General features: G+C 35.5%; 1 protein-coding gene across 1 annotated transcript; it reads left to right on the top strand.

Moving 5' to 3' along the window:
• Nucleotides 1–15674: 15674 nt before the first annotated feature.
• On the top strand, nt 15675–64527 carry TRPA1 (transient receptor potential cation channel subfamily A member 1; the record flags this gene model as incomplete). Its single annotated transcript, XM_081266358.1, has 28 exons — nt 15675–15748; nt 15845–16004; nt 21549–21708; nt 23967–24142; nt 27711–27818; nt 30204–30312; nt 30494–30639; nt 31593–31729; nt 32564–32612; nt 34278–34377; nt 35510–35610; nt 37067–37236; nt 37322–37486; nt 38967–39081; nt 39970–40136; nt 41537–41630; nt 44584–44643; nt 45135–45233; nt 48467–48537; nt 49076–49238; nt 50032–50121; nt 51643–51812; nt 53486–53615; nt 54172–54354; nt 58414–58482; nt 61688–61798; nt 63508–63605; nt 64311–64527. The coding sequence occupies exons 2-28, from the start codon at nt 15897–15899 to the stop codon at nt 64525–64527; spliced, it is 3366 nt and encodes a 1121-aa protein (XP_081122484.1). The 5' UTR covers nt 15675–15748; nt 15845–15896.
• Between the last annotated feature and the right edge of the window lie 7562 nt (nt 64528–72089).

The raw sequence follows: 72089 nt of genomic DNA, 5'->3' as shown, positions 1-72089 counted from the left end.
TATAAACAAATATAAACTAGGTATATTATTACTTTTAGTTCTTTGAGATATTATCATTCCAGATAATGCAGTATATCATTTTAATGTTTGAGATATTACTTAATATAAACACAATTTCCTACTCCACCAATTTCAGTTTTGATAATTTTCTATAAGCTGTTCTTTATCCTTTGGGATTTATATAATGCACATGAAGTGTCTACTATTGAAAACTTTCTAATTTTGATCACTAAATAACAACTGAAATACATTATTGTTCAGCATGGAGGTTTAAAAAACTCTTTATTGATTTGCATACTTTAAACTTTTGTTATCATACATTCTACGAATTAATAGTCTTGTTTATAACATGCTCTTCTATCATTTTGATATTGAAATTTTGGAGACATTGCTGCCAATAGCAGCACTCGGCATCAAGTATTAGTAATAGCAATCATGTGCATTATCATCATCAAATTTCTCAGTAAATTAGGGTGGAGGTGAAAGTCTTTCATGTGGAAAAATATCAGAGTTGGAGCTCCAATGGTTCTGAATTGAAGATCTACTTGTTTTTACATTCAGAGCACAATCAGATTATCTCTAAACTTTGATTAGCAACACTGTAATAAACACCAAATCGTGTTTCCGATCTATACCTGAATAACTTTAACCACTAGGGGAAGCCGTTTCATTATTTATGCTAAATGTTTGAGATTTTTGTAATGCATTATTTTCACTGTCATTGCCAAGTTTACTATTAAAAAAATAGCAAAATGGAATTCTGAAACTTCTCTTAGCAAAGTCCCTGGTGACATTCTAGTTTTCACTTTGAAAGAGGACAGTTTGGTCTTCCTTTTCTTTATCTTTCTTCAGATTTTGCAAAGTCAAAATTTTCTAACACTTAAAAACTCTTTCATCCCTTGGATTTCTGGATGACAGACTCTTTTTTTTTCCTCTCCCTTCTAGGAATACACTTACCTCTCTTCTCCCAGGAAGTCAGAAACCTCCAAGTCATTCTAGACTCTGCTTCGCTCATCCCACCCTCAGATTGCCCTTCAACTGTAGTAGTGTCTGTCTCAGAGGTCTACTAAATTCTCCTCCCCCTTCATCTCCACTGCCACAGTGGAAGACGTTAGCCTTTCTAACCTTATGACCATTATGCCATCATTATTGACTTTACTGACCCCACCCTTGATCTGCTTGCTTTATATCCTATGGGGAAAATACAGGAATTTCAAATGAAATCAACAACCCCATTATCAAAGCTTCCATGGTCCTTCATGCTCTTTCCTTCCACCCTTCATGAGCCTGTTGAAATTCCTTCATTACACCCATCTTTTCTCACTTGTGATTTGCATGTGATCTTCCTTCTGCTACAATCATCTTGCTAGCATGGCTCTTCCTTCACCCTCCCAATTTCCTCCTATTTACTACTCATCCAGAGTGGACTTTGCTTCCTTCAGAGAGCCTTCCCACAGCAACTGTGGAAGAGACTACTGACAAACATTGCTCCATTTTCTTTTAGGTACTATATTTCTTTGACTCCTATGCAGTTATAGCTATGTGGCTACAACATATCAGGTCCAAAACAATGACCCTAGAGATCTATTTTTTATATTCAGAGTATAATCAGATTCACTTTAAACTTTGATCAGCATCACTGTGATAAACACCAAAAGTGTGGCCGTCTATACCTGAATAACTTAGTTACCAGGGGAAGCCATTTCATTATTTATGCTAAATGTTTGGGATGATTGAAGTGAGTATGTTGAAACTCACTGTTCCATGCTCTTTCCCCTCTTTGGCTCAATCCAAAAGAACTTGGAAGCACAGGGAGCTATGGATTGAAGGTGTCAGAGCCACTCTTCAATGTTAAACCACCATTTGAAAAGTTGATTAAGCTAAGAATACCTGTTTTGTATGAATGGGACTGGAGGACATTTTGTTAAGTGAAATAAGTTGGGGACAGAAAAAAAAAACACTGCGTGTTTATTAAAAAGTTGATCTGGAAGTGGAGAACAGAATCATGGTTATCAGAGTCTGGGATGGGGAGGCAGAATAAAGAAAGGATGATTAGCAGACACAGTAGGATAGAACTATGGTTGACAACTCAGTGTGTCACAGTGGCTAGTGGAGAGGATTTTTAATGTTTCCAAGATAAAGAAATGATGAATGTCTAAGAGAACAGATGTGCCAATTACCCTGATCTGATCGTTACACAGTATACTTACGTGTTGAAATGCTACAATTGTTCCCCATAAATATGCAAAATTACTGTGCCAATTATTGTTCACACACACACATAGACACAAATACATATAAACATATTTAGAATATTTGTTTAGGGCTTTGTATAATTAGACCCCAGCCTTTACTAGTACAGTAATATACACTGCTTCAAATTTCTACTTCTCTTTCATGTAAAGTTGGAAGCTCCTTATATACCTCCTCATATGAAGTTACTACAAAGTAAATGTTTTTGAATTAAAAGAATGAATAAATAAAAATGTCTTAGGAAAAGAAAATGGAGAACACATCAGATGGAGCATTCTCATTCAAGTTTTCATAGCTGACATCCAAAGTTGGTTTGATTTTTTAAAAAAAAGGTTTTATAAGGTAATTTGTAAGTACTAATTTTAGAAGTTCATTTTTTCCTGAAATTATATTTCTGCTAGATACACATATACTCATGGTGTAAAATATTTGTCATATTTAATTTTTTAATACTTTTTCCTTGTGTAGTTCAGTTTTGTCCACAAGTTACTATTGCATAACAAATTTTAACAAGTAAATGACAATGCTGCTATCCTCTATTTATTCTCTTGATGATCTGTTTCTCTTGATAATCTGTTGTAGTTTGGTTTCTCTTGGTAATCTGTTGTTGTAGTAAAAAGGTTATTAGTTCTATGTAAAAGTTAGATAATTCTCCTATGGCTACTCCTATAAATTATTTGGGATTTGTACTACTGTATGATAGAGAAGCTTGGTAGATAAGACAAATGTACAAGGAATAATTAGGTGATTGGTTTTGATAGGCAAGTATCAAATTTCAAAGCCCAAATTATGAATATACAGTGTTCACTCATAATTTATATAAGGCAATTTAATAAAAGGCATAATATTGACTCTTAGAATGAACCACCCCTTGTATAATTATATTGGACTATAAAAGTGGTGCAGCCTATTGACTGAGAAAAGGAACAGTGCTCTAATATTTGGTCATTTATACCTGTGTAAAAGGAGTCAATTCCCATGAATAAAGGTAAGCACTTTTTAATTCAATTTATTGTGATTTTCCTATGTTTAAAGTATAATGCATGTATTTCAGAAGTGAGATGAGTCAAATTTTCTGACATCTGAAATAAATATAATTGTTATATTCTCATATATATCTGAATGCCAATTTGGGTTTCAACTATATAACCAAAAGGAGGTTCTCATTTTATATTTTTATTATTAATTTCAATCCGACTTAGCTCCTATTATGAATTGGTGAACTGTGGTTTCCAGAATTTACTAAAAGTCTTTTGATTTGGAATCCTAAAAAAGTCTTTTTTTTCCAGACTGGGATAAATTAATATATTTTTGAAATAATCGAACAATAATGTCTCTCTAAACTGCTGACGGACTTTGAACTACAGATATTATTATGTTACTGCTTAAAATCCAATAAAATATTTTCATATAATAAAGTAGCTTTGCTTTCTGAAAACTCCATACATAATGAAAGTATTAAATAGTAGAGATGCTTAAGAGAAAAGAGCATTCTTTTGTAGTCTTACTGCTCCAGGCTAAATTATCTGGGTATTAATTATGTGCATAGTAGGGAAAGTTGCACCATGGAGGACTTTTGTAATCAACAATTTTTAATTGTACTTCCAAATCCTGTAACTACTGAAACTGTGAGTAATCTTCCACATCTCCGATCACTTGCAGATATCACAGAAAAAAAATTCTAAATATTGGTTGTTGCTTCAAGATAAATGGAAATAAATACTCCTAACATACAGATTGAATTCCATCATCTGATCAGATTAAATAATAAAACATGCATAACTTTTTAAGAATTGAAGGCCATCGAAATACATTTGTATGTCTTATTTTATTCTAAAATCGGTTACACTATTTTATTTGACACAATCGACCCTTAAGAAGGCTTTCCTTGTTTGGGGGCCAACTAAATTAACTTTATTAATATCTTACATTTTAAATAATCTTATCAGACTTACATTTTTATTAACTATTCCAACAATCACTCTAGACCATGGTTGCTAAGGACCCAGGGAATGAGGCTGGGTTGGTTAACCTGTGTATATCTCTCTGTCTCTGGGAAGTAGAAAGGGCAAGATTTGCTTCAGGTTTCTTTGTAGCAAAGTACACCAAGTATCTTTACATGGTAGAAAAAATTATTTTATGGGTATCATGGTGGAGTGTGTGTGTGTGCATGAGAGCATGCGAACATGTGAAAGAGAGAGAGAGAGAGAGTGAGAGAGAGAGAGAGAGAGAGAGAGAGAGAGGAGAGAGAAAGTGGGAGAGATGGGCAGGGCTTGATGAGTGGTAGAATCCCAGTAAACATTAGCTTTCCCTTTTCTTTCTAACCCAATGCTCTTCTAATGACACTCAAATATTTGAAGACAGGCTATATAAAAATTTTCTCCATTGTATACATTTTGTTAAGAATAGGACTAAATTTTTAATTATATGGAAATTAAGAGAAAGCAATTGAATGAACATAGTTATCTGAACATACATACATAGTTATCTGAAATCCTATAAAGTGGCCCAAATAAATTCTATGTATGTGTATGTGTGTGTGTGTGTGTGTGTGTGTGTGTAAGAATAAATTCAAAACAAGGTTGGATGCTACCAATAGACTAGAAATGCAAAGGATTCGAGAAAGACAGATGTTAGGATAAGACTTATAGAATTATTAAACACAAAGGAAAACACAAACCCAGGCAACACAACCACATACTGCGATGGGAAGAAAGGTGGGGAGGCCCTGAACACAAAGTGGGTGTCTGCAATTATTTACCTGAGAAGTTACAAACAGAGAAACAACAGTGAGACGGGAGCTCATCCCCACCACATCTTATCTCTGAGTTGTACTAAGCAACAGGAGCAATGGTGTTTGCCCATGAGCTAAGGCAGAGTATGGGCAACTGGAATCTGAGGCACAGTAATTCTCCAGGGAGGACAAGGTGCTGTTGTACCTAGATGGGAGGGTAAAGCACACTAGCATTCCATCAGACCTCCCCCACAATCCCAGAGGCTGATCTTAGTGAATAGAAGAGGCAAGTGATACTAAATGAGCAGATGGATTATTCAGCATTTGAAGGACACTAATGCTATGTATTATACTGAGAAAATGAGGTTAACAGGATGACAAGCAGATCAGGACTAAAAAATGAAATGAAAATGTGAGAATATATTACAATCTGAGACTTTGAAATAAAAATTTCATCATGAAACTTCTAAATATGGATACTTGATAGAGAAATATAAGTGAAAGACAACACAGTGAACCGGAAGGTCAAGTCAAAGAATTTTCCTATAATACAGCATAAAAAGACTAAGAAGTAAAAATCCTGATAGTAAGCTTGAAATATAAGGAAAAGAGATTAAGAAATTTTAGTATGTACACAGAAAAATCAAATATAAAAATAAGAGAAAGTGTGTGTATAAAATACGTATGTATAATTTATTGGTTCAGTCAGGCAGAAATAGTATCAATTTCTTGCCCTCCCCACTTTTTTTCCAATATTGTACTCAAATTTCTCTCAAGGTGATGGAATCATACTTCCCCCATTCTCAACCCATGTAATTCAGGTATATTTGAATCCATGTCTGGCTTCACCAGAGGACACATTTCTTAGGTCTGCATAATCAAATTGTTTTCCTGGTCATAGTGACTAGGTAAGAGACTGAATTCATAATCTAATTAGAGCAAATGGTACATCATGAACTTTTGTAGAACTGGTGAAAAATCCAGTGATCATACCAATGAACATAAACTTGGAAGATTTGAGCCTGGTGCTGTTATAGCTATCTAGGTACACCTTGAAAGAGAAAGAAAAATTCTCTCTTTCTATTGAAAAAAGTGGTAAAAGGAAACAGAAAACCAGCTTTAATGACATTGGGTCCCCAGATAAAGTTGTATCTGAAGTTAGTACTAACATAGGCCTTTTTAGTTTTGTGGCCAATAAATTCTACTTTTGAGTAACAAGAATAAATTTGATTATCAAAAGTAGAATTGGGTTGAAGTTTTTAATCATTTGCCATGAAGAAACGTGCAATGTATAGAAAAATAAATGATGACATTAGTACATCGTATAAATTTCCCAGATCCAAAGAATATCACTAAATTAGAAGGAATCACAAGAACAAAAGAAAATTCTTCATCCCAGAAGTAAATACAACAATCCTAAAAAAATTGAGAAAGAAAAAAAAATAACTTACAAAGAATGAATATGAAGTAAATCAATAGAAGACATTTTATCTATAAAAATATACTATGAAAAGTAGTAGGAAAATCTTCAATGTGCCTTCTCTGGAAGAATTAATTGTGTATGAAATTCAGAAAAAGGTGATATGAATTCAAGACAAAAAATGGTAAATATTACAAGAACCAGAAAAATAAAAATATAACAATGATAACATTTAGAATTATCTATGTATTTTTATAAAGCTTAATTCTTCAAATTTGAAACTAACATGCAGGATATATTTAATGTGGATGGGAGAGGTAGTCAGAGAAAATAGATGCAAATGTTATCAGCTTATTAAGTTGTAAATAGAAAAAGTGTAGGGGATCAACATTTGAAATTGACCAAAATCTTAAGTGTGATTATTAAAATTAAGGGGAAAATCACAATAAAAAAAATAGAATGTGCAATCTTCAAAACAGTAGAGGCTAAAAACGCACAAGGTCAGCCTAATCATCAGAAAGAAATAAAGCAATTAAAAAATAGGTAAAATTTCAAAAGCTTTATAAAAAGAACAAATGTGAATGTATTAGTGATCACAAATATGAAGGAGTTAAACTGCCCCATTTATTGAAAGAAAATTTTAGACTGGGTTAAGAACAAAATAAAACCAACTGTAAGCTTGCATGAGACACATTAAAATGAAAAAAAAATGTGCACAGATAAATCTTGAAAATAAGGAGATGGAGAAAATATTAAGGAAAATAATAACAAAGAAAGATGGTATAGCAGTATTAATACCCAATTAATTGAATAAAATGAAAATCAAGTAAAAAAAGCATTAAAAAGAACAGATATTTCACATTGGTAAAAGTGTAATCCAAAAAGACATAAATATACTATTATTGTTATGAACATCTACGTATCTGAAAATACAGATTAGAAATATTTAAATGGAAAACTGATGATAAATATGATTAAACTGTCAAATCCACAATCCCAGTGGAATTCCTTAACAGAAGTTTTTGAATCAAGTAAACAAAAATATGGATGTATAAGATGTGAGGAACAAGAAATAGGTTTATATAATGGATTTATATAAAACTGTGCATTAAAATACTGTGCTAAATACAACTTATCTATTATTGGACCCCCCAAAAAATCCCAATAATTTTCAAAATAACATAGATAAGATGTATTAATTGAACATCATTAACAAAATTGCAAACTAACAAGAAATACTTTAAAAATCCCAGCCATTTAAAAGTTAAAAATCTTTTCAATAATGTTTTTATTGAAAAGGAACTTTAAACAAAAACAAATATAAGAATTACTAAGAAATACTTTTTTTTGGTGATGCTGGGGATTGAACCCAGGGCCTTGTGTATGCTAGGTAAGCACGCTACCAACTGATCCATATCCCCAGCCCTGACTAAGAAATAAATTTGGAAAGCAATAATTTTTAAACACCCTCGCATACAACTAAAATAAATATCAAGCAACATGTTATTACTTTAAGTGCATAGACAATAACATAAAAAACTAAATATACTAATGCCAGTATTTTTTTAAATCTTCAAAAAGCTACAAATAAATTCATATAAAATAGAAATTAAATGACAAGGACAAAAGCAGAAAAGCATTTAATAAAAACAACAAAAAATAGAGAACAGGGTTACCAATATGATTACTAATGCCTTAAATTGATTATTTAATAAAAATCAGTAAAATAGGCCCCTGTCTGAAAAATAAAAAATATATAAAATTTAATCATCTCAAATATCTCAAATAAACATTAAAAGCAAGAAAGGGGAAGCATACACACACACACATACATGATTAAGCAGAATCAGTTTCTATTTGTGTGTTCATATATAAATATGTAATATATATACATATATTTGTATATATATACATTTTATACACACATATATATGTGTATATATGTATTATTTAGAAGTTTATGTATGATTACTATGAATCCAAATTCATTTTTTAAGAAGTGTATATGAAATGAATTATTTCTAAGGCAATTACTATTTTCTAAATTTGACTTAAGAAAACATAGGAGATCTATCTAAATAGACAATAAACATCCACAAAATGTAGTCAAATATTAAGACACTAATAGATCAAAGACACCAATAGTTCAAAACATTTTAATGTTTTCATAGATTAGTTCTTCTAAAACTTTGAAAAATTATTACTTGTACAATTTTACAGCTGGTAGAACTCCAGATTTAAATACAATTCACAAATTACTATAAGAAAAAATACAGCTGAATTCATGTATAGAAATCTGTCAACTTTCATCTCTGTTACTGTAATTATATATTTAGCAAATAGCAAACAGCAAGTTTGGGACACTTAAAAAGCAATGTTTTAACCTAAATAATACACTTTCAAGTGGGTAGTGATGCAAAAAATCCAGGATAAAAATTAAAATTTAAAAAATCTGATAAGAAATAATATTAATAGCTGCAAACCACATGAGAGACAGATTCTACAGTTTAATCATAGGAATATTTCAAAACAAAACAAATGAAACCAAAACAAAAAGAAAACCCAACCCTCCAGAACAATTAATCAGAATTTAGAGTTTCTAAAATTAATTATCTAAAATACCTAGTTTCAAACACAAACTTTAAGGCAAGTAAAGAAATAATAAATTATAATACTTATTCAGAGAAAACAGTAACAAATATAAACTAATTCTGCTTAGCCACAGACATTACATTTGTCAATTAAATATTTCAAATCAGCTAATATACGTATATTAAAAAGTTAAAGAAAATCCAGTCAAAGAACTAAAGGAAAATATGGTGACAATGATAAAATAGAAATAGCAAGGAAAACAAAAAATCACTATCACATGTGACAGAAGTCCCAAAAGGAGAGGACAGAGAGTAGGGGATGGAAAAATTACTTGAAACAATGGTTGAAATTTTTCCAAATTGGATATAAAGTATTAATTTACAAATTCCAGAAGTTCAATAAACACCAGGAGAAACACAAAGAGATCAACACTTAAACACATTAAAGTCACATTGCTGAAAAACAAAGAATAAATCTTAAAATCAGGAAGAAAAAAAATTACTTATCATAGAAAAAAAGCAATAGAATAGTTTATTAACTTTTCTTCAGAAACAATGCGGGTCTGAAGCCAGCATAATAACATTCTGAGTGCTGGAAAAAAATAGCTGTCAAATACAACTTCTACATGTAGCAAAAAGAATCTCTTACTATTTTTTTTTTCAAGCAAACCTACTTTTCAAGAAATTCTGAAAAAGTCCTTCAAATTGAAAGTAAATCATAAAAGTAAATCAGACAGTAACTCAGATCTTTAAGAAGGAATGAAGAGCACCAGATGATAAATATGTAGGCAAATACAAAAGGCTCTCTGTGTGTGTATTCCCTTTTCTCTTTTAATTTCTTAAAACACATAAAATTGTCTGAAGTAATAGCTATAACAGTATTTTGGAGATATTATATCGCATGCATAGGTATAATAGATATGTATAAATGTGTTACATGTGATAATAATTTCATAAAGACGGAGAGGAAATGAAGGAGTGTTGGAGCAATGCTACCATAGTTTCCTGGAATTAAATAAAGACTTAGCTGGTATTAATTGTGATAAGTTATAGATGAGCATAATAATGATTATACTCTGAAAATAACTAAGAACATCTGTAAATGAATTAAAATAATATGTTAAAAATGTTGGATATAAAATAAGCTGGTAAAGAAGGAACAGAGGAACAGAGTAACAGAGAAAGACATGAGACAGAAAACAAATATGCAAATAGTAGCACCATATGTACAATTACCTTTAAAGTTGATGGCACCTCAATGAGTGAACATTGCAGTAAAAAATGGAGGTTGTCAATCTGGATAACAGAGCAGAATCCAGCTATATAGCATTTATGAGAAACACTTCAAAGGCACTAATAGATCAAAACTAAAAGGATGGAAATGACTTAGCATACAAATTGTAAATATAAGAGATCTGGAGAGGCTGTATCAGACAAAATAGACCCAAATATTAAAAGCAAAAAAGAAAATTTCATAGTGGTGAAAGGGAAATAAAACACTTATAAATATGCATGCACCTAAAAACAGACTTCTCTGTGAATGAAGGAAATCTTGACAGAGCTGAGTGAAAAAGTATATAATTGAACAATTATAATTGAAGAATTTATTATTCCTCTTAGTAACAGATAGCAGAATAAACAGACAATCGCTTAAGAATTTAGGAAACTTGAACAGCATTATTAACCATCTGGACCTAATCTCTTCAGGAACTTTACTAAACTACAGCAGAATATACATTCTTCTAAAATATATATCAAATAATCTCTAGGAGAGATCATCTGCTAGCCATAAAAACAAATTTTGATGTCTACATTTAAATTTATGTAGATTGAAATTATACAACATATGTTTTCTGTCTGTAATCATATTGAAATTAGAAATCAACAACAGAAAGAAATTTGGGGAAATCCCACATACTTGGAAATTAAACAACACACTTCCAAAAGTAATCTGTGAGTCAAAGAAGAAACCACAAATGAAAACACAACAAGTCCAAACTTATGGGACACAGGTAAAGCAATGTTTAGCAAGTGTTCTACAGTTTTCAATGGTTATGTTAGAAGGAAGAAAGATTTGAAACTGATAAACTAATGTTCTATTTCAAGAAAGTAAAGCAGCACAAATCAAATCCAAAATAATCAAAAAGAAAATCATAAAATACATTTAAAACACCAAAACCAAAGTAGAAAAATAACAATGAAAATTAATAAATTCAACATTTCATTGTTGAAAAAGATGATTAAAACTGGTAAACTATTAGCTAGAAAACAGACATGATTCAAACTACAAAAAACAAAACAAAACAGAAAAGAGGAGACATTATTACAGACATTATAAGGACTCAGTAGTTGCAAAGGAATTTTTTTGTGTGTGTATTTTCACTACCTTTTTTCCTCTTCTAATTAGTTATACATGACAGCAGAATGCATTGTATACAGATGGAGCACAACTTTTCATCTCTCTGATTGTACACAACGTAGAGTTGCACCATTTGTGCAATCATATATGTACTTAGGGTAATGACGTCTGTCTCATTCCATCATCTTTCCCACTCCCATGCCCCCTCCCCTTCCTCACTCCCCTCTGCCCAATCCAAAGTTCCTCTGTTCTTCTCTTCCTTTGCCGTTCCCACAACCCCCATTATAGATCAGCAGCCACATATTCGAGAAAACATTTGGCCTTTGGTTTTTTGGAATTGGCTTATTTCGCTTAGCATGATATTCTCCAACTCCATCCATTTACCAAGATTGCCAGGGAATTTTATGAATAATCTTACGCCTAGAAATCAACAACTTCAATGAAATAGATACAATTCTCAAAAGAGGCCATGTTACCAAAATGTACTCAAGCAAGAATATAAAATCAAAACAATTCCATAAAAGATTTTTAAAAAATTAGTTGAGTGCAGTGGCACATGCCTGTAACCACAGTGGCTAGGGAAGCTGAGGCAGGAGGATTGGGAGTTCAAAGCCAGCCTCAGTATCTTAGTGAGGTCTTATGCAACTCAGTAAGACCCTGTCTCTAAATAAAATGTATTTTAAAAAAAGAACATTGGGAATGAGGTTCAGTGGTTAAGGCCTCCTAGGTTCAATCCCATATAAAAAGAAAGAAAGAAAGAAAGAAGGAAGGAAGGAAGGAAGGAAGGAAGGAAGGAAGGAAGGAAGGAAGGAAGGATTGAATTAGTAATTTAATATCTTTTTAAGAAAGAAAACAAAAAACTTAGGTCGAAAGAATTGTATTGGTGAATTTTTACTAAATAAATTTAAAGAGATAAAGTAATCCACCTTATCTGTAAGGGATATATTCTAAGACCATCCAATGGATGCCTGAAACCAGGAAGAGTACTGAACCCTATAAGTCAATGTTTTTCTCATTTTAACTAAGCACTCATCGTGTACTCCAGCCATAACTTTTGCAATGTGATGGATGATAACTAAACTAGCACGAATTTTTTTTCCGTCTTCCAAGTTTCACAGGAGAAGATTCATTCTTACTATAGCTCTTAGCAACCTCAGCATTTTTTTCTTTCATTAAACCCATTTTGTTCGATTCTCCCAGATGTGGGACACCTATAAGAACTTAAATTGAGCATCAAATATACCAGTTATGCATAGTTTTTTTAAAAACAATACCAGTTTTATATTCATATGCAAGAAAATGAACTTAGTCCTCTACCTCAAGCCATACATAAAAATTAACCTAAGTTGGATCTATGTAAGAAGTAAGACTATAAACCTGCAGGAGAAAATATTAAAGAGAATCTTTTTAATTTTAACAAAGGTAAAACTTTTCCTATATGAAATCTATAGCACAATCCATAAACAATTGACATATTAGACTTTTATCAAAATTTAGAAGTTCTGATTTTCAAAACACATTGTTAAGAAAATAGCCATGGACTCAGAAAAATATTCGCAGATTATCTAAAAAAAAGGCATATCTAGAGTAATGAACTTTTACAACAATAGTAAGAAATCAGTCCAATTTCAAAAGAGGTAAAAGAACTTGAAAAACATTTTTTTCAAGAAAACATAAGAATAGCTGATAAGGATGAGAGTTTGGACAATATCATTAGCCATTAAGAAAATAATAACAAAGCTTGCAATGGTATACAATTATGTGCCACTAGAATAACTATAAAGAAAGTTGACAATACTAAATTTTGTGAGGATAACTAGGCTCCTCATGCAGTGCTAGTGGGTGTGAGAGTACAGTCACTTTGGAAAAAAAAAATTGGTAGTTTCAGACAACGCAGATGTGCAATTAAAAAGAAAAATTTTCTGGAAATTTCTAAGAAGATTTTTCTCTAATAATTATCCTTATTTAGAAATTACAATTATTGTAAAATATTGTGTTTTATTACTACTCATCAATAATTAAGCTTCAAAGGGAATAAGATCCTAATTGTAAATGGCCAGATATCAACTTGTTCCTGTCTACATTATGCATCTTAAAAGTCCAGTAATTTGCAGTCAAGGAAGCCCTGCCTACAAAACAGATACTTTTGGTTGGTAGGAAATAATTTAACTATCAATAAGAAAAAGGTATAGGAATTCCTGAGAAGTCTTAGGGAGACATTGTTGAAAAATGCCTGAAATAAGCAAGTCCAGTCAAAGATAAAAGGAACTGTGAATTAACATTTCAATGTCTCTTTCCGCAAGCAGAAATGTGGTGGGAAATATGCAGCTCTGTAACACCAATCATCTATATTTTTCAGCATTAAAGCAAGAGGACCAGTTGGAAAGAATACATGCTTTGGGGTAGGTATATATATATATATATATATATATATATATATATATATATATATATATATATGTAGTTGGGATGTATACATGCAAATGGGGTTCAGAAGCTAGAATCAGAAGTCATCATTCTGTAGAGATTTTGTGTTGGTGGCAGAAGGCACATTATAAAGGAGAGGTATTGGCCTTAAGTGACCCTTCTCTCAGCACCCCCCCACACAGTAGGAATTTCCTGGACCCCTCATCCTACCTGATGCTTGCTACCATGACATGTGCTCTGCCCTAGCTTCTGAAATGATCCTTTTGAGACTCCTTTTTCTTTCCTTTGGCCTTAGTGACCCTTTTCAGCTAAGTATTGGTAGAAAATCAATTGATCATATCAATTCGTGAAAACAAATAAAAAGTCCTAATATTCCTAAGAGACATTTCCATTTTAAAAAGTGCAACAGGTCTGGTTGCACTGGTGCATGCCTGTAATCCCTGTGATTTGGGAGGCTGAGGTAGGAGGATCTCAAGTTCAAAACCAGCTTTGGCAACTTAGCAAGACCCTAAGCAAACTTAGTGAGATTGGTTAAAAACTGGTAACTGGTGTAGATAAAATGCCAGAGAAAATAGAGGCTCAGTGAAAGTTATTTTCTTTACCTATTCCTCTGATTCTTTCCTTTGTTGCTCCTTCTAGATGTATGATCTCTTTAAACTAAATCATAGCAAAGTATGTAGTTGATCCCTGTTCTGTACTCCCTGAACAAGTGGCAAGGTTGAACAGCTTCAACCTTCAACATCTTCAATCTTTCAATAGCCACATTATGGACAGATGATAGGTTCAATGCCATGCTTGCAAGGAATTCCACTCGATGGGTGGAATTGATGGCAACCTGTCATTGACTTGGCAGGCTTTTGGGGGCCTGTCCATTGTTCCTCAATAACATCAGGTCCACTCAGCTATCATTAAATTCAGCCTATTGGAGCCAGGCATTCCACTAACTTCTATTGAGCACTGGTTCTAGCTAGTTTCTGGATTGGTGTGGGTCTAGTGTTAGGTGCTGGAGAAAACCAGGTGGACAAACCAGGGGTCCTTAAAGGAGTACAGTTTGTCAAAGCAAAATTGTCAAAGCTAAATTCTGTCCTTTTACGTTTTAATCTCATGGTCTAAGAATAGCAGCAGTAGTTTCAGAGTCTCCTTTGTCAGTACCCAAGTATAAAATTAGCACTCAATTGATCAGGAACACCTTCCACTGCCTACAATTTACACCTATGCTGTAGATCAATAAATACAGCACAGACCCCTGAAGATAAGTCTCTCAAACAAAGTTGAGTGCAAACAAGATTATGCCAGTCAATAGTGGATTTGTTTAACCTTTTGTTGTTAACTATTCTTAACTCCAAAGCATGAGGGGGATTAATATTGTCATCCACAGGAAATGGGACCTGAGATTCAAAGGGACTTAATCTAGTCCCTCCAACCAGTGTAGGATGTAACCACTCTCCCAAATGTCTGAAAAGTTTTGCTAAAAAAACTAATTTCTAAATCAGAAAGGCCCCCCAAAAGACATAGGATAGGCAAGCGCTGTCTCGGAGTTTTAGTTGGGGAAAAAGAAATTCTAAAGTTAAAAAAAATAATTCCCAATGATGTACCCAGTTATATATTCATTCATTCATTCATTCTATCTACCACTTACCACACCCTCCCCGCCTCTTTCCCTCCCCTCCGTCTCCACCCCACTCCCTCTTCCACTTCCTACTCCCTCCTCTTCCCTCCTTCCCTCAAGTACTTCTTCCTTAGGAGGCCATAGTGTTTCTATCATAACAGATTTGCTGGATCCACCCGGACTTGTCCAGTCATTCTGTCCTGAGCAGATACAGACACTGTATTTCTTCCTCCTTCCTGCGCCCCGGCTGCTTCCTGACTGCTAGTAGCTCTGGCCTGAGAACTCCTTCCAGAAGTTCTCCCAGGCACACCCAGAGGAGAGGAGGAGAGTTTTTTCCGCAGCCAAAATCTGCTCGGTGAGGGCTGAGCTGGGTGGGACTAGGCGCGGACCCCGCGGGGCTGTGCACAGATCGCAGTCCACTGCGCCCTCTGACTGCTCTCTCTGTTCCCAGGAGCTTACGGACTTGGGGAGCAGCTACGCCAGGTGGCGTCCAGGTGGGGCCAATGAAGCGCAGCCTGAGGAAGATGCTACGCCCTGGGGAGAAGGAGCCCCAGGACGTAGTCTATCAGGGCGTGGAGGACGACATGTCCGAAACCAAGGACTCCTATAAGGTACCCGGGGCGATCGGCAGTAGGGACCGGCTCCGAAGTCTGGGAGGGGATTGGCTGGAGTTTTTCTTGTGGGCAGCTTTTGGATACCGGGACTGGAAGCTGCTAGAGTGGAGGGGAGATGCTTGCTTCAGGGTGTGAGCACAATGTAAGTGCCCCTCACAACTGGGGAGCTTGCGGGCAGTGTTCAGAATGCGCCCCCGCAGTAACCATTCCTTTTCTGTGCGCTTACTTGTTCAACTTGTTTTTGTTGGTGGGCAACTGCAATCTGGGAGCGCGAGCCAAAATATACCTTTGTCATTTGCCAGAATTGGGGACAGTTTTAAAGTTTGTGCCTTTCGTATGGACACCAAATTGGAAGTTGGGTAGCTATCTAAGAGATTCTTTGGGATTGGGAAGCATTTTTGTCTAATAGTGTCAAGTAGAGAACACCTGGAAATGCCTGAAGGACATCCATGAAATGGAAGGGCAGGATTGGGGGCGGGAAGCACCAGAAAGTCTATGAGGAGACCTTTTGAAGATGGGTGGGTGGCTAGGATAGCAGCTACTGTTTATTAAGCAGTTCTCTGGGCTTTTTGATCTAATGCAGCACAAGCTATCACTTGATGGTACCCTTCTAGTCAGAGGAGTAGAGGCTGTTGGGTTCCAGAAAATCCATCATTATATTTCCTCAGATTGACAGCAGGAGGGAGGGTCTCTTTTGTAATGAGAGGATATCATTAAAGATGGCTTTTCAAATTACCATTTAAACTCCCTTTCCACAGTGAAACCATCTTAACAGTTCCTTACATATTTTTCAGAAAAAAATACTGATGTTGTACAAATACACACATATTCATATATCTTTTTTATTTGCAAAAGTATGAAGTCACAGAGATTTATATTTTGATTTACTCATGAAATACATTTTAGTATACAAAATACAAAATCAGCAGTTGAGATTTACCTCATTCTTTTTAGCAGCTTCATAACACTCCATTGTATGAATGTATCATGATATATTTAGCCAGTCCTGCACTGATAGACACATAGGTTGTCTTTGTTTTGTTTTGTATTTTGCTATTACACTTGTGATTGGTTATGTCTGTAAATGTAGATGATCTCTTGGATTATGTCTTTGAAGTTAACCTGGGACCAGAAGAAATTTTAAAATTTCAAAAATTATTTATGTAGCTCATTTTCTAGAGATATGTGCTGAAGGATTTCCACAGCCCAGTCTCAATCTTTTCTTCACATTTTTTAAAATTGTCTTTATTTCGTTTTATTGACTAAATAAAGTGGGGTCATTTATGTTATTTAAGATTACATAAGGGCCTGCAGATCAAGGGATTTAGACATTTTATTTTGCTAACTACAATAATTATAGGACATTCCATAAAAATTTCATTGGATGGACTCATTTCAATGCAACATGTATAACACTATGGAGAGTTTTGAACTTAGGGGCTTTCTTGGTGGCTTTCTGATTTGAAAGATAGGGCATATAACTTAATTCTCCAATACATACACACAGTGTCTCATGAATGCTAACTAGAGAATCAACCAGGCACACTGGGGAACACCTGTAATCCTGTCTACTCAGGAGGCTGAGGCAAGGGGATCACAAGTTCAAGGCCAACCTTAGCAACTTAGTGAGACCCTGTCTCAAAACTAAAAAGGGTTGGGGATGTAGTTTAGTGGCAAAGTGCCCCTGGGTTCAATTCCTAGTACTGGGGAAAAAAATGGAAGGATGGAAGAAAATTTCTAAGATGAGAAATGTAGAAAAAGACTGATCAGACTGATGCCTTTGTCTTTTTCAATAACTTTTTTTCAAGAGAGTTAAAATCATTAGTATTTAACCTTTCATTTGTTAAATCTAATCTCTCACCTTAGTTTTCCTCCTTTTTTGCCCCATTACTGCTTATATGTATTTAATTAAAGCAAAGTAAAACAAATGAATTTTAAATCTCTGATTTAAAAGGCCTAGTTATAATTAGCTTCTCTAAAGTTATCTAGTCTATAATGTACTGAATCCAGTCATATAGTTCAGAATCCAAAAGAGCCTGAAGAGACCCTGCAACAATAGGAAGCAACATCAAATGAATATGTGATAATTTATCTAAACGGCATCCTAGACTTACCTTCAGAGCTTTCTTTGAGAAATGTCTTCAAAGCCTGACAACATACCAGATTCTGAATTGAGACTATCCAGTACATCAGTAATACCTTGTGAGCTCACAAGGTACTATTGAATTCACAACCGCAAAACTGTACCTAATGAACTTCTATGAGTACATGAGATGTGCTGGTAGTTCCTGTAAGGATTGTGAAGTTGGGTTTGTGTTGACAGCACATTGCTGAACAGAACCTATAAACTATTCTTTCAGGCACTAGGGTGGGTAGTACAGTATCATCATTCAAAGAGCACATCAAATTCAAGTGTAAAACACTTCCATATGGATTTAGGTGTATACTTTTATTTAACAAGGCATGAAATTAAGGAAGAATATTTGATTTATTACTGAATATATGTAAATTTGAAAACAGGTGCTTATTTTATATCCTGCAGTCACTAAAGATATATATAAATTATGTCGAATTCAGGGTTTTTTTAAGTTAAAGAGTGACCCATCTTATTTAAGACTCTATAACAGAAGAGTAATTTCTTGAATGCTCACTGTGCTAACAGAAGTTAAATCCAAAGTTAAAAAATATGAGATTAAATTTTTATTTCAACCTGACATTTACTGAATTAATACTAATATACAAATTGTGTTTTTACTAATTATATTAAGATACTTTAATTTAAGTATTTTAGGACTGTTTGATAGCTTTTCTTTTCAGTCATGAGATATTTTCTAGTTAACTTTAAAATAAAAATTGGAGTATGGACACATATATTATCATGTGGCAAATATGACCAGTCATAGTCAAAGGTAAAGTAGAGTAAGTATCTGGATCTTTCATCTGGGGCCGTTTCCTGCATTTTCTGAAGATAGTCATTGTATAATGGGTTCCATTGAAAGCTATTGTCTCATAGAACATTTGCTTTGAGTCTATGTAATGAAGTATTCATTAAGAAATAGCTTTGGAAAAATTTTAGACAAATGTTTACTCGGTCACTTATTTGTAATCTGGAAGTCACATTAAGAAATAATTTTAATTATTATGCAGTCATAGAACTGGAATGAGGTTCTATTAATTTTTCTTTATTTTGCTCTGATTTATGTTAGGCCTCTTTAAACTTAAACAACATGGAGGATCCCAAAGAATGTTTGTCTGATTTATAGCTGCCAATATTTATCATATTAGAAATTGAAGTAGAGAAAAGCCTTAAAAAATGAGAAGGAACAGCACACTCCAGTAAAACAAACCAGTGCTGGGAGTTCCCACACACCTAGGAGACTCCACTGTGGACTGGAGAGAGAGCCAGAGAGGTTGGATGGCAGTGGTTGCTAACACCATCAGGAAGACCTCCTTGCAGGCAGGATTTAGGAGGGCTACAAGAAGCTGGGTGGATTGGGAACAGGAGAGGAAGAAGATGCCTATCATTCAGGTGAAGAACTGGCAGAGCTCATGGCATGAACACAGCAGCACAGCATGGAGCTGCAAAGGCCCAGCTCTTAGAGGTCACCACAGGCCATTAAAAGACACATTTGTCTTTGGCTTCAGCCACAGTTTTGAGCTAAAATCTGCAATTCACCTTTGAATTTGACTTTGTCTTTGGTAAGCAAATATCAGAATAACTCAATGGCATTTCTAGCCTCTCTGAACCCTATGTGATCTATGATCTCATCATAATGGAAACAATATGAAATTGTTATCAGTAGGATTAGATATACCAATCAAATTTATTTATTTATTTATTTAGGGTACCCGGGATTGAACTCAGGGGCACGCAACCACTGAGCCACATCCCCAGCCCTATTTTTTTTTTTTTTTTTTTTTGTATTTTATTTAGAGACAGGGTCTCACTGAATTGCTTAGCACCTCAGTTTTGCTGAGGCTGGCTTTGAACTCATGGTCCTCCTGTCTCAGCCTTCCAAGTCTCTGGGATTATAGGTATGTGTCACCTCACCCAGCCAGATTTATTGAAAATACCTAACAACTCACTTTCAAATATAGGTAAGAATTCTAGAAGCAAATTCGAATAAAAATCTTATCAGTCAATTGAAGTATAATTACTTTTGTAATTAATGATTTTGAAAATTCTTCATTTTCTGTGTAAGGCAGACATTAAAATCTTTCAAATGATTGAATAAGGAAATATATTGTCAGTGTATTTATGAGAGGATCCAATAGTTAATTTTAGGAAGAACTTCATACACTTTATTACCCAGCATATTTATAAATATTTAAATAGTAATGTAAGGTAGATGATAGAGTCAAGTTTATAACATGAAAACTTTTATAAAAAATTGGTTTGCAATAGTGACCTTAATAGCATTAAATAAAATGGCCTTTAAAGTTTCATTTAACTATTAGTCATTTAATTCTGTTTAGGCTATGAGCTTTCTAAGAGAAATCCTATTGGGAAATTTTTCATATCTTGTGAGAATGAATCAAAAGCAGAATGTAAACACTATCACCTAAAAATTTCACAAGAGAGAAACACAGTGTCATCCATGATAAATCATCTCCAGTCTACACATGGTTAACATAAAAAAAAAAAAAAGAGAGAAGTAGGGTGTTCAAGAAAGCTCTGGCTCTTCCCCTGACGTGAGTGGAAGTGGCATTTGTTTGGAATGATACATTTACAGACTAGTGACAGCAGGTCTAAAAACCTATTGAGCCTGCCCTTCCAAGTCTGTTCTTAAGCTTTATGATATCTTGTTCCACTGCATGATTCATTCTATGTCGGTGGTTTTTTTAATCTCACACTCAGCTTCTATTATATATTGATTTTAACATTTGTCATGCAGCCAAAAATATATTACACATACCACTTGTCAGGATACTGACAGTTGTCCTGGTGCAGTAAAGAAGAGGCATTACATATTCCCTGGGGAAGTGGGCATCATTCTGAATTACTGTTTAAGTGAATCACAAGATAGTGCTGGAGGATGGTTTTAGCTTTGTTCTATAAGGAAACATTGGATGGAGTTTGCCTGTAGGCAGGAAAGCCCAAGAAGACAGTAATTTAGATTCCTGGACTTAATAATCCTTGTATTTATAAAAACCTTTAAATCTAATCTGAATTCTTCATGTTGTAGTTTAAGTACATTTTCACCTGGCAAAGCAAACTCCTCTGTATTTTCTCAGTATTTATTATTTGTCAGAGCACCTCTCTTAAGTTTACTTCTAAACTTTCTCTAAGGCCTTTATAGCTAGAGCAAATTTAAGTTTACAATAAAGAAAATCAAAACATTTACTTAATGTACTTATCAGTGCTTAGGCATTTGCTTTTCCCTTTTTATGTCTGAGAGCATTTTATATACTTCAATAAAAAATACTTAATTATAAGCATGATAGGTTGGATAATTGTAAACCTGTTAAAGCTATTAGCTCTATAGTCAAAAGTTCTGCATATTCTTGTTTAAGGTAATGGGTTTTCTTATATCCCTGTAGGTGGTTTTTGAAGGAAATGCATATAGATTACAAAACTTTATCAAGAACCGAAGGAAATTAAGCAAATATGATGATACCAATGCTTCACCTTTGCATCATGCAGCCGCAGAAGGTCAAGTGGAACTGATGAAGACGATCATCAGTGGCTCTTCTTGTGCAGGTAACAAAGTGCTACAGTGAGTGCTCCGTAAACCATCCTCCCACTAGATTGCCTGGGAAGAGTGGTATGAAGCAGTTTTACAGGGTAGATCCGTACCAGAATGAAAGATGCTGAAGAACTGTCACCTTCTGGAGTGTTGGTTTCCTTGCAGATGTGTGTTGCTCAAAAATTTCCACTGAAATACTGTAAAGGAGAGTAAAAACATCTGGGATACACATCACAAATTCAAACTTTCTTTGACTTTTTAGGCAGATCATGAAAATTCATGTACATTTTATGAAACTTTCTATGCTTTTCAGAAGATGTTATTTATTCTACACTTAAATTAATCATTGAATGAAACTGACCCTTCAAAAAGAGGGGCCATCTTTTCTCAGCCTGACACCTGGCTTTGTGTGAGAAGTGCATCTGTAGGCAATGACTGAGGTGGATGCTTAAACAGTGAGATGGTATCATAAGACCTTTGCTGTTGTGGAAAATGGATTAGTAGAAGTCTTGTTAAAAATCTATTTTTGCATGAAGGAAAAAGAGAGGTTAGAGTAAGGAAAAAGAGAGAAATTTGGGAGAAGTGTGTAGGTCCACAGTGCTTGACAACAGGTGGAGCTTGAGGACTAAGCGGCAGGGACTTTGACACTCCTAACTTAGAAGATGAATCTAACAGTACAACCAACTCAAAAAGGGGGTTATGAGTAAACAGAAGAAACGTGAGTATGAGGGTGTGCAGAGATATTGAACAGCCCAGGGGACTGCCCCTTGGAAATATCCAATAGATAATAGAAGGAAAGGAATCACCCCTGTGCAGACATTATTATAGGAAGTAGACGAGACTATGCAAGTGAATGAATACACTTTAAGAGACCATAGATTGCTAGTGAAGGTAGCTAAGGGTAGAGGACCAACTGTAAGTGACAGATGGCAAAGGAACTGCCAGAAAAAGGATGAAGAGGGTGATGGATGTAAAATTGATGATACACAGGCCAAGGGAGAAGTTATTAAGATGGATGATACAAGGATCAATAGCTCCAAAGAGTTCAAGTAGGAAGGTGATTACAAGAAAGCCCTTGTATTAGAAGGCTCCAGTGACCTGGAAAAGTGGTGCCAATGTTCTGAAAAGTGGTGAAGATAAAAGCCAAATTCAAGATATTTAGTTAGTGAATAGCACTTTGTAAGCAGAGCCCCCTGTTAATTAAGTTTGCTGAATGGAGTGCTCCATCTCGCTCCGACAGAATGTTCAAGAGATGTGCATGAGTGTGTAACTCTCAGGGTATGGGAGAGTGTGTGTGTGCCTGAGTGTGTGTTTTTGAGAGTGAAGCACTTTGATGAATGAAAGGAGATATTGGAGAGAGACAGGAAATACAGCTGTACCGTGGTTCCAGGTATTATCGACAGACCCTAACTCATATTTATGAGTGAATCCTTTTTTCCCTCCCCAGACAAGGATATTCGGCTAATGATTAAAATAGTTGATAAAGTAGATAGCCATGTCTATTTTACAATAGCTACAGGGCACTGCAGGAATGAAAAGGCACATTATTCTTATACTCACAGGGTAAATAGTACTATTTATTTTGTACAAATATGTGAAAACTGCAGCATCAGGAGCTTAAGCTCAAATTCTCATTTTGTTAACTTGTGGAGAATCTGTTTTCTCATTAATGTGTTTGGAAATATCACCATAGGTCAGGCATTCTGCTAAGGTCTTTAAAGGCATGATTTAATATTATTGTCTCTGTGTCTGTGTATTTTATTTTTACTAACTTTGACTTTGAGAAAGCTGAGGTTCAAAGAGATAATATGAACTCCTCATTAGCTGTGATGTTAGCAAGACTTTCAACCTCTCTAGGTTTCAGAGACTTCATTTTTTCTGAAAATTGGTCTTAGTGGTACCTCACGGGCTATTGGAGGCTACAGTGAAATCTTAGTCGTATGGAATCTAGTTGATTGCCTGCTCTATGTTCCCTGCTCTTATGTAATCTCAATGTTTACCACAATCCTAAAATTTGTAAACATAAAAACATGTAGCAATAAGATCCATTTCTTATGGGCACTATAGACAGAAATTAAATTAAATTAATTAATTAGTCAATTGACAGAGTCAGTGCCATGCTTTCATATGTTCCCTAAAGGTGCCCTTAGAGGTTTCTTGAGAACCGAAGCTACATTTTTGTTTCTGATAAAGAAGCTAACAGCTAATTATAGTAGCACTTTGGCACAGTCCAAGCAAAATTTAATGAATGTTTTGGTATTTTTTTCCCTAGTGTTGAATGTAATGGACGATTATGGAAACACCCCTTTGCACTGGGCTACAGAAAAAAACCAGGTTGAAAGTGTTAAGTTTCTTCTCAGCCAAGGAGCAAACCCAAACCTCCGAAATGGCAACATGATGGCACCCCTTCACATAGCCGCTCAGGGCATGTACAACGAGATCATAAAGGTGAGCCTGCTCTCCCTCTCATAGGGGTGTCAGAGCAGGGACTGGCATCAGATCCAGCTTTCTCTGCCTGGGCCAAGTGGCCAACTTAAACTTCAGGGCCAATGAAAGGTAATGACCACCGTGGTTACCTCTCACCACCTGGTGCTGATGGTGGTGGTGGAGGTGGGAGTGATAGTCTTCTCTTAATTTACCAAGCATTTTTTTTTAAGAGATTTGTGTTTTAATTTCTGAAGTCCTTATTACAAAAAAACTATAACATTGTTAGTATCTCCATTTCACAGCTGAGGAAGATGAGTCATAGAGAGAATTAAATAACGTGCCTAATATCACATAACTGCTGAAAGCAAGAGTTAGGACTTTGGTTCTCATCTTGAAGTGCCCAAGCTCAGGCTTTACCATTCGCATCTCATTAACTAAATGACTACCAGAAAGAAGCCCATGAGTGCCTCGGTGAAAACAGAAACCTTAATTATGAGGTGCTGTTTTGTTAGGGTGAGTGGCCTGCCTCAGGATTAGCTAGCAGAAGACATAGGCTCCTCTGGGGGAATTATTCTTGTTTTTCAAGTCTTGACAGTGAGTTTGCTGAAACAGAAGAAATCCCCCGGTAAGTGCCTAAGGGTGAGATTTAGGCCAAGCATTTTTTTTCCCCTCTCTGCGGGGATATTGAACCTGGATCCTTGGTGTATGCTGGGCAAACAATCTACCACTGAGCTACACCCCCAAGCCCCAGGACTTGGCTTTTCATCTACAGTTCAGAATCTCACAGACACACCGGAAAGCAAGCATGCTTCCTAAAAGAAGAATGCCTTAAAAGGATCATGCCCTACAAGTTAATTTTGAATGTTGGTTATTTGGAACTTGAAATACATTTTCCCAGGGAGACGATATTGAAGATGCTAATCTGGCTATTGCACTAATCTACACCAAAGCCTAATTGTCTACAAATCACCAAAGAGATCCCTTTTTAGCACAAAATCTCTTCTCTCAGTCCTCTGAGACTCTAGCTTCTATAAGCCTGGCATACAGGGAGTAAGGGATTCTCCCTTCCTACTTCCCACTATTCCCGATTTAGAACTCTGCACATGATGTTGTCATGAAATATTTGTATGCTTTTCTTCCTCACTGGCTAGTTATCCTTGAAGGAGGGAATGTATCTTACTCATCTAAATGTCTCCAGTCCTCAGAACTGTGCTGGTCCATGGTGGGTGTTGAATAAACAATTGAATGCAGATGTAGAGGAGAGAGCTAAAGTACTGGTACCCCTGAAGGAGGTTGAAGCAGCCCCCTGAGGAGGTTATTAGAAAGGTCTCTGGCAACAGCCTGTCCAATCTTCTTAATATCTACGTTATTCATGAGCCTGGTGCTGCTTCCACGTCCTCCACATTGGGCCACTTGTGACTCCAGAGATCCCCCAGTGGTGTCACACATTTCCTCCTGGAACTCTTATGCTTTCTCTGAAGGCTCTTTTCAGAAACAGATGCCCATTAACTTAATTAATCTTGACTCTAAAAGTGTGATTTGGGAATTCAAAAGCAGGTAGTAGTTGAAAGCTATTTTTAATTATGAAGAGAAAGTTTCAGACCAACACATACAGAAAGGTACGTATAGCATGGAAATAGAAAAGAAAGTTTAGAAGTAAGTCCACCCTGTCATTGATTTATAAACTAGATGTAGAAATAAACCAAATTTTCCTGGGTGGCACCATAATAGAAGAAAAATAGGATCATAGGAAAGTTGAAATGCTCTCTCCCATACTTAGTCTTACCAGCCACAATTATGGCCTAAAAATATTTTCAAACCCCTCTAGTTTATCAGAGACAAGAGGAGGAGGAGTTTGGAGTGTTTCCTTGAATTCTTATGAATTGCAGTCTTCCCAGCCTGCCTCTCCCGGTCATGCCCATGGGTCTGGCCTGCACCCACGAGCCAGCCATGGCCAGTTTAGAAATCTCCTTCACTCTTCCACCAGCCTTCCCCACACTTATGACCACTGCTTATATGGTTGTAAAGTAAAAAGCTGTCATCAATATATTACCTCAAATTCTTCCATAGACAGTATAATATTTTCTGGGGTCTCCTGGCCCAGGGATTAGGGGGTAGCCATATTTCTCAATGGTCTTCATCCTTGGAGCCTGAACTCAAAAAACAGCCAGTTGTTTGAAGCTCCCACAAGGCTTCCTGGATTCTTATTATAGAAACCTCAGAGAGCTCACTTGCCAACCTCCCAGACTTGCCTGGTCATGACTGCATTGAAGTGGGTGCACAGTTGAGTTTCTCTCTCTGGAGCTGTTGCAACATATAATTAACAGATTTTTGAAATCGCGCTTATGATAGTACAATAGTAATGTCCTAATAGATGCTGCAAACTTGTGATTCTAAGAGGGCAAAGAGAAAAACAATCTCTTCCGGTAGAGTTTAGAGTGTTTTTTTTATATGTGAATATAGCACTTCTTAAGAATAGAATGTAAAGGTGCCTATTGTCCATAAAGTAAACTTTTAAAAATCTCATTTCCCTTCATCAATAATTCCCCTCTGTGTTCTTGTGGACCAAAACTTTTAATTTTCCCATAGGAGCTGAGCTTATTAGTAATTCATTTGCTGACACTCACATTGGGCAGATTCTATTAAAGAAGGGACTCTAGTAAGAGGTTGGGTACTATTTTAAGCAAGTCAATGTTTTTAAGAAATAACTTATTGAATAAGTTTAAAAAAAACCAATGTAATTATGAATCTATGTCACAGTTTTATTTTGGTGTTACTGGAAGAGGAAAGGCCTCTACTAGGTCAGTTAATAAATTTCTGTCTTGAGAGAAACCCTTATATGAGACAACTTTTGTTAGTTTTAATATGAAAATAAAGGCTGGTTAAAGATCTATAGATATGGCCAGTATTACAGTGTTACAGTTGCAGTTACCAGGTGAGTAAGGGACAAGTCTTCAATTAAATTCTATCAGAAAAATTACTGGACCATTTTATTGGGCTCCTAACTTTTTATATCATAGAAAAAGTCTCTATTCCAGACCAAAGATGAATTGATTGAGTTGTTGTACTCATGTGTTACATGGTGCTTGCTTTTCTCTACTGACAAAAATGGAATTTTCTTTGACATTTCCCAGAATTCTTGCAATTGAGGTAAAAGAATAATGATGAGGGGAGAAAGAAACTATTCCTGCCTCCCTCTCTTCTTCTCTCCCCCCTTCCTTTTCTCCTATGCACGTATTCCAAATAGCTCCATACATTTATTTATTGAAAATATTAGTTAATGGGACTCACTTCAGTTGAGAAGTAGTAAGACTGTGTTAATTATTTAAAATCGTTATTTAAAATTATATTTCCAATTCCACAATTCAATATTGTCTTAATGGATGTGATATTAAAATCATTATTTTTTCCTTTGATAAAAGAATATCCACTATGTGCAAGATTTCATGCCAGATCATGTGGGAGAAAGATGAAAAAAAGATAAGACATGGTCCCTGTAATGAGAGACCTTAGAATCAAGGGGAAGACGAGTCCTTATTTGGAAATATATAATTTTGCTTTTTGACAGTTTTTCTCCTCTTTTGTGTAGGTCTTGACTGAGCACAGAAGTACTAATATTAATTTGGAAGGAGAAAATGGAAACACAGCATTATTAACCACATGTGCCAAGGATAATAGTGAAGCACTGCAAATTTTGGTTTGTGTATTAATCATATTTTGCTTTATCTTTTCATGAATATGACATGAATTATTGTTAATTATAGCAGCTCTTTATTGTCTAACCATCTTAGCAAAATATAAAATATAGAAAAGAGGTTGGGAAAAAAACCCTAGTTCTATATGTGTTTTTATATGTGTGTACACTCCTTAGATTCTAAATGGACCTGATTACTTACAGGAGACTAACATTAGAGCATGAAAGAAAAGGTGAGAAAATCGAAGTGAAAAGAAATACAGGCAGGAAAATTTAAGATGAAGTTGATGGTCCTACTAGAATATAGAATACAAAGTATAGCAGCCTGTATATTGATAAAGACAGTCAGACATTTGACTTTGACTTCCAATGGGAAAAAGGGAAAATGTATAGGGTCAATTCCAGATTGATTTGGTCCATAAGATGAAAGCTATGAGAAATATACCATTCTTGTTCCCAACACCAGAAGAAAAATTGTTGCCATGGGTTCTCAAAGGGGGATCCCTGAGTGTTTTAATGACTAAAGGTCCTTGGTGGGAGCCACAATCCTATGTACAAAGCCAGCTTTCTCTCTGGCAAGGTTTCCTGGGGTGGTCCAGTGAAATGCTAAAGATGTCTGTCTTTCAAATATTCCTTAATTACCTGCCTGATATCCAGGCCAGGTTCTATATTTTATCAATTGATTTTGCCTTGTCACCATTATAGAGAATAATATAATATAATTTAAAATAATTTTGAAATATTTTTCTGATATTGAGATGCACAAGTATGAGTTAACGTATTTAGAGCATAGAAGGTAAGATGATTAAAACAAAAAGAGAATAAATAAAAAAGAGAATCAAATTAAATAAAATCACACTCAAACCAAGAATTTAGGAAAAAATCTTTAAATAAACCAAAAGCAAATAGTAATAACAAAATAGTAAAGTTGAAAACATTTTAGAAAATAATATGTGTTTAAAATCTTATTTTTTTGCAAATGTAATTTTTAAGTGTATACTATGTGATCATATTGTTCAAAAAATTTTTACTTAACATATTGCTTAATAATATGATTTGATGAACTATGTCTTTCATTTTGTGGTTTACAAAATTTTATGTATAAATACATAACTTTATTTAAATTATCTCTAGAAGGCAAGATCACAGGTATTTGCTTCTCTCACATTTTAAAAGCTATTTTATAATGTAATGATAAGAGATGCTTAAAACAAAATTGAAGTTCAATGACTTATAGAAAATGGTACTTGAAAATGATTGGCTCAGACTAAAAGATATAATATTAGGGCTGGGGGTGTGGCTCAGTGGTAGAGTGCTTGCTAGCATGTGTGAGGCCCTGGGTTTGGTCCTCAGCACCACATAAAAATAAATAAATAAAATAAAGTTATTAAACAGAAAGTTTTTTAAAAAAAGATATAATACAATATTAAATTCTTCTAACATCTTTTTAGAAAGCATCTTCCTTAGTGAAAACTACCTGATTTTTATGACTTGATAAGAATATTGGTGTATTATTTATGAATCTTTATCTACCTTTTCTTGTTTCTTTAGTTTTTTTTAATTAATTTTGCATAAAGGAAGGGAAAAGAATCTGGACAATATTATCACTTTATTTGTATAAGAAATTGAGAATGAGAATAGAAGTTGTGAAAATGTTTTAAAATATGCTGATCTTTCCCACCCATGTCCTGCCTGGGTGGTGGGATTGGGGTTCTCCTTGGTGGAATAGGCTGATTGAGAAATAAAAGCTAGGAAAAATAGAACTGTGAGAAAACCACACAACACAGAATGTAGTTTTAAAAGTGGGGGCAGGATGGACAAGCTGACCAGAGGGATCCAGTCTCTGACAAAATAAAGCTCACACCTGCTTTGTTTATATCAGGAGACATCAAAGAGACTGTGGAATGTTCTTTTCCATAAAAGGTTAAAGATGGGCTGTTCAGTTCCTAGGGTCATGCTCATCTCTAGTGCTCTATGAGGAACCTTTCTAGCAGAGCCAAGGGAAAGGTCATGTGCATTGGAAGAGCTGCGGGAAGTTCCCAATGCCAGGCCTGTCCCTCCCTGGCTTCCAGAGAGAAAGTCCTTATGTGTTTCACAGACGGCTTCCTGCAGACTTTGGTTTGCTGGGGAATCAAGACCAATATTTCTGTATCTTCGTGTTACTTCATCTTTGGAAGACATGAAGTATCTCTATTTCAGAAGCTTAGCTTAGTTCCCAAATTGCCTTTTTGCCTAGACTTTATATCACATGAAGGCTTTTGTATATTTTTGAATATACCCTGAAGAGTGAAACAGCCTGAAGAACAGAAATTCTTGTCTACCCCTGTGATTTGTTGGTTAACTTGTGTAATTGACTCCCCCACTACCCCTTTTCTTTTTTTTTTTCAGTTAAATAAAGGAGCTAAGCTATGTAAATCCAATAAATGGGGAGATTTCCCTGTTCACCAAGCTGCATTTTCTGGTGCCAAAAAATGCATGGAAATAATATTAAAGCATGGTGAGTGGAGGCTTTTCTACCTTCTGTATGATAGAGAAACCTGTTCTGTTAAACACTATTAATTCGAAAAACATTGAATAGAATTTACGCATAGCCTTTTATGTAAGTCTAAAGGTCCTTTCTTTTAAAAAAAAAATGTATCATTTCAAATATTCCTCTTGAATGGCATTTTCTTCTAAAGGTGAAGAACATGGATACAGTCGACAGAGTCACATTAACTTTGTGAATAATAAGAGAGTCAGCCCGCTCCACTTGGCGGTTCAAAGTGGGGACTTGGAGATGATTAAAATGTGCCTGGACAATGGTGCACACATAGAACTGCTGGAGGTACTTGTTCACAGTCTAAATCATACCTTTATCTTAGGATTGTTATAACTATTTTCCAAAATGCTTTATAGTTCTGTTAAAGTCAATTTAGATTGAAAACATATATAGCAGAAAATAAATATTATTTCCTTATATCCATTGCAGAGAATCCAGAAGAGTATGTCCCCAAGTTTTCATTGGTAAATTGCAATATGTCATTAACATTTGCAAATACAGATACAGTAAAGAGGATATCCAGTCTAACTGCCATTAAACATGTTAAGGCCTACCCTCAAAGATAATACTATGTTCCTATTGTCATGTTGGAATGTTAAAGTCCTGCCATGAGTGTTTTTGGTTAGAGTGCTATTCTGAAGAGTACTCTCTTTTAACCAGGGACCACCTAATTTCTAAGGTTAAGGATGTGAAAAAGTGTTGACTGCATCTGGGTTCTGACTTTATGCCAGGCACGTTTGATTAAAAAGATACTTAGGCCTTTTTTTCTTCTATCTCTTGGGTTTTGGGTGACAACACCCTCCACTCCCAACTACCTCAAAGACTTGTCCTCTCTGGTGGAAGAGGAGATTAGTGAGTAATCTTATACAACTTCTGGACACTGCCCCTAAATCTCTTCAATATAGAAATGAGGAGTTACCACTGTTGGTATGGGGTTGGAAGTCACTCTGTATACTGGGTGCTTACAACAATGGATACAATGAGGTCCTCATGCTCCTGGGAGAAAGAATGGCATGCAGACAATGATGACGGTAGTATATGCCAAGAACTGTCAGACTGCAAGGAACTAAGATTGCTAGCTATGAATTTTATACTGATACTTTTCAGTAGATGCATCTGAGAATGATTTATCTTCATAAATTTGACATTCCTTGATTTGGGGAGAAGAAACTCACAGCTGACAATATATTCTTAAATTAAGGTTTAAACACTGATTCTGGTATCAAAACTCTTTATAGAATGGGAAGTGCATGGCCCTTCATTTTGCTGCAACCCAAGGAGCCACTGAAATTGTTAAATTGATGATATCATCTTATTCTGGTGACAGCAATATTGTTAATGCTCTTGATGGAAATCGTGAGACCCTGCTTCACAGGCAAGTTTCCTATTATCCTATGTATAGATGCCTGGAACTTATAAAATCTCAGTGCCAACTAATTCTATCAGAGAATCTATCCAGATTCTATCAGAGACTCTGGGATGAACCTCAGGACTATTTAATTTTTTTTTTTACTCTAATGTTTAGTTAATTTGGAAACACAATGACTTGAGTATAGTTAAAAGTATCTTTGGAACACAACTTCAATATGCCAATATGCCTAAGAAGAAATTATTTTAGGAAAATGAACCCCTATTAAGTTATTAAATATAATTAGTACATTTTAAATGTCATGAAATCACTTGTGAATTTTTGGTGAGAATCAGCAACCTGATTCTGAAATTTATATATAAAGGGCAAGAACAGCTGAGATAGTCTTCAATAGGAACATAAAAATGAGATGAGTGATGGGAAACAAAGTTTTACAACACTAGTATCAACATTTGTTATGGCAGTGCTTTAATATGGATTAAAAACTTCTATTAATTAAAAATATTAATGTGACTAGTTGTGATATCTTATGAGAATAACTTCAGTTCTCTCTACAAATATTTTAAGTTTCATGAAAAATAAGGAAAACTAATGCTTCTTTGTTAGCTTTTGTCAGAGATGAGCCCTTCAAGGTGTGTGTGTAGGGGGATCTTTTGAACTCTGAAAGTGAGTTTTAGGTACATCTTGCAAACTTCTGATAACCAGTTATACATTTCAAAGGTTACCAGTTTTTTTTAACATTATATATTCTTATTTAATGGCCACTTAAATCCACTTTCTAAATGTGCTAACTTTATTTTATGTATTTATATTAATATTACCTTACTTCTCTTTTTGCAGAGCCTCATTATTTGATCACCATGAACTAGCAGAGTACTTAATTTCAGTGGTAACTATTTAACAAACAAGTTTATTTTTTAAATTACTGTTTACATATGAAAATCATATAATTACATAGTAAGGATTTCCAAAAATAAGCCACATTCTAATTTCTTGTTTAGCAGTAAAGTTTTTAGAAGGATTATGAACTTTTGCAACTAGGGTATATTATATATGAATACAAAACAGCCAAATTTCATTACCATGAAGTTAGAAAGACTGAAGTGTGGTTTTTGATGCCTATACCAATGTTTTTCATGTGTGGAGTTTGTCATGTGAGTTCTTTGTTAGTCTGTGAATCAGTCCTCCTGAGGTCTTAGGAAACGTAGTTGACCTTTCTTTAGCACTGGGGGCTTGAAGGTAAAGCAGGACAGGCATCCTCTGTCACTGTCACCTTTCATTCTAAACTTCTGCCCCCACTGCCTTGGTACCACCTTTCAACCCCTGAAGATGCAGGAATTGAAAAATCCTGTTGAAGATTTATTGCAAAGAAATCAGGAGGTCTTTTTCATTCCCAGCAGTGGAGTCCATGAGGTTCTGGATGAATGTGTAGTGGGTTTATTGAAGTCCCATCATGTCGGCCATGAATGCACTTCTACTTGTAGAATTTGGTGTGTCATGAATAGTAACTACTACAGTTGTGATATTCATATGAAGAATCCTGAAAAGCCTCCTTAGATACCATTGTTTTATGTCACCTGTGGTTTTTTCAAAAATGAAGGCTGGCATCTTTGCCTGGCAAGAGAACTGTAGTGTACATTCACCCACCACTATGAAGCTTTCAAAGGGAATGTACTGCCACTGCAGCTACACTCAGCAGGTCCTGAAAGAACAGGGACATGTCCACAATTGGATTTTAAGCTATTTTTATTACTCTATCTAAAGTATAGAATTCTCTCCATGAAATAGTCAAAGATCCTTTGTCTCTTGCCCTATCAAATATTGTAATAAACAGTGATTTTTTTTTGTTGGAGGGGAGTACAATGGATTGAACCCAGGGGTGGTTAACCACTGAGGCACATCCCCAGCCCTTTTTATATTTTATTTAGAGACAGGGTCTCCCTGAGTTGCCTAGGCTTTGCTAAGTTGCTGACTTTGAATTCACAATCCTTCTGCCTCAACTTCCTAAGCTGCTGGGATTGCAGTTGTACACCACTGCATATGATACAAACAGTGATTTTAAATTATAAGGTTTTTCAAATAAATGTTTGTCTAAAATTTTACTTTAGAAATTTTGATTCAGTTATTTTGTTTTATTTCAAACAGAGTAGATGATTTTTAAAAATGGTTTCTTGTGAATGGTCTTAAATCATATATGTGATAAATTTTGGAAGGTGTTTAAAATCATGGAGATTTAACAATAATTTCTTACTGTGGGAAATAAACTGCTACTGTTGTCAGAGAATTTTATCTTTAGGGCTTAGACAGTAATATATCTATTGCCAGATGTCAGCCAAAGCCTAACATGTGAGAATTATTTCATTATTGAGTTTATGAAAGAATGCCTTGATGTTCTGATGTGGATTAGAGGGAAATGTAAAATAATCTTGTGATCAGTCACATGCTGGCTGTAATATAGACACTCTATCCCAATGGATTAATACTATTTACAAATGGCAATGTAAGCTGATTTGTCTGTTACAAACCCTTTGTTGAAAGACTTCTTTCGTTTTAGGGAGCAGATATCAATAGCACTGATTCTGAAGGACGCTCTCCACTTATACTAGCAACTGCTTCTGCATCTTGGAATATTGTGAATTTGCTGCTCTCTAAAGGTACCAAGAGGGAGCAAGCCAAGCCTTTGGAACCAGTACTTGATTTGGTTAGAGTACTTGACAGGGCACTTGACAGGGAGCTGGGAATACAAAGATAAGTACACTGTTATGGCTAGAATCATTTTCAGTCCGGTGAAGGAGCAATATTTGGAAAGGTAAATTCAGAACAAACATTTAGAAGGCAACTGTTTCACACCAGGTATTTGTCAAACATTTTATCAGCTTTCTCTCAGTGAGTCAGTCCCGTATGGTTGTGGTACTGTAGTTAACCTCATTTCTAGATAACATTGTCTATAAGTTTAAGGAATGGTAGCTATCAACAATACAAACAATAATAAAATTCTGGAGAGGACGTGGAGAAAAATGAAAAACTTACATTGTTGGTGGGATTGTTATTAGTATAACCACTGGAGATCAGTATGGAGGTTCCTCAAAAGACTAGGAAAGGAACCACCATGTAACCGAGCTGTACCACTCCAAGCTATTTATCTTGAAGAACTGAAGTCATGATATCACAGAGATACAAGCACACACATCCCTGTAGCTTCACAATTCACAGTAGACAACTGTGAACCAGCCTAGGTGTCTATCACCTAGAAAGTGTGGTATAAACACAAAACAAAGTTTTACTCAGACATATAAAAATGAAATTGTATCATTTGTAGAAAAATGGGTAGAACTTGAAAACATTATGTTAAGCAAAATAAGTCAAACTCAAAAGGTTAAGGAGTGTATGTTTTCTCCCATGTGGAAGCCAGGGAGGAAAAAGGAAAAGAAAGGTGTAAGGGGGTTGTCTCCAGAAAATGAAAGGGAGATCAGTAGAGCACAGGAAAGTGACTGTGGGAAGGGAGAAGGGAAGGAAGGGGAAATACGGAGGAATGATATTGGCCAATTTATATGTTATATTGTGTGCATGTACAGATATCTACAGTGAATTCCATTATATGGATAGCTATAGTGCACCAAAAAGTGGAAAAAATAAAATAAAATAAACATATTAAAATTAAACATAAAAATAAAATAAAATAAACATTAAAATTAAGGCATTAAAATCTATTATTAAGTAAAGAATTCACCACAGGACATGCATTAAATAAATGAATAGAATTTATATTTATACCATGTCTTTTAGGTGCCAGAGTAGACATAAAGGATCATCTTGGACGTAATTTTTTACATTTGACTGTTCAGCAACCTTATGGATTAAAAAATTTGCAACCTGAGTTTATGCAGGTAATATATGACTATGGATCGTCAAAACTGAATTATGTTCAATAGAGAGTAAACTGATGGTGTTTATTATTATTTTTATTGTTATAAAGACTGATTCTAGGATTTGAAAAATGTTTTTAAATAAAGATGTTATGTTTGAATATCTATTTCTATCATGGTAAAGGTAAGGAGATGTGTGATGATGATAATTACCTATAATACATAGACATATGTAATTTGCAGGAATCCATCTGTGAATTACATGAGCATCTTCTCTCAGTGTGGTAGCCAGGGAGATTTAGGTTTGGCATTGCAAACTATCCGTGGTTATCCCAAGGCAATAGATTGCCCAATGCACGTTACCTTTATCTCCGTTCTATTAGGAAGATACCTCATATTAGCTCCAGAGATGGGCATCATTGGGAACTGAATAGCCCACCTTTAACCTTTTTAAGAGAAGAAGATTCTATGGAATGCCTTTGATGTCTCCCAATATAAATAAAGCAGGCACAGGCTCCGTTTTCCTATAGTATAGTGACTCGATCTGTATGATTGGCTTGCCTGTCCTGCCTCCACTTTTGAAATTATTTTCTATGTCCTCTGTTTTTTTCATTATTCTATTTTTTCTTAGCTTGTATCCAAGCCAGCCCATTCCACTGAGGGGAGCCCCATTTCCACTGCCTGTGTGGGATGCGGGTGAGAATAATTGGTCATGTTTTCTTCAATCTTCCTCCAATATGAATTGCATATCAGTGGAAAGGCCAAGTATGTGAGTGAACTAACCATAGTCATCAGCAATGAAGAAAACTGCGTAACATACTTGACTCACTGATGACAAGCCAAAAGCATGATCCACATATTTATATTAGCCAACTAATATTTACTGAGTGACTATTAGATTTATGTGAAGTGTGCCATATTTTTACAATAGACAGATTTTCAGATTGTCATTGACTTTAATAAAGAATTAAGAATATATATTATATATATATATAATTTGAATATTTTAAACAAAAAATAACAAATATGCTTAATGATTGGATGAAATATCTTAATTGCCATTGTTTTTTGCTATAAAAGAACATATGAAGTTCTATTTTTAGCATCCTATCCCTTTTTGCCCAACATAACACATTAAACTCTTATGTGTTATTTGGGGAAACAATAAAAAGAGGGAAGAGAGGGAAGTGTGGTCAAATATGTCAGGAAAACGTTGATAAAACTCTTATTTGCATTTTCCTACTTTTAGGACTTCTTAGAGCCTTTAATTTGGCAACATTGGTACATTATAAAGTCATAGAGCATGAGAATTCATCCATATTTAATTTGCTCTAGTACCCTTAATGCTGTTTATAATTTTTTCCTTGAGGAATATACATTGATCCTTTTTAGAAAATACTATGCTATGGAATAGTTGGCAAAATTCTGCATTAGCATAATAGCAGAATTATATGTAGAATGTGTATTTTTTCCATAGATGCAACATATCAAGGAGCTGGTCATGGATGAAGACAATGATGGGTGTACTCCTCTACATTATGCATGTAGACAGGGGGTCCCTGTCTCTGTGAATAACTTGCTTGGTTTCAATGTATCCATTCACTCCAAAAGCAAAGATAAAAAGTCACCCCTGCATTTTGCAGCCAGGTGAGGGTCAGTCTACACAACATGTAAGTATATCTTCTCTCTGTTTAACATCCACTATGAAAATATGAAACCTATCTTTTTCAAGTTATGGGCGTATCAACACCTGTCAGAGGCTCCTACAGGACATAAGCGACACGAGGCTCTTGAATGAAGGTGACCTTCACGGAATGACCCCTCTCCACCTGGCAGCAAAAAATGGACATGATAAAGTGGTTCAACTTCTTCTGAAAAAAGGTGCATTATTTCTCAGGTGAGGCCATATGACTGGAACGTTCATATGTTCTTTGTAATTAGTCGTTTTCAAACTGCTTTTCTGGTATATATTAGTTATGGTATCTAACTTTATATCTCACTAACTAGTTTTACTCATCTGACTAAATCCTCAAAATGTATAAAACTTCTCAAATATTAAAAGGGAGTTCAGTATTATTCTCAGTTGACACATGAAGACTTTGAAGTTTATAGAGTTGTTGCCATTTCTGAGAACCTTTGAAATACATTTCCTCATATTTTACTTTATCATGTTGCTGTCTACTCATGCAGATACAAAACTACATTTGTGTAGGTGTGTGTGCATGTAAATTTATGCACACACAAACACAAAGCCATACACATTCAAAGGACTTACTTTTCATTCAACCTAATAAATGATGGGCATAAAAATTGAGAATAGCAAACATTAAGAGTGAACTGAATGAACCTCATTATACTTAAAGGAAATATAACACAAGGAACAAAACCAAGTCAAAATATGTAAGTATCATAAGATATGTGCCATGACATCTTTGTAAAAAAAAAAGAAAACCTGGAAACATTTACAGAGGTTTGGTGAGCTATCTTCTATTTTCACCAAAGTTGTAGGTAGCAAGCAGCTCATTAGCCCAATGTTTCAAAGCACATCTCTTCATCAGAAGATGGATGCTGGCAAATTAGTGTCATAGTTCTAAACTGAATAGTTTGCTCAGTTTCTTCCTATTTTCAAGGGACACTGAGTGGCAGCTATGGAAAGGGGACCCAAGTGGACCCAAGCCAAGATTTGTTTCTTAATTATATCATAACCGACATAGAAAGGTGACTCTTGCACCTTAAGATAGCTGCTTTTTAGCACTACAATTAAATTGTGTCAGGTTTTTTTTCCCTGTATCTAATGTGGGAAAGTACTACTAATATGACAAGCATTCATTGTATTTATGTCTTGAGTTTCTGTGAAAAAGGACAAACATTTTCAAAGGGATTGAGTGAGCATCTTTGATAGCACAGAGGATACAGACCTAAATGCTCAGAAGCATAAGTGAAACTAAGCTAAGAATGTTAGGATCATGTGCAATAGTTATGGACTATAAATACTAATACCACCATTATGGAGCATTTTTTGGATCAGTGTTCAAGGAAACAAGATTGAAAATACTATGTATGAGCACATTATATTTTTGAAAAATTATGTGGGATAGAGAAATGCTAATGGTTTCCTCCACAAGTATTTGGTGATATGTTTGTATCATTTATATTTTATTCCATTAACTAAAATATCATGTGAATCACATTACAGATAGAGTGTTTAAGACCACTGGGCTTCAAATTTATCTCATATGTGATATTCTAAATATTGAGTCGCTAGATCTCAATTATGCTTTTGTCATCACATCCACTGATGATGAACCCAGTGGCATCCTTCCCACATGTCATTGATACAGAGCATGTGTACATGTCTTTTCTTGACTCTCCAACAGTGACCACAATGGCTGGACGGCTTTGCATCATGCTTCCATGGGTGGGTACACTCAGACCATGAAGGTCATTCTCGATACCAATTTGAAGTGTACAGACCGGCTAGATGAAGAAGGGGTATGTCTTGTTTTCCTCTTGCCAGCTTAAAATCTTGTTATAGAACAACACTCTGAAATTGCAGGAAAGCCATATTCTTAGCTATGCTCTATTTCTAGCCTTTTAATGAGTTTTTAACAAATAAGCTCTTGGAGTGAGGAGTGAGGACAAGGGGAACAGAAATAGAAGGGCACTAAAGTGTGGGTGCATGTTAAGGCCACTCATCCAGTTCACAGAAACCTATCCAGGGCCACTGTGGTCTGATGATAAATTTTTCACCACTCTCTAGTCAACCTGGAGAAAAGAAGAGATCAGGAGTGAGTGTATTATTTTGAAGTATAATCATCTGACTTACTGTCCTTTATTGTGCTATTCTGTTCTCTCTCCTTTTGTGAAGAGAAAGCATTGAAATATGCATTTGTTCATGAACTGACAGAGACAGAAGATCCCTCTTATTTTAAAAAAAAATCTTTACATGGCAAGAATAAGAATTGTCAACCTTGTAAGAATCTCTGATTTTTTTTTACTTGACAAGCTTGTGATAACACCCGATCTGGAAACCACAGCTCTACTAGATGTTAAATCTGCCAGGATTATTTTCTTCTATGTTCCTATAACATCCTTACCAGGAAAGCTTCTCCTCTGTCCTTGTGGAGTCATCCCACCACAAAAGCAGTATACACACCCCAAATCCTTGAAATTCACACACCGTACCATGATTGAATGATAAACATTATTTGGAAGCTTGATTCTGAGCATCAGTTTTAAATTTGTGTATTTTGGTATTAAGTCGTAAGCTTTGTTGATCCATTTTCTTTAAACAATTCAACAATGAAATGAGGCAATAAAATGGCCCAAGGACGATTAGCTTTTGTCACCTCATTTTCTGTATTCTGTTTCCTCTAAAAGAACACTGCGCTGCACTTTGCCGCCCGCGAGGGGCATGCCAAGGCAGTGGCACTGCTTCTGAGCCATGATGCAGAAATCATCCTGAACAAGCAGCAGGCCTCCTTTCTGCACATTGCGCTTCACAATAAGAGGAAGGAGGTGGTACTCACGACCATCAGGAGCAAAAGGTACAGTGGCTTCTTGTCCACCATTACGCAGCATCCTGTGGTGTCAGGGATAATTCACAGACTTAGAAGAGACACAAAAGAAAAATGGCTCTCAGACTTTAGTTGACATATTAAAATGTCAGTTGTTTGCAAATTTTCAATGGACCTTTGGGTGACAACAGGCACATTGCTTTATCCTCTGGTTTTCCATTTTCATTTCTATAAAGTTTAACTCTGTGAACATAATTCCTCCTTGGTAGTCCTGCTGTGAGACTGGAGGGATCCAAGGATATCAAGGATGGGGCACCATGGTCATTGTCAGGTGACTCTGCCCTGCCCTATCTCAACTTGCCTGACAACACTCTTGCCAACTAAACTCCAAAACTGGATGTCAGTAAAAAAAAAAAAAAAAAAAAAAAAAAAAAAAAAATTCCCTAAGGATATCAGGTGTCATTCTGGTGAATTTTTCCTTAACACGTGATCTTTTGTGGTTATAAGTTTTTTAAGCCTACTCTAAGGAGTTTAATGATGACCTTAGAGGGTAGTTTTTCCACTTCTCAAAATAACTTTTCTCTGTCAACAAGATATGTATGAGGCTCCATGTCACCCAGTAGTGGACAAAGAACTGAGCAAATTCATATTCAAGGCAGATGTAGCCTATGTTTTGAGCATGGTATGTCTTAAAAACCCATTTCCTTTGAAACATCAGCCAATACAAGTGTAGAACCAGAAGTTTTATGTTGATAATACAGATATTCCAAATGGACTTTAACCTATAGGGAAAAAAGAAAATTTGAGTTGTTTTTAGGATCAGATTCTCATCGCTTTATAGGATCTTGGAGATCAATGGGCTTTCTTTGCTTCATGTTATAGATTTGGTTTCTCCTTGATATCATAAGCTCCTTCTTACCCCTTCCAAGAACAAAAGGGGTAAACTCTGTAAGGTTCCAACAGAGCCTATGCTTATTAATATATCTAACATATTATTTTGTAGTTTAATTCAGTATATTAGGTGTGTGTGTGTGTGTGTGTGTGTGTGTGTGTGTGTGAATTAACTATTAAATGTGGACCACATACCAAATTGCTGATATGTATTTGAATGTGAATATCTCTAGCCAACATGATCAGGTCTGGTAATACCATTTTATGACTTCAGGAGAAAAAGAAGATAAAGACCTGCCTTCTTTAGAAGATATTTAAAGAAAATACAATAATTATACAGCCATTCTGGAATTTGCCAACATTCCTAATTTCTATTAATAAAGATCCTCTTAATGGATTGATCTTGGTTCACACATTGGCTCCAATGGGCAAGCAGTGCATATCAATAATAAACTTAAAGTTAGATTTAACCTAAAGATCTAATCTTGAGTTTTAATTCTGCAGAGAAGGAGGATAAAGACTTGTGTCTGTCTCTACAGGTGGGATGAATGTCTTCAGGTTTTCACTCATCATTCTCCAAGCAATAGATGTCCAACCATGGAAATGGTAGAATACCTCCCTGAATGCATGAAAGTAAGCCCCCTAAAACAACAACCTTATGGATATACACATGCCATGTGATATGGTTTTATTGTAATTACAACCTAATTTAGTCAGCTTTTTCACTGCTGTGACTAAAGGATCCGACCAGAACAATTTTAGAGAAGGAAAAATGTATTTAAGGGCTCACAGTTTCAGAGGTCTTAGTCCATAGAAGGCCGGCTCCATTTCTTGGGGCTCAAGATGAGGCTGAACATCATGGTGGAGTGTGTGGCAGAGGGAAGCAACTCACATCATGGTGGTCAAGAAGCAGAGAGAGAGAGAGAGAGAGAGTCCACTTGCCAGATACAGATATACACCAAATGCCACAACCCAATTCCCACCTCCTCCAGGCACACCCCACCACCTCAGTTATCACTCAGTTAATCGCTATCAGGAGATTAAATCATTGATTGAGTTAAAACTCTTTCAACACAATCATTTCTCCCCTGAACCTTCTTGCATTTTCTCAAATGTAAGCTTTTGGGGGACACTTCACACCCAAACCATAACATTTTCCATCTTTTAAATAAAGTTTCTGATTTTCTGTAAGCTCTAAGGGAAGTAAGCCACCAGCTTTTAATGAAGACCTATATGTATTAAGGAATCCTATTAGTTATTAGATGTAATATGGGAAGATAGAGTAAACATATTTTTTTTCTTCAAATAATCCAGGTCTGGAGCAGAGACTATAAAGTGGTATGTATTGGACAAATAAAAGCTCTAGATAGCATTTTGTTTTTCATGCAGGTTATTATTGTTTCAAATTTGCATTAGTAGCTAACATTCACAACAAAGATGCTTTTCTTAAGGATTTGGTTATCTGACTTCCCATAAAAATATGAACATCTGATTTTTATAAGGAAAAATATATTTGAGTACTGGTAGAGGCAGTAAGACACAGTACACAGCAGGGAGAGGGTCAGAGTTAGGGTCTGGAAGCCCTGGGACTTAACCCTAGTTATGTGCTACTTTAGGCAAGTCACTATACCCTCCTGAAATTTGTTTTTATTTTCTTTAATAAAATGGTGATGCTGACACTGATCATTCAAAGGGATGGCAAGAAAACAAAAAGTAGATAAAATATATAAAGTGTTAAGGATCATAGTTGATAATAGTATGCTTACTATTGTTTTTTTAATGTTTGTATGAATGTTACTCATACTACTACTAACACTTACTGTTTTTTATTTTTCAATAAGCTTGTATTGTGTGCACATTTTTCTTTTTGATGCATAATGTAAGTTAGAGCCAGTCCAGTACACCAATAGCCTACAGATTAACTTTTTATATACATAAAAACTTATAATTTTTATATAAATTTCATTAAAGGGTACATCAATATTTAGGGTTAAAAACTATCTCAGACTTTCATACTCAATAATTATAATTGTTAGTATCTGTTCTATCAAATAATCAGAGATACAGACAGATTTATATATTTTGCTTCCTGTGGCATTATTCATAATAGTAAAAATATACATTATATATATATTGACTTATGGAAAACAGAAAACATTGATGCCAAAATATTAATAAGAATTGTTTGTTATGGGGTAATGATCTTTTTCTTTCTTTTTCTATGTATTTCCTAGTTAGTTTTTCATAGTGACTTGTATTATTTTTGTATAATGAATATTTTCAATAAAATTGAGAAACTTGATATTTTTAGATTAACCTCATATCACACATTTGAATCACATATACATTTCTGAAAAGTAGCTCTTGCAAATCTCCACCCCACACCCCATTCATCCTTCATTTTGCCTACTATTTTGCTAATTATTACAAAGTTTTCAAACTGTAGCAGCTAGACCTGCCTCTCTCATTCTGCCTTTATGACACTACTACCAACTAGTTTTGTTTTTATTTTCCCTAATGCCTGTTCCAACTCACTACGTCTTTCTAATCACCAATGAGCCTTCCTTGGAATTTTCTAAGGCCCTCTGGCACCTGAGACCCTGTTTCTTCCCTCAGGGCACAGTCTAACTCTCGACTCTCAAGTCACCAAAGTGGGGTTGACCAGTTGCCTTAGTGGTTCAGAATAAATATGGGGCCATCTGAGATCTAATATTCAGTCCTAGTTCCAAGAGGGTAGACTGGCCATACAATGATATTTTTTCAGGATCATGACTTTGGGCCACCAGATGTGGGATGATTCAAATCTTTTATATAGACAGAGGTCCCCAAAATATCTGTCTCCACATACTCTAAGATTACCTCTAATAACCCCATGAGTGTTCTTTCCCATAGTGTAACATCTGGAATGTATTCAACTATTTCTCATTTCAACCTCTATCCCCCACTATCCTGTCCACATGGCAGACACAGACATTGACATTTGTAAAATTTTATTGTTTATATAACTTATAATAATACATTATAAATACATTTATAATAGTAAAATTGTTCAATTTTGCTATTATATTTATACTATTATACTTTCTCAGTGTTGCTCAGTAACTGAAATACAAAAGCAAATGCAGTATTCCAGACTATAGAAATATGGATGATGTGACCTATATCATAGGAAGATCTCAGGGCTGAGGTGAAAGATATCAATTAAGGACAATAATTGTCACTGTAAAATAACGAGCAAAGGAATCCTTAACAATCTATATATTCTCTAGAAGCCTATAAAGATACAAAATCTTAGACAAAACTAAGTAGCTCTTACCCAAATTTTAGTAAATGCAATTTCATTATCAAGCTATTTTTTTAAGAATCATCTGATATTTCTAAATCATGCAGGCATAGTTGTGACATTTTGTATTTTAAATCTTGTTCTTGTATGACGTGGATTATGACTTATCCTTGAGGTGAAAGAAGCACAGAAAAGGAAGGGAGAATATCTTTGTGTGCTGTTTAAGAAACAGATAAAATGCTTATATAAAATTTTTATATGATGCCCACTGCCCCAATATTTTGGCTGTTTTTTCTCTTGAAGGTTCTTTTAGATTTCTGTATGATACCTTCCACAGAAGATAAGTCTTGCCGAGACTACCATGTAAGTTTATTTCATCTTGATAATTTAAATTTATTTTATTAAAATTCTTGGGAGAATATGAAAAACACAGTGCTATTATAGTTCTATATTCAATTGTGAATAGTATGGATTAGTTTCATTTGTCATATGATTGTATTTTCTGCTTGAAAGAATTTTCCCTTTATACTTTTCCACAAATATTTTAATGGTTTCTAATAGCACCATTAATGTTGTTTCTTATGTGGTTTTGTGTAAAGAATGAAGGTTTAAAAGATTTAAATGACTTTTTTAGAATTCTTCTTTTTTAATGGCTATGAGTTGTAAAGCAAACAAGTAATAGTTTTCCATAATATTTTTATAATAATTTAATTTTCTTTTCTCTACTTGAAATGACTCACTCTTCTTTGCATTAATTTTCAGCAGAATTGTAGACATATTTGATTTGTAAAGAACTACTTTTGGGGTCTATGCCAGAGTAACGGTAATTTTTTCTAAAAAATTTACCTCTACAGATTGAGTACAATTTCAGATATCTTCAGTGTCCATTGGAATTAACCAAACACACAACACCAATACAGGGTGTTATATATGAGCCTCTTTCAGTCCTCAATGTAAGTCTGTTATTTTCATTATCCAAGTAGTTTCTCTGTTTACATTTCAATGTCTGTGTCTGCCATGTGATCTAACCCTTAATTTTTTTTTAAATAAAGAAAACAGATATTTCTACCATTGCTGAAATTTCATTGACTTAAAGTTCCACACTTTAGTGAGAATGGTCATTTAAAACTTGACAACACACTTAGTATTTGCTCCCCACCACTGTTTACTTAAATATTCAAGAATTTCCTCCAGTTTAAACTAAAGGAAAATGCAGAATGTGACATTTTATAGCCATAGTTCCCAAGATCAGCCAGTAGCTGGGCTCTAAGATAAACTGTGACCTTTCAGAGGCTCAGATTCTTCCAGAGAAATAAATCCAATCTGGATCACTCTGCACACACAACATGGTCCAGGACTTCCCAAGGCTTGCTCTAAACAAGTTCTTATTCCAGAATTTAACCAGTGAATCAATTATGGCCATGCCTATGACCCATTACTGTCTTAATCAAGAGTCAGACTGGATACAGAGAAAACAGGCAACAGTAGAGTAATGTGAGCCCCTGGTTGAAAGGACAGTGGGACCAGCCCAGGCAACAACTATATACAAATACTGGCAACAACTTAAAATTTTGTGCATGCAAAACAAAAACAAAAAAGCAACATATTTGAGGATTGATTTTTCAAACATGGGTCTAAATACATGCTGTCTGATATGGTAGCTAATCACATGTGGTTACTTAAATGGAAATTAGTTTAAATTAAATTTTGTTTTCAATTTGATTACCTAAATTTCAGATATAAAATGTTGCCATCACCACAAAAGTTCTATTGGTCAACACGGGTCTGAATCAATGAAGAATTTTCATTCACTTTAAATAAATTCATTGTCCTACATGAAACCCTTTGGTATAGATCATAATATGAAATCTAGAAGAATCACTAAACACTTGGAATGTGAAAGCTGCACATAAATGGGGACTTTATGTAATGCACTCTATGCCCTCAGTGCTGGTGATAGCAAAGAGATCTTAGCTCTGCTAGGGTGTTTTATGTGTTGAAGTTGATATTATAGGTCAGAATCAATAACCAAGTAATTCAGTAGTACTCCATTATTGTGATACTTAGAAAACATTTTGTGAATATTTCTGCTATTCTTCTATGAGAAAAAAAAATTCTTCATTGTCTCTTCCACCAGAATGAGATGGGAAAAGTAAAATCTATATAGGATCTAAAAAGAAATATACTCTATTTAATAATGGGCATAGTATAATTTATATGAAATAGACTTATTTGAATAAATATACTCCCTACTCATTGAGTGTCTCATCAGCACATGATTATAGTGCCTTATAACTATAACTTCATAGTTATAAGTGAGCTGATGGGGGTTCTTCAAGAGGAGCAGCCAGTTTGGTATGGGAAATTATTGTGCTCAGAAGACTGAAAGTCTAGATGTAGTAACTGGGAGGCACATAAAATTGGGTACTGAGATTAAGGCAGATGAGCTTGCGGGAGGCTGTTTCATTAATGGTACATGCAGAGTGGGACCCCTTAAAACACTCCATTATCATAGCTATAAATATGTTGATATTTCAAGTCTTATTTATATTTAATTTGGGTGATATTTAAGCCTACAATGTGCTTATTTGCTTACAGTGGTAGATCTATCCCATTTGTCATTGATTTAAAACATTTTCAACACTTAGGAAGCATTTTTTAATAAGATTCTTTTAACTAAAACACATAGAAAACAAATATAATGTTTTTAATATTTAAAAACACTATGTATACAATATTATAATATTAAAAAATATATGGGCTGGGGATATGGCTGAACCGGTAGCGCGCTCACCTGGCACGTGTGCGGCCCAGGTTCGATCCTCAGCACCACCTACAAAGATGTTGTGTCCGCCGAAAAACTAAAAAATAAATATTAAAATTCTCTCTCTCTCTCTCTCTCTCTCTCTCTCTCTCTCTCTCTGTCTATTTAAAAAATATATAGTGTTTTTAAATATTAGGAATAGTTTAACTAGGCAAACTACTCTTACAAGTATTTTTTTCATGTTTTCATTTTAACTTGGAAAAATGTGTATATATAGTCACCTTACTCATTCTTTACTGTATGACTTTGCATAAGGTCAAGCCAACTAGAGATTCTGAAGACCTCATGAGCCTTTTCTAGGAATTCATTTTATCTAGGCTTGAATATGTAATCTTCTGTGATGAGGTTTGCTTGTTTCTATTAAAGACTTCCCCTGATATGTGTCTTACTGCAGCCTCTCTGTTGCTGCAGCAAGCCATGATGTCAAAGCACTGCTTGGTGTCTAATTTTGATACTGCAGGTTCTTTGGTGCTAGTCCAAGCCCCAGTGATCTGCTTTGCAGTCAGGTCCCCCTCCTGTTGCCTATTCCTATTGATGCTTAGATTCAGACTAAGTAAAAATCATTACCTGGGGAAGCCCCCCAAAACCAGAATATTGGATGTACATTTCACCTTCTTTCTCTCTCCCTGGGGAGAAGCCAGGAGTTGAAACTTTACTCCACCTGGCAGTTTACTGTGCCAGAAGAAGGGACTATAGCAAGCAAATGCCACCAATTCTCCTCCTATCATTGATGTGGTTCTTCTTGGCTTAATGCCTATCTGAAGTACAGGAACCATTAACTGGGTTCTGGATTCTCTAAGGCAGTGGTCCATGAATTGTTAAGTCAGTGTCTCCATGGAGGAAGGATGGTTTGAGTCTTCTTATTCTGCTTCTTGATGACTCCAGTTTGTGTATTTCTTGAATAATTAAAAAAATAATTTTTAAAAACATAGTCATATGATGCTTATGAAAACTTATGATTTGCATATTATTTTTAACTACTATTTATGTGTATTCTACTATCTATAATCCTTCTGAATAAAGGGCTAATTTTTTTAATGAAATGAATGAAGGTGTATTCCTTGTTAATTTATCCTTAAAGTCCATTATTTTTGTAACCCTGTGTAAGATTATAAAGCTCAAGGAATCTCAGTCAGAAATCAAAAGAGGCAAATTTAATCAAATAATCATACCTGTATAAATAATTCTTTCTCACTTGTATTTAAACATTTTTTACTTATTTTTTGACTTTTCAAATTTTCTAGTATAAGCATATGTTAATTTTATAATATTAAAATAAAGTTATAAAACTAGAAAAAAGCTCAAGCTTATGTTTAGTTGTTTAACATGATTGTATTTTTATGCTGCTTCCTTATTTCTTAGGTCATGGTTCAACATAACCGTATAGAGCTTCTCAATCATCCTGTGTGTAAAGAATATTTACTCATGAAATGGTAGGTATTGGGTAGTATTTCTTTTTTAAATGAGGTACCTATTAAATATATTAAAAGCTCTAAGCAATTATTTTAAATAATATTTTAATATTTTATAATTTGGAAAAGAAATTATTATCAATGGCAAATGTTAGCATTAAAATGCTGGCATTTTACATTTTTGACACTAAACAAATATTTGAGGGGTGTGAGAGAAATTTTGCCTAAGACTTGAAGAAGTGTGCTGGATCCTGCAGTTAGTTGACAATGAAGTGGGAGATGTGTTCTACAAGAAAGCATTCAACTGCCAGTCAGATCATATGGGCTGAAGTCTCTGCTCTTCCATTAATTGGAGAAACTTTAAGTGAATCACAATTTACTCAGAAGTTGAGATTCCTTCTTTGGTTGATAAAGTAAATTAGAAGATGTTTTTGGTTTTAAAATTCAATGAATTTACCAAATATATTTCTGAGAGATATTATAAATCTTTTCCTACAGGTATCCTGAGTAAGTATCTTTGTTTAAAATGACTCAATTATTTTTGCTTATTTATTTATAGGTGTGCCTACGGATTTAGAGCCCATATGATGAACCTCGGATCTTACTGTCTTGGACTCATACCTATGACCTTTCTTGTTGTAAATGTAAAGCCAGGAATGGCTTTTAACTCAACTGGAATCATCAATGAAACTAGTGACCATTTGGAAATATTAGACTCTACGGTATTTTCTAACTCCAACTCTTTCAAATAAAGGATAAAAATGTATTTTTCCTTAGTGATACCACCCCCATAATAAATCTGAAATATCAGGATTTTGATATGGTAAATAATCTATAGACTTTGCATATGGTACAAATTTCTTCAAAAATCCTTTGTGGAGTTAGAAGGAATATGATAGGTCAGTAAATGAATTCATAACTAATTTAAAAAGAATTGAGATATATGATCTATCTTGAATACCAAAATGTAATACTTTAACATATGTCTATATAATAGCAGATTTGTGGTTGCCAGGGACTACAGAGAGAAGGAATTGGGCAGAGATGCTTAATGGGCATAAGATTTCCATTTGGGACTGAAAAAGTATAGAACTAGTAGTGGTGATGGTGATATAGATTATGAGTTTGCTTCATGCCACCAAATTCTACATTTTAAAATATAAATGTATATATCAAATGTAAGGCTTTTAAATTAGCAAATTTATGTTATGTGCATTTTACCACAATTTTAAAAATGTAGAGGTCTGCAGATTTGTATCCTTTAGAATTCATTTGGCAATTTTTGAACATCTCTTAATAAGAACAATATGAAATGAGTATGTATCATCTTAGCTAAATGAGATGAGTATTTGTATCACAGTGTTTTTCTGTTTAATTCAAATGTGGGAAGTACCTACAAATGAAACAAAAGGAATACAAAATAAATACTTAGTAGTGGGACATGATGAAGCCACTAACATGTTGTTTTATTTTTTATCCTTTATAACTACTCGTCTTATATATTTTTCATTTCAGAACTCATATGCTATACAAATTTGTATGATTTTAGTTTTTTTATCAAGTATATTTGGATATTGCAAAGAAGTGGTTCAGATTTTCCAACAGGTAAATAACATGTTTCATATCTCTAAAGTTGCAAAATTTTTTAATATAAATAAACTACTTGATAAACAATTATTTGAACTAGTGTAATGTCATAATAAAATCACATAGCTTGGCTAATGTAGACCTTTAAAATAAGCATAAACTTTTCAGAAGTACATGATTTCAGGTAAGGTCACTATAGCTTTAATGTATCTGAGAAAGAGATATTCCATTTTTACTGATCTAGATGAATCTGACTGGCTACAAATGACCATTATGAATAACTTTCATATGTTTTCTCTTATATAATTTTTAATGTTTTGTTAAAATAATAGTTAGGTTTGAATTTGATCATTTTAAATATAATTTTTACAAATAATTTATCTGGCTGAAGGCTCAAATGGTTCTCTGTTTGAATTCTTTCCCTAATAGAAATTCTTTTCTTTATTGGATAAAATTTCAAGTTATAATAAAATTTGGAACATTTTTATGACATATTATTTTACTTTGTACTTTATATTTTCAAATGGTCACCAAGTTCAGATCAGACCCAAGTATCATGCAAATGATCTGCAGGTCCTTGCTTTGATAAATGTCTTGGATTCTTTATTTCTGTGTAGAGGTGTAATATTTTATTATTTGTCTTTTTTGTGGGTCATTTTGTGAATATTATTTTCTAATTCATATAGCTCTGAAACAGCACCTCTGTTTCTGTGAAAATTTTCTTTCTTGCATTGTGTCCCTGCATGCACAGATGTTTGCATTAATGAGTGCTCATAATAATGATGCTTTGCATTTATTTACTGTTATATATTACAAAGACTTTCATTTATATATTTTAAGTAAATTATCAAAATTTTGAGAGACTATCTTGTTCTACTTTACCTTAAGTGATTTAAGGTATATAACTTAATCTCTCATCATTTTTTCATTTTCTTAAAATGAAAATTGCAGATTATAGTTTAAATTGAACTATTAAGTTTATATGTTCTGACAGATTTGGTCTCCACATTTTCTTACTGATATTAAAATGGTCTATCCTACATGAAATTTAATGCCCCAAATATGAAATATTTTAACAATACCATTATGATTTGTTCTCATTTCCTGGTGAAATCTCTGAAGGTCTCAAACATGTTTAGAGGCAGACAGTTTATATGTATCCAGAGAGGGCCATGTTTTCCTATATGGACAGAGATCTCAGAAATTACTAAACCAACTTGACCCCTAGAGGTTACCTTATGATGGAATGGGCTCTGCAGGGTAAGCCCACAAACTTGTAGGAATTTCTTAGGCATCAGACTCTCATAGCACCAGGTCAATTGATGACTCTGGGCCATCTCCAACATTTTTACATACATACTTCGGGGGCCCAGGGACTCTGAAGCAACCCAGATGGCAGAAGGTGACTCCTTGGTCATTTGTAGACATATGTATGTGTGTGTGTGTATGTGTGTGTGTGTGTGTGTGTGTGTGTGTGTATATATATCCATAGATACCGGGTCTCTATATGTGATAATTGTGCATTATTGTCAATCCCAGAAAAGGAATTACTTTTTGGATTATAACAATGCCTTGGAATGGCTTATCTACACAACTAGCATCATTTTCGTGCTGCCCTTATTTGTTAATGTGCCGGCGAATGTGCAGTGGCAATGTGGAGCGATTGCGATATACTTCTATTGGATGAACTTCTTATTGTATCTTCAAAGGTAAAGCCAGTTTGAATTATTTCTATGTCCTTTAAACATTTTTAATATCAAATGCAAAACTATTTTAAATTACATGAATTTATAATGGACTTATTCCTTTTTTCCAGTTGTTTTAAAATATGAAGATATGTGTGTGTGTGTGTGTGTGTGTGTGTGTGTGTGTGTGTATAGCAGGGGATTGTGGAATTCAGAATGTAGACGAGGGTCTTTCAACCTCAGCACTATTGAACTTTTGGCTCAGTTAATTCTCTTTTGGTGTGTATGTATTTAGGGACTTGTCTTGTGTATTATAAAATGTTTGGCAACATTTCTGGATTCTACCCACTAGGTACTGATAGCACCTACCCCCATCTCTATTGTGACAGCCCAGATCTATCCAGACATTACCAAATGCCCCCTTAGTGCCAAATCTTCCTAGTCAAGAACCACTGAGCTAGGGAAATCTAGATTAAACGTAGGGAGTAAATGAGTGTACAAGTTCTGGCATTTCTTTCTTTACTTGATATTATTTGACAAACATTTACTTTGGGGTAAAATGTTCAAAATGAAATGATAAGCAGTATGGGAAATAAATGTGGTATTAAAAATAAAAGAAAAAATAAATCCAACTTCTCCCACTTATTGTTGTTCAATTCAATGTTATTTCACATTGCTTTTACAATAAATAAATGTTATGTCATTAATTTTCTATATAAAAGAAGTTTAAGCATTTTAATGAGCAACTTGCTAAAGATCTCTGCTAGTAAGTCAAGACTTAAGTATTTAACCAGTCTTCTGACTCCAGGGTTCATGCATTTTCCACTGTCCCATCCACATTACTGTCAGGAGCACAGTGATCTTGCACCTTGGTGAGACCCAGTGGCCCAGGAGGGTTCAAGTCAGGCTGCACAAGTGTCATTCCTTTTGTTCTGTCATATTCAGTGACCTTAGCAAGTTTTTCAACATCTCTGGGAGCTTAACTGAAGTCCTTTTCAAATTTTTAAAAATCTGTCTTATTTGTTGAGTTATACATAATACTCATATATATTTGTGAGCTACAATGTGATGTTTTGATTTTTGTCCGTATTGGGTAGTGACAGTTTTGACATCCTGTGATTCTCACTTTTGGTAAGTAATCTTTGGCAAAGGAGGAGAACAAGCTAGTAACCAGATGACACCCATTATCTGTCCAAATATTCTACCATGCAGGGTGCTGGGATGGGAAAACAAAAGGGGTCAATCCCAGAAAAGGAATTACTTTTTGGATTTGAATGCAAATCATGTATGGTGTGCCCTGTAACAGGGGCCTTCAAGAATACAGGCTCATTTAATCAGTCTCTGCTTGGTGCGTCACATGATTTATCTCTACAGTTTAGCAAGCATTTACCATGATTCTCTTTGATATTGGGGAGCTTCGGGGTTTTCTCTCCTACTTTGGTTGAAGTAACACATAGTGCTCAAGTGGAAAAATGATAGAAGGTAAACATTAACAAAAGGTGGGAGGAGAGTCATTTGATGAACAGCCTGAAGGTTAGGCTTATTATTCATACATTTTTATGTCTTTTTTTCCCAAAATGGACTCACTGGTCTCATCTATGAAACTATGCCTAATTTAATACATGATAAATATTGTCACTCAGTGAAATACACTCTGACCACAAAAGTGAAGAAATATAAAATTTTTATTTTTCTAGATTTGAAAATTGTGGAATTTTCATTGTTATGTTGGAAGTAATTTTGAAAACTTTGCTGAGGTCTACAGTCGTATTTGTCTTCTTGCTTTTGGCATTTGGACTCAGCTTTTATGTCCTTCTGAATATACAGGTGAGACAGTTGCATCAGTAATTGACTTCATCACTGTGAATATTAAAAATAGAATTATACTTAAACCTCAATTGCCTAGGAAATAAACAATATTTACCTTTTTCATCTTGGTATATCTTTTTAATGATATTTACTGAAGAAAAAAGTGGAAAAGGAGAAGTTTTCTATTATCAAAAAGTTTGCTTAAAATGTATAATGATTTGCCATATGTATGTAAAAGATCTTTTGGATAATTTTGCTACAGTTTATTAATATTTCTTATGAATACATTTTAGTAGCTACTTACCTATGACTTTTATTTTTTTAATTCATTTGGATTTGTTATATATGACAGCAGAATGCATTTCGATTCATGTTACACATACAGAGCACAATTTTTCATATCTCTGGTTGTACCCAACGTAGAGTCACACCATTCATGTCTTCATACATGTTCCTTGCCTATGACTTTTTAAAAAAGTATTCTGATTATATTTTCTGTCATTTTACTCTCCAGGAAATACATGTACATTATTCATATTTTGCATTTCATTTTGACCTTTCTGTCTTCTCTCAGGATGCCTTCAGCTCTCCGTTACTTTCCATAATCCAGACCTTCAGCATGATGCTAGGAGATATCAATTACCGAGATGCCTTCCTAGAACCATTTTTGAAGAATGAATTGGCATATCCATTTCTGTCCTTTGCCCAACTTATTGTCTTCACAATGTTTGTCCCAATTGTCCTCATGAATTTACTTGTAAGTAGCTTCTCTTTGTATTTTCTCTGTGTTGACCAAAATAATTATTCTTGGCTTCTTGGAAGTACCTCTGCTGGAGGGAGATAGATGTATTAATTTCATGTTGCTATAACAAATGTCTGAGGCAACTAATTTACAAAGAGAATAGCTTTGTTTAGCTCACAGTTCTGGAAGTTCAAAGGCACGATGTTGGTACTGGCCCAGTTCTGGTGTGGGCAGCAGTTGGTGACACATAATGGTGGGAACACACACAGGAACAAAACAATAACATCTCAAACTAGAGCAGAGACAGAGAAATAGTATGGGGGGGATCTCACAGTCCCTTTCAAGGACATGACCTCAATGACTTAAGGACCTCCACACAAGGCTCCACTTCTTAAAAGTTCACAGCATCTCTGAATACCATCACTCTGGGGACCAGGCCTTTACGTATGGACATCTAGGGGTCCATACCAAAGCAATGGAAAATGGGATACTACAAAATCTATCATTCAGTACTTACATGGTGCCTGGGGTATACCAGGGACATCAGGAGGCTCAGGGAGTGCATGCATTCATTTGACAAATAATTGCCAAGAATCTACTATATGCCAAATACTGTTGCTGGTTCTTGGAAAAAGTAGTGAATAAAACAGATCAATACCTGGTTCTTATATGATTAGAAATCAGTCATAAAGTAGGTAATAATGAATAAATATGTAGGATAATGTAATGGAGGTAATACATGAAGGTAAAGAAGTAGAAAGTTGAGTAAGATAATAAAGATGATGGTATGAGTTTCTTGGAGTTGGAGAGGGTCTCAGAGAATAGGCAAAGACCTTTGTAGAGTGTACTGTCTTTACCCTTGAATTTCTCAGACCAGAGATTCAAGTGGGGAAGAGACTGTCCTGCAGAGGCTGTTAGCTGCATTCAGATGCCTCCTTAACCAAGTCAAAGTCTAGATACCTTCAGCAGACAGAGGAGTGCTTTTCACATTGAATTTTCTAGAGAATTTTCTCAAATCATGAGCATCTTGACTGATGGATTTTAGTCCTATGAAAATTCTAATTGGCATGAAGGGAATTGTTAACCCTTATCAATTTGCACATATATTGTTTCAGTTTTTCTTTTTCTTTTCTTTTTTTTTTTTTTTTTTTTTTTTTTGGTTGTTGCTGTGACTAAAGGATCTGACCAGAACAATTTTAGAGGAGGAAAAGTTTATTTGAGGGTTCATGGTTTCAGAGGTCTTAGTCCATGGAAGGCTAGTTCCATTCCTCAGGGCTTGAGGTGAGATTGAACATCAAGGTGGGTCAGGGTAGTGAAGAGAAGCAGCTCACATCACAGTGATAAGGAAACAGAGAAAGAGACTCCATTCTCCAGATACAATATATACACCAAAGCTACACCCTAATTTCCACTTCTTCCAGCCACACCTTACCCCTTTAGTTATGGCTCAATTAATCCCTATCAAGGTATTTATTCACTGATTAGGTTAAGACTCTTACAACCCAATCATTTCCCTCTGAATCATCTTGCATTGTCTCACTCATGAGTTTGGGGGGACCCCTCACATTTAAACCATAACATATGCGTATGCACTCTACTTGCTTCTTCTGCATCTGATTCGGTAACACAGACTATGTTAGGCATTGTTTCTGGAAAGAAATAAATAATGCAGACTCCTTAGTGTTTTGATTCACTTATCTGATACAAAAACGTATCTGATTTTTTTTATCCTTGAAAAATAAAGGATAGTGCTAGGAATCATAGAGGATGATATAAGCCCACATTCTTCTCTTATAATGGCTTATGTTTGGGAAGATGACTATTCACAAGATAATTTGGATTACCTGTAGTACAACTTTTCACCACCATGAAGATGCATGCACCCAGCTCCCACTGAGCATCTCTACCTGCATGTCCCGAGGGAAAATCAAACCCCACAGAGTCAAGACAAAAGCCATCTTTCCTTCCAAATTTGTTACTACCTTGAAGTAACATCTCCTAATGGTCTTAGAACATGAAAAGATTTTCTTGACCACCCCCCCACCACTTTCCCTCATTCCTTTCCATGATTATTTATCTCCTATGTCTACTCCGCTTGGCTTTCACCCTTGACATTTGAGATTCTCTAAGTTGCTGCCTACTGCTGCTCCTCTGTCTAACCCTTCCTACACACTTTCACTACAGAGATGGCTAATGAAAATCTGGACCTGCCAATGTCTCTCATTTTTGTCCTATGACTCTTTAAAAGCTTCAATATAGCATGCTCCCAAGCATCCCTGTGATTTTGATCTGATCTTACCCAAAGTCTACCCTTCCTAGGAGTGTGCCAGCTTCCTTCATGCCTCCTGGACTCTCACAAGCTCTTCCTTTTGCCTGGAAAACTGTCCCTCCATGAGTTAACTCAAAGCTTTCAAAACTCAGCTTAACTGTCATCTCTTCTGGGTAGAATTCCCTTACCAATGCTCTCACCGCCCCCTCATTACTTTAATCTGAATTGGGCACTGCCTCTTCAAGTTATCATGATTTTGAGGACACAAATTAGAGATAATAAAATCTTCTTTCTTGGGGTTTATGAAGATTACATTAGCTAACACAAAACACTTTAAATGGTGCTTGGCACATGATAAGCATCCAACGAATAATAACTATTAATAGTTGATAATTGATCTGTTTTGTGTCTCACATTTCAGAGCCCAGGCAAGCATCTGAAATGTGTGAAGAAGAAAATATGAGATGATCAGTTTTGATCTAGGCTGGTATAACTTGGACAGAACCCCCATCTAAAGACTTGCTCATCTAAAACAAAAATCCTGACAAATAAAACCTATTTGCTGAGCATGTATTGCTCTCAATGCCAGTTTGCAATTTCTAGAATATATTCTCACACTGTTCATTCGTTCAGCAAATATTATATATAAACTATATATATATATATATATATATATATATATATATATATATATATATATATAGTTTACAAAACACTGGACATATAGCAATGACCAGACAGACAAAGTTCTTCTCTTGTGGAGATCTTGGGCTTTCAACTCCCTCAGAGCAGTCACTGGCTTTCCATTCTCTGAGGCAGCATCCAGGATGCCAGCTCAGTATAGACTGGACTAAGCACCTAAAAAAAAATAAATAAAAGAATGAGTCAATTTAATTAGATTGAGTAGATCTAAATCAACAGCTTCCGATTACCTGATTCTATCTAGTCACGGATTTCTAGAGGGATTTCTCACCAGAGTTTCACCTACCTTCTTCTTCCAAACATGTGAGATATAAATCCTTATTCCCTAAGATTAATGTTTTAACTTTCTCATGTTGGCAAGTCACTTTTATATGCCTTAGTTAAACTAAATACCTGGAATTGCCAACCATGTTGCATGGCTACCCCCAGTCGCATTTGATATCATATCCTCCCTGTTCTCTCCAAAAAGAACATGTTTTTATCTTAAAATGGATTGCAGATTAATCTGTAATGTCTTAAGCTTTTATGATAACAGTTAAGATCATTGTACTGAAGACAGTACTTGGCACATGATAAACATTCAATGAATACTGAATACTCTTGCAAAGGTATATGGGGTTTGCAGTTTTGTGTAAGGTATATTAGCAAAGCATTACACAGCCATTGCTAGTAGATCACATGCCCACTCCTCCACTTTGGCCAGAGAGACCTTGCTGAAGTCTGAATGGTTACAACCCCTGCAAAAGTTACATGTTGACGCCTCATCAACAAGGTGATAGTCCTAGAAGGGGCCTTTGGGAGGTGATTAGTGCATAATGGCAGAGTCCTTATGAAAAGGATTTGTGCCTGTTTAAATAGGATGTGAGAAGCTTGTTGGACTCTTATGTCCTCTACTACGTGAGAACACATAGAAGCCATTCTAGGAGGAATCACTGAATCAGCTAGTGCCTTCATTCAGGAGACTTTTCAGCCCCCAGAACTGTTAACAGTACATTTATGTTATTTCTAATGTACTCAGTCAAAGATCCGGATGTAGAAGCCTAAATGGACTAAAACAGTGCATTTTTAGATGGGTCATAATTAAATTTTATGTTGTACTTCAGATCGGTTTGGCAGTGGGGGACATTGCTGAGGTACAGAAACATGCATCATTGAAGAGGATCGCTATGCAGGTAAGTATTATATTTAAAGCTTACTGAAATGAACAGGGTCATAATTATTTGCATATAAGAATAGCAGATTTTCTGAGAACACATATTTATATCCCTATTTATTATGAATATTTTCTCAATACTGAGGAGTTATATCCTGTGTCTGCTTGCGTGTTCACTGGCATACCTGCTGTAGTCAGAGCTATTGAGAATGATGAAAAATGTTCCAGAACAATCTAAGCAGAGAAATGGAGACACTACCTGAGCCTCTTTATGACAACATGTGGCCATACACATAGCTAGTAGCTAGACCAAGAACATCACTGGTCTGTGGTGTTGTGTATTGTCACAGACCAGCTGTTCAAAAGAGCTCCTGATATTTTGGCATGGGTGCCCACAGCAGGTTTTATATGTAAGTTTTGATTGTATCCATGAGGCTTTTGTTCTTGTGTGATATCCCTGTCATTTTTCTAGATAATTTGATGTAAATTTTGCTATAGTCAAAGGTTTTTGCATAGGTCCTTTGCTACTGAGTCTTATGAGGTAGTTTCCTATCACACAACACAGTTATTTCTATGCTCTTTATTGATTTATCTTTAAATTTCAATTTGAAGTGAGAATATTTGATGCTTAAAAAATATCAGAATATCAGTAATTTGTACCCATTTAGAATTTAGGCCAGTTTAAGCGAAAGAAAAGCCCGTGCTAAAATGTAACTTTATTCAAAAAACAATGTTTCAGCACATGGTATGTATATTGTATAGTATAACTTAGCATGAGAACCCAGAGGAAATAAAAGGATGTGATCTATGACTTATATTAAGCTGTGCCTAATATCATAGAACTACACATTCAGAGAAAGAAAGATCAAAACTCAACTGAGAACTATCCTTAAACTTTACACTGTATGACTTAGCTGTGTGTGTACAGAGAGTGTGGGACATATAGGGACCAAAAATAAGTGAATTTAAAGATTACCATGTACAGAAAATAAATGCAAAAATAATTAAGGGAAACTACATAGAGAAGATGAAATGAGTGAGCATTGAGAGATGGTGGGCTTTAAAAAGGCAGTGAGTGCTGGGCCCAGTAATCCCAGCAGCTCAGGAGGCTGAGGCAGGAGGATTACAAGTTCAAAGTCAGCCTCAGCAAAAGTGAGGCTGTTAAGCAACTCAGTGAGACCCTGTGTCTAAATAAAATACAAAATAGAACTGGGGATGTGGCTCTGTGGTCGAGTGCCTCTGAGTTCAATCCTCAGTACCCCCGCCCCCAAAAAAGGCAGTGAGACTGTTCCAAAAAGGAGGGAGGAAGTGAGAACAAAGACCCAAGGCATAACTAGGGGAAGCAGGTGAGGTACTGTTACGAGGGCTTCTTGCCTGAAGTATGGATCATGTGAAAGGTCATGAGGTTGTTGCAGCTGAAAAGGGCTTTGTTCACAAACAGCAAAGAAAAACCTTCACTTTGAAATAAAAGGCAGAAAATGACAAAGTACTTTGAGTTATCTTGTTAATGATTAGAGTTATTATCAGTCTTCACAAAATAAAAATGGTATTTGAGATGATCTGCTGTTATCTAGGCTTAGTGGGGAAAGACTGAAAAAAAGAAAGAGCTAATGGTGTATTAGGACTCGAAGAAAGATGGGGTGCAGGGCTCCAGGTAGGTGGATAGGAGAGGGGATAGATAAACCCCAACATGCCTCTTAACTGCCCTAATAGTGCTTTAAAACACCAGTGGAAATAAATTTTAAAAAATAATATAGACAACAGCGCTAGATAAAATGTTCTAGGAAAACCCACTGAAGTACAGGGTCAGGAGGGCCGAGCCGAAAAGTGTGATCCGACCTTGTGTTTATTCTGGTCCCTGAAGGCAAACAGCACAAAGCTTAGGACCTTTTTTGGTCCTTGTTTTGGATCAACAACAGCATTGACTAGAAAGCTAGGATGGCCCTTCTCTTCTTTCCCTTGAGTTATTTTAAAGCAATTCTTTATAACCATTGTGAAACCACTGCTTGCAACCCCTCCAGGACCATACTTGAGAGAGTCAGTTTGGTAATTCCTATAAAGTTAATAAACAGGGGTTTTGCACACCATGTCCTCTCTGTTGGCAAACTCAAGACTTGAATAAATTGACTTTGAGTAAATAAATAATAACATGTAGCCTCTACAAAATAAATATGGCAGGGGGAAAGGAATATTACCCTAAAGACCCAAGGGGACAATAGGAACTCAGAAAAAGTATTATAGAAAAATCAAAGAAAATACCTCACTGGTATTGTTAGCACAGTACAAGAAAACATAATTTTTCTCGAAGCTGAAGTTAACATGTAGGAAGTTGGGGGGTGGGGTAAGCACCATAAAAATAGCAGGGAAGTCAGACAGAGTCTTATAGGGGTCAGTGGGGACTACAATTCTAAGCAGTACAATCCGGGAAGTTCCTACCATCTCACCATTTATGACTATCAATCACCTAAACACCCAGGTATTGAAAAACATATGGTCATAGATGAGAAAGCAAATCTTTCAAATCTTCCGCTCTGTGGAAGTTACGATAAACATTTTTAAGCAATTGACACAAAGGTTATAAAAAAGCGGAAATATGAATTTGGCCAACACAAAAGGAAAATTTAAAAAATAAAAAAAAATAAAATAAATGAAAGCTCAAAACAGAATCATTGAGATAAAATATTATACCTTCCCAAATAGAAATTTCTATCATTTTGCACCTGATAGCATAGCATAAAAATTCACCAAATACTCTTGGACATACTAGATCTATTTTTTTTTTTACTCTTTTCCGTTATGTTCCCCAGGTTAAGCACCTCATCCTCTCCCTTCTACATTCATACCATTGCTCTCCCCAGCTGTGACATTGGTAGTATTGTAATGCTCCAAGAGCACAGACTGTCTGTTTCTTCTTTATACCTCCAATGTTGATCACAGTCCCTGAAAACTAAACACCTGCTGACCTACATTGGATTATTCCCTTAACAGCTTGTCCCCACCCCAAAAGATTGCTTCCCTTGTCCTGTGGGTGGATGAGGGAGGGGAAGAGGTGGAGGCAGGTGACTGAATAAGGGCTGAGGAATCCTAGCCAGCCCAGCTCCTGTGCATACATTAGGACACAGGAATCAGTCTTTATTTTTCTGTACTCATGATTACATCTATGTAATATAAGTTTTCCAGATATTAATTAATGAGTCTATCAATAAATCCAAAATACACTTTAGGTGGAACTTCACACCAGCTTAGAGAAAAAGCTACCACTCTGGTTCTTACGTAAAGTAGATCAGAAGTCCACCATCGTGTATCCCAACAGGCCCAGAGGTGGGAGGATATTGGTAAGTACACTGAACCAATAGCAGCATATGCAACATGATGCTTCATCCTTGTGATATCCATTGGTGCCTTGTTATAGCCTCTGATTCTGCTCTGCTTGTGGGAAAGAAGCAGTTGTAGGGATGATGATGGTGATGCTGCTGATAATGATGATTAAAATATATGATTAACACAATGTGAAAATGACAGTCAGTGGGCAAGGAGACTTGTTTTTTTTCCAGGTAGCTCATCCACAGCATCAGAATTAAATATGCCCATGTCCTGGGAGAACAGACAGGTGACAGACCAGTCATAGCCTTTTAGTATCTTATTTTTCATATTATAGGTATAACTTATTTCTTTTTCCTAGTCACTTGCCACTTGGAAGATTTCTGTGTACATTATGTGCATATATGTGTGTGTATATGTCTATACATAGAGCACACAATAAAGAACACACATAAACACACACACACACACACACACGGAGAATGTCCACTGTATAAAATACACAAAGTGATCAAAGACCAAGCAAGACCATTGCCTTCTCAAGGACAAGGGAACATATCAACAGCCAGATGTTCTGGGTGCTAATCCTGACCATGCTGGGCTCTCCCATCTCTCTGACTGTTCTTCCTGAGTTCTTTGCAGTTCTTTTTTCCTTGTGGAGTCCTAAAATGGTCAAGTGTGATCTATAAATTATCTAGGCTTTATTCTCACTTCACACTAACTCCCATCCTGTTTCACACAAGTGAATTGCAATTGCTAGCTGCACACTAAATATCTTCATTTCTCCAGCTGAGAGCTGCCTTTGAGCTCCAGACCCCTATATCCAGCTGCCTACTTGACATTTCCACTACCTGTCTTGAAGCTACTTCAAACTTGGCATTACAAAACCAACCTTCACTCTTGCATGTCTCACCCGCTCTTCACATCCCCTATAGAAACATAGCGAGAAAGTTCTATCCTCCCCTAAGGTCTTCATTGCAATTCATGTCAACACTATTCATTTCCTTATGTCATCCTTGACATCTTCTCTCCTTACCCCTCTCTCTTACATTTGGTACATTTAATTTTCTGAGAGACCTATGCAAGTAGCCATGTTCTCCTGCCTGAGCTCCTAACATGATCTTGTTCTTGGCCTTTTACATCTGCCTTTGACCTTCTCCAGTCCACCCATGGTTTAATGGACACTAAGCTGAGTGTACAACTCATTGGTAGGGCATGCGCCTTCTGCACCAGGCCTGAATTTAATCTCCCCCCCCCCAATAAAAAAAGAACACTAAATCAAAACAAAATTCATGAAAAATCATGTTTCGGAGACTTTCCTATATGAAATTTATTCATTAGTTCAATCATGTCAGATAATGGTGTGGAGCAGTTTTAAAGAATCAGTGAATCTTGTGTGAAATACCAGCACCCATAAAGGGCATTTTTCATGAGAATTTATAGAATGATCCAGTTTAGCTCTTTCCTAAACAATTACCCACCCATTTTATGCTGTCTGTATTATTTTACAAGTTTTTACTTTTCTTTTATATATGACTTCATCTTATAACTTTGTACAGGGCTGTTTCTCACAGTAAACTGGGAGCTTTCTGTAGGCCGTAGCTGTGGCTTATGAACAGGTGTGCTTAGTGAACCTGGCTCAGTGGCTGAATATTGGTACATTCTCAGGAAATAGTTCCTGAAGTGAATTCAACCTGAGTAACTATTTTATTTTATCCCACAGCGTTTATTTCATTACCTTTTTGGTAGCCATGAAATAAGACAAGAAATATCAAACACTGATACATGCTTAGAAATAGAAATGTTGAAACAGAAATACCGGTATGTATCTTTTTCCTTCTAACTATATTTGAGAATTTAAAACTCTTAAATAATAATATTATAGTATTATATTTATATTGTGTATTGGTCTTTATTTCCTATATGAAGCCATGTTTTTTTGACTGATACAGCTAGGGTATTGAGGATCATGAGACTTTTTTTAAGACTCAAAAACTCATTTGGCTGCTGATCACTGGTTTGCCATTATCTAAGGATAAGGGAGTAAAAGTTAAAATGGTGATTTCCTGATTCTCAGGGGCAATATTATAAACTGCATTTGTCATGAGCTGTCTGAATACATTAAGCAAAGCTCTGAAAACCTTTGAGGATCTGTGGAGTAGCTGTGTCATAGACAGTAGTTAAGCACAAGGGCTTTAGCATTAGTTTACCTTTTTAAACCTCTAATTAACTATTTACTAGCTCTGTGATCCTGGAAAAATTGCTTAACCTTTCTGTGCAATTAGTTGCTTGTCTGTAAGCTAGGAACAACAGTAACAACAACTAGCCATGGACTAGTGTTGTACTTTGGGAAAATCACTTATACTTCAATGCAATGTATTCTTTGGGAGGGCCGTGACTATCAGAGAGCTATAATCTGTACCCAGTGAATTTAGAACATTGCTGGAATGTTCTACAGTGCCTCCTATACTCAGAAGGGCTCAAAGAAGAGCTGACAATAAACTCATAAAACGTGTGTTCTTTTAGGCTGAAGGACCTCACTTCTCTCTTGGAGAAGCAGCATGAGCTCATCAAACTCATTATTCAGAAGATGGAGATCATCTCTGAGACAGAAGATGAGGATAACCACTGCTCTTTTCAAGACAAGTTCAAAAAAGAGCGGTTGGAACTCATGAGTAGCAGATGGAATTCAGTGTTGAGAGCAGTCAAGACAAAAACACAGTGCCTGGAGCCCAGACCCTGAGTGGGGTTTCTTATGAGGGTACATGACTCACTGCATCTAAGTTCACCTAGAAAGAGTGAGGAAGGAGCAGAAATCTGATTGATGCCACTCCATGGGAAACAGTGGTTCCTGCATTCTTTGTCAAAGTCAATTATTTCTCTCTATTCTTATTTTCTGCCAATCACTAGGTATTGAGAATATCTTTGCAGATATGTTCAAGCTGACCTTTAATGAAAGGTAATATCATCCTTTGAATGAATAGAAAACTTATTTGTTAGAACACACATTTAAGGATAAAGGAGTAATAAATGTATTAACTATTAAGCTAGAATGCAAATGGCAATACTGGATTCCTGCTTGATAATTATATAACATGAGATAACTTAGTTAATAGTCCCAAGAACTAGATTGAGTTCTACCATGTGGAAAGCTTTTCTGTGTTACAAGAACTTTTGGTTGCACATCGTGTACTGAATGTTCCGACTGTGGTAAACAGCCCAACCCTTCTTGCTGATGTTACTTTGAGCCATGTATTTGAAGTCCAAATTAGAAGACCTTATGCTATGCATGAATTGTGTTATAGATAATGTGTCATTTCTGTATATTTTGTTTTCCTGTGATCACAATAAATATAAAACCTGTGTAGTCATTCCTCAGCAATTGTGGTACAAACTTTTTATTGTATTTAGGATTTGGAGTTGCAGTTGCAGTTGCCAAGAATGCTTCCATCACATACGCTGTTTGTTTAGTACAAAGTATGAATTAAACACACACCTCATCACTGATCTCTAACTGTATTCTATTCCTCCCAGCCTGTCCTTTCTCCAGCACTTTTAAAGCTCAATTTATATAGCATCTATACTTCAAAATTATCCCTAATGGTCCCCAGTAATTATGCTCCCTGCCTCCTCCGAACTGTCATATGTGGCATTTCTCCTCCACCCTTTGACCTGTTTGGTAATTCTGATTTGCTGCACCTCTATCCCCCAACAGGAGGTAGGCTCCCTGAAGCTCATAATTCACTGTCACTGCCAATCTCACGTGAGAAAAAGAATCACATTATATCTTACTTCATGTTTTTCATCTTTTGTAGTTCCTGGCACAGTACCCTGTACATAATAGATGCTCAACAAATACGTATATGTAAATCAAATAAAAATCAGTGAAGATAATTATGATAGATCCGAAAGAGACTGCAAGGAAACTTCCTCAGAAGAATGTGTTACTATCTTTATTCTACTGCTCTGTGTTGTAAACAATTTGAAGGATTTGCTTCCAAGTGGTGAAAGAGTTACTAAAACACCATTTTTCTGCCTTTCCCCCTGCTGCTTCAACCTGAATTGATATTTTTATGAATTTTAAGTATGGTTAGCATGGTAATAAAGTTTGTGCTTTGCAATATGACACTTTTTGCCTTCATAATGACTAATTCCAATTGGTTGAGTGACTCCAGATGTATTTTCTCACATCTAAAATGGTAATAATAGCATATTGCAGTGTTGTTAGGAAGGGACAATATCATGCAAACAGAGTACCTGAGCTCAATAAATCCTATTGCAATTTGTTTTTGAAAACTACTATAACAGATAAAGAGGCTTATAAAACACTGGGATGTTCATATTCGACCAATTACTCATTATACTTCCTTAGAAGTTAACTAGTTGCTAATTTGATATAAATTGAAGCTCCCAGGCTCTTTGGGATCCCTTTAGCCAAGCAAATCATATACAAACCTCACATTCAGCGAGAACTTTGATATAAATAAATATTTCATCAATTTTTTAATCTTTATTTTTGCCTTTGACTTAAATCAGCATACATCAATGGAGCACTAACTCTCTGCTAGTCAGAGCAAATCATCATCATTTAATATTTTTTTAGCCATTTTCTTTTCTTTTATTTATTTATTTATTTATTTATTTATTTATTTATTGGTTCTTCAAAACATTACAAAGCTCATGACATATCATCTTTCATACATTTGATTCAAGTGAGTTATGAACTCCCATTTTTACCCCAAATACAAATTGCAGAATCATATCAGTTACACATTCACATTTTTACATAATGCCATATTAGTGACTGTTGTATTCTGCTGCCTTTCCTATCCCCTACTATCCCCCCTCCCCTCCCCTCCCATCTTCCCTCTCTACCTCATCTATTGTTGTTCAGTTCTCTCCCTTGTTTTTTCCCCCCTTTCCCCTCACAACCTCTTATATGTGATTTCGTATAACATTGAGGGTTTCCTTCCGTTTCCATGCAATTTCCCTTCTCTCTCCCTTTCCCTCCCACCACTCGTCTCTGTTTAATGTTAATCTTTTCCTCATGCTCTTCCTCCCTGCTCAGTTCTTAGTTGCTCTCCTTAAATCAAAGAAGATATTTGGCATTTGTTTTTTAAGGATTGGCTAGCTTCAGTTAGCATAATGTGCTCTAATGCTATCCATTTCCCTGCAAATTCCATGATTTTGTCATTTTTTAGTGCTGCGTAATACTCCATTGTGTATAAATGCCACATTTTTTTTATCCATTCATCTATTGAAGGGCATCTAGTTTGGTTCCACAGTCTAGCTATTGTGAATTGTGCTGCTACGATCATTGATGTGGCAGTATCCCTATAGTACGGTCTTTTAAGGTCCTCAGGGAATAGTCCGAGAAGGGCGATAGCTGGGTCAAATGGTGGTTCCATTCCCAGCTTACCCAGGAATCTCCATACTGATTTTTAGCCATTTTCAACATTTTGATGTGAGCAGCTTAAATCATGATAACCAGAGGAAGGCTCATAAAATGTACTATGCATCAGGTGTTTCTCAAAGTACTACGTATTATCTCATTTGATTCTTAAAATCAGTATGGTAGGTGCTTTGACTGTCATTTTTGCTTTATAAAAGAAATCATGACACCTCCGGTTGAGCAGCATGTTCAATGTCACATTGCTGAGTTATGAACTCGGGCAGTCTGCCCCTGGATTTTGTGTTCTTGTCATGAAGCCATACTCTGTCTCAAGTAAAAACCAGAGAAAAGGGCATTTCTCTTTAGTGACTTCATCCTCAACAGATTGAAGAGTGAGCACTTGCAGATTTGACTGTTAGGAGACAGAACACTACAGGCTGCAAAAGCAAGTGTGATGGCTGCCTGAGCTATAGAATGTCTAATTTCTAGCTGTGTGACCCTGTTAACTGAGGACAATAACATTGAGGACAGTTAGTGTAATACCACACACAGTTATCTTTGTATCTCTGTGACCAAAATACACAAGAACAACTTAGAGGAGGAAAGTATTTTGGCTTACCTTTCCAGAGGTTCAGTCCATAGTCAGCCCATTCCATGGCTCTGGGACTGAGGAGAGACAGAACATCATGACAGAAGGGCAAGGTTGAGGAAAGCAGCTCACCTCATGATGGCCAGGAAGCAGACCCAGAGGAATTAAGTCACTGAGGTTCTGAGAACATGGCAGCCAGGAAGTAGAGTTTGAGTGCAAGGAGCCAGGGATAACATAATCCCCAATGGCACAACCCAGTGAAATACTCTCTCCAGCCATGTCCAGTGACCTATTTCCACCACCCATTCATCTATTCAAATTATTAATCCATGAAATGGATTAATCCATTGATTAGGTTTAAGCTCTTATAATGTAATCATTTCACCTCTGAACATTCCTGCATTGTCTCACACATGAACATTAGGGGATGTCTCATATCCAAACCATAACACCTACCAAAGTACATCGAAGAAGCATTTAACTTTAAAATCACTTAGCTATCATACACAGGGCACTTTGGTACAGATTCTGAGAACCGGGGCCTATAACCCCAGAATCCAGGTGACTTAGTCACCCAGCCTGCTACCAAACACAGCTCTGAGATCCTGAGTGTCACAAAAGAGAAACTGCAAGAATTAGGAACTGAAACTTTTCCTGATGGCATTGTGGATATGGCATCTAATGAGCAAAGGCAGAGCCAAATGAGGATACCTCTCAGATTCTAGGATCACTCCAGTTCTACTCACTATGTGGCTTCATGATGGATTAAACTTCACTCAGTCACAGCTGATCCCTTTAGTCTGAAGTCTTCTAACACCAGTATCTTTAATCTTAGCCAAAAGGCTGAGAAGCAATCTAACACCAGTATCTTTAATAGTGATGTTCCTTCAGGCCAGAGTATTTCCACTGGGGAGATAAAAGAAGACAGAAAACTGAGGCACCTCTTGCAATTCCTAGCTCCAGAACTTCCAATAAAAGAATCCAGCATTTATATAGTTTCCCAGGAAGCAAAAGGTGACTTTGATCCTGAATTGCAAATGGTCTGAGGCCAAAAATAAAACCTCTGAAGTACCGGCATCCTCTGGGGATCTATGCGGAGCTAGAACCAGAAGACCCCATTGATGGAGACCTCCATTTGTTCAGTGGGATCCCTTACATGAGGAAAACCTAAGTGGCAGTTCCATATGGTTCTGATCCTCCTTCTCTTGAGATGTTTCTGGTACCTGCAAGTTCAAAGGCAGATGGTGATACTAATTTAAAGAGGCTTCAATTTCAATGGCAGCAGAACAATATTTAGGTTGCCGATAAATAGATACACAGAATAAGCTATATAAAAATGATACTTTTATGTGAATCAGAATTACGTAGCAGTTCAAGGAGACATAGTCTCCTCTCCAGAGCCAAATCTGGGGGAAAAAAAAAAAGAAGAAGAAAAGAAAAGAAAAGAAAGAAAATTGAACACTGAGGCATAAAACTCTCAAGATAAATCATTATGAGTAGTAACTTCAGTTGTTTTAAAAATAGATGGAGGAGAAGAAGAAGAGGATGGTGATTATATCTCATGGAAATAATGAATCTCAGCATGATGTCAGTACTAGAAGGCCTCACTTGCACCTCATTAATAGGCTAATTTCAAAGCAATACTGAAACTCAGGAATCTGTTAGAATGGCAACCAAAGTTTCTGCAGCCTATAGAAACACCTTCTCCCCAAATTTCAATTTCTCATCAAGAACTCCTACAGGTGTGGTTCACGGGCAAAGCAGAATCCTCAGCTCAAGTTCTTACTTAAGGATATTCATAGGGGAGGAAAATCAAAGGTCTCCACAGAGAACTTGTTTTCCTGCCTACAAGTCAACTTGGTAATGGCAAAAGCACCGCACATCAGTCAAGATCCTTAGGCCTTGCAGACACGAATCATTGATTCTGAGGGAGCCAATGCTCTTTAAAAAAATCAAAGTGAAAAGAAGGCAGAAGATGGGGTTGAAGACTGCAGATAAGTTTGCTTTCAGAATGCCAGAGCCAGACACAAAATCATTCACAGTGAGATAAATCTGTAAGTACAAAGTTTTCTATGATTCTGGATGGTGCCCTCGGCCCTTAAGATGCAGGATAGGCCTTATGAGGGAATGAAACTACCATAAGCCAAAGTGCAGTCTTCAGTAAGGGACCCAAAGTCTCTTTTACTCTTGCAGAGGCAGGTGTTCAGCTTGATGATTCCAATGGTTGCTTTTCAAATGCTGGGTGTGGAACAGAAACCCGAAAATTCCCAGAAGGTTTTAATGCTGAACTGTAAAAATGTGTGCTCGTAACACCATCCTGGATCACTTGGGAAACTTTCCAGATTATAAATTTGCTAAAAAAAACATTTATTTGTTCATCAACACTGAAGATGGAAAATGTGTCCAACCCATGCATCTCTATAGTCACAGAATCCCAATTCTGCCTCTGAAGCCAACAGTTGCAGAACCACACACAGTCTTGTGCGCAGCTCTGCCATGCCTTCTTGGTTTGTGGGTGAGTGGAACGGCTTTTCTCTCATCTAGATTACTATAGACTTAACACTTGGTGTGCAATATCTGACTTTACGCGTAGCATCCATGTTTGAGACACTGCCACGTCACGCCTTAAAATGGATTTGAAGAATTTAAATTTACCAAGTGGGTAAATGACATTACCAATAAATGACTAAAAGGAAGATTGGAGATTTTGAATATTTCCATCAACAAATGGACAGTCCACAGAACTGTATCAAACCTTTGAAATGTGCAATATGTTAATTTCATAATATGAAGTATATCACCTATCTGACATCTGATTTAAAAAAAAATTAAGTGGTTTTACTTTTAATTTTTAACTAGGGAGAAAAGCCAATGGAGGAGAATGTTAACTTCTGTTAAAACATTTTCATGTATGTTTGACACAGTTTGTTTAAGTATTAGCATTTATAAAAAGCATTGTCAACATGTGGCAATTTCTTTGTTATTAAGGACACCATAAGGATTTCAGTGATGTTCTTCGCCTGTGGAGAATCAGGTAGTACCTGTGAAAAGATGGGTTTCTTTCATCCATTTTCCCCAAAATGGTTACACAGGGACCATATCCCACTTTGAAAACAGAATCAAACAGAGCCAAAATTGCTGAGTTGTGTAGTCCTCCTGTTTTATTTTTAGTTTTTGTTTGTTTAGTTTTAAAATGTGCTACTAGAGTCAGAGAATGGGTAGGTTTTTGAGGTTGGGCATAGCTTTGATTCTTGGGTAAAATATTTCCTATGATTCAAGTCTTTACCTGCTTAGAATAGTCAAGTGAGAAAAAAAAATCACAATGAGGTATTTTCATTTAAATATTTAAAATGGCAATTGTAAAACTAAGTACAATTTACTAATGTTTTCATTTATTGTTAATATTTTCTGAACTAATCTTTGGATAAATCATTATCATAGAAAAATATTGCATGTATATATACATAAAGTATCATGAAATAGCAATTTGCTGCGGAATTTAATCTTGCAAGGATTTATACATGTAAGTTCACACCCTGAAAAATAGAAATCTAGTAATTACAAGTAAATACACTACACTGAGTTACTCCCAAAATAAGTTCTTAATTATGAAAATCTGGTGTAAACAGTACATTTTAAATAACAGAATATATGAATTACACTGATACAGATGAGCAAATAGCAAACTGGGACTACACATTGGAGCTGTTGTTAATATGTATAGTTTTGTGAGTAATTTACAATTTGATTAAGACAAGAAAGATCAGATGCTTTTAAGTTAAACAATGAACATATCGCTGATTAAAAAACATAACCACTTAGTAACTAAGCTGTTATCATTACCTTCAAAGGAGAAGATTTAAGGCAACACCATCAAAAATATGCTTTAGCTTAACCTTACTTGTAAATATTCTGCTTAGACAGGAACTTCAGACCTGTCTGGCTAATAATGCCAAGATCCACAGAATTCCCAGCTGGATTTAACCTGTCTGCATTGCACTTTTAAACCTGTTCTTCTTGTGGCCTGTGTATATATTTTGACTATTTAAGGATATAAAGTAGTGAGGATAAAGCACCTTTTGTTTCATTTTTCACCAGAATGAGGAGAAACACCTGACATATGCCACAATCCCACTAGATAAGACAAGAGCAGTAAAACGCAGGGCTGGAATGTGGAGGAAAGAATGCTCCCCACAGTTCTTTTGGACTCTGGATGATGTTTTGTAGTATTTTAAAACTTTTTTTTTAACTAAACATATCTGAAATCAAACATTGGAACAAGAAGCATCTGTAAATACTAATCAACGAAGGTTAACAGATCAGA

Source organism: Spermophilus citellus (assembly GCF_964194105.1).
Source record: "Spermophilus citellus genome assembly, chromosome: 14".
In the NCBI taxonomy this organism is placed as follows: Eukaryota; Metazoa; Chordata; class Mammalia; order Rodentia; family Sciuridae; genus Spermophilus; species Spermophilus citellus.
Note: the sequence above shows the minus strand (reverse complement) of the source record. Positions and strands in the feature narration are given on the sequence as shown.